General features: G+C 35.8%; 1 pseudogene; it reads right to left on the bottom strand.

The window, feature by feature from the left end:
* Window positions 1-43889: 43889 nt before the first annotated feature.
* On the bottom strand, window positions 43890-66623 carry LOC124976573 (ADP/ATP translocase 2-like; annotated as a pseudogene).
* Between the last annotated feature and the right edge of the window lie 5466 nt (window positions 66624-72089).

Genomic DNA, 72089 nt, shown 5'->3' with positions numbered 1-72089 from the left:
AAGAATATGCAATGGAGGAAAGATAGCCTCTTCAACAAATGGTGATATCTCTGTTTTTAAATCCAGGTTTTCAAACTATAATCTTAAGAAATATTTTCTTAATTTTTTTCAGATTTTAAGACAGTGAAACTTAATGATATGGCCATTTAAAATATGAGTATATGAATAGTTACATAAAACAAACAAACATGATCAAGGAATGTTTGGGATTACCTGAAGATTGATTATGTCAATGGGCCTGTCTTTGCTAATGAACTTGCAAGAATTTTTAGTTCTGGTTAACTAGTAGTTTTGGGTCCGAACTTGGATTTGAATCCTAGCTGTATCACTTACTGTCCATGTTGTCTGACAAACCTCTCAGTTTCTTTAACACAAAAATAGAAAAAGATAGGAAGACTTACCTCACAGAGCAGCAGTTCTTAACAAATTGTCTTCAGACCAGCAGCATCATATCTGTACTCTGGGAACTTGTTAGAAGCACACGTTCTCAGTCTGCACACAAGATTTACTAAATCAAAACTCTAAGGGTAGGGACTAGCAATCTGTGTTTTAATAGCTATCTAGGTAATTCTGATGCTTTTTAAAGTTCGAGGAGCACTGCTATAGGGTAAGTATTAAGTACTTACAGGGATTGTAATAAATAATATCCATAAAGTGGTGCAGGCCTGGCACAAATTAAGTGCTCTATTATTGCCATGGATACTGAAATCAGTAGAGGTGGTAACCACCTTCACAAACACCAGGAAGATCCCATGATACTAGCTTACCAAATGGAACATCTGTTTTCAGAAAAGTGAAAATTCACAGGTAACCAAACCAATGTTTGACTGTTTTCTAAAATTGGTCAACCATGAATCTGGACATAATTCCCATTCAAGATAGTTATATCAGCTTTTCTCTGTCAGTGGTTTAGCATAAATCCTTTGAACACAAGTTAACATGCAATCTCAGAACACAAGATAAAAATAAGTTACTGTAAGTTTTATTGGTGGTTGCAAGTTACCATTATATTCCTGGCTTCTTCTAACATTTATTGTCAATTTGGAGTGCATATTGTTAGGACTTTAAGAAACCATGATTTTCCTATTTGTTTGCATAATGGTAGATAAAAGTTTGTCTTTTATTTTTTTCAATAAAACTCATTGAGCCCTTGTGGCCATCATGCCTGCAATAGAGAGGCAACCCACTAAGTAAATAGCTCAGAAGTGATATTTTCTCTGATTTCTGGATGAGGGATCAAGACAAGATAGTATAGACAAAGTAATAAAATATAGCTTCCAGGGCTTTTCTGTGCATTTATTCAAGAAATAACTTTGAGTTTCTGCAATGTTACAGGTCTAGTACTATAGCAAACCAAGCAGCTCCTAGTGGAAATAACAATAGATATATATTAATTAGATCATTATGTAATGAATTTTAAAATTATAATTTTGACTAAATGCAATAAAAGGAGGTATGAGTTTGAAAGAAGAAATTAGTTCTAAATCTTGGGTTGGGGAAGTTTTCCCTGAGGAAATAATTTGAATTTGAGATCTAAGAATTCTAAGAAACCTCACAATCTTCACTCCTTGGTTTTGTGCCTCTGTAAACTCCTCTCCATCAGAATGAGCAGGTCCTGTGACTTGCTTCTAACCAACGGAATATGGCAAAGGTGAAGGGAACTCATTCCAGTGATCAGATTATAATATAAATTAGAACAAGAGGTATACAGTGGAAATGTAGAGAAACAAATTAATTTGAGAAAAATCTGGAAGGTAAAGTTGACAGGACTATATGATGGTTTCAAGATGAGGTTGTGGGAGAGGGAAATACCAAACATAACTCTCTGGTTTCTGTTTTTTGTTATTTTGAGGAATAAAACAGTGAAAGATGGTCAAATTTGAGGCAAGGGGTCAAAGATCATGAGTTTTGTTTGTGCCTGTTAAGTGTGCAGTGCCTATGAGACATCCAATAGATGTCAAGTAGTTATATACATATCAGTTCAGAGCACAGAGAAATGCTTTGGGCAGAACATGGATATTTGAGAATTTTGATTTAACTGAAGCATAGACTTTATTGACCAGGAAGAGAGATATAGTTCTCTATTTGAACCTTGTGAGACTCTGCCATTCAATGGTTGATAGAGGAGGTAAACATCTGGAATAACAAAACTAAACATAAAACAAAACAAAAAGGAGCTGAGGGAGAAAAGAAGAAATCAGTAGTACATAGTGGCGCTTGTCTAGATTTCTCTCCAGGTATCTTTCACTGGTGGTGCAAGTATCTTTGCCACAAGCATTACTTGGACATTCTCTTTCCTTGATTAGCTTGGAAGCACTTGGAATATTTCCTTATACTTCCACTCTAATCCACCTAATTCTAATAGCATGCAGAGCACACAGTAGGCCCTGGCCAAATATTTTCTGAATTGAATCATTTCCTTGATATTCAAGAAATGGTGGAATGAATAGATGTGGAGACCCAATTCCTTCAAGTATATAAACAAGTGAACAGAGTACAAGATATTGTTTCATTCGGTAGAAGGTAAATACACATCTACGTGACTAAAATAGTTCAAAAGTCATTCCAATAGTTTCTGTTACTGAAATATGTTTAATCAAATGTTTAATCTGTCAGAGATTTGGAGAACTGATAACAAAACAGGACTTTTTGGCCCTACATTGCAATCAGAAGTTAATTATTGTTCATGCCTTTGGTGTTCTTTGTCTCAGATTCTTGGAGAAGGTGAACTCCCAGTGGAAACGGTAGCAGGAAAAAATTGTTTACCTATTCAAAAATTGCAATATGAACTTATTGCATTCACAATCAGCCTTTGGCCAAAGCCTACCAACTGTGTAATTAACTTTAGGTCTTTTGGGGGTGAGTCTAAACATCACTGGTGCCTCATCAGGTGCTAGCAGATAATATAGCTCCAAGAAACCAACTAAACACAGGACACCCCCTAAAAAAAATGATGCTAGGAAAAACTCTCCTACATACAAGAAAAATCACATTACTTCTTTGGAGATATGAACCTCCAAGAAAATACTTGTATTTTTTTTCCCTAGGGTTGTTTATAACAAGTAACTGCACAGTTTAAGCTGACAGAAATGTATTCTCCCACAATTTTGAAGGCCAGGAATCCAAAACCAGGATGTGAGCAAGGTCACACTCCCTCTGAAGGTTTTAGGGGAAAGTCTGCCTACCCACCACTACCTGACCCCATCCAGCTTCTGTGGCTGTAGGTGTTCCTTGACTGGTGAATAACTCCAATCTCTCTCCATCTTCCATGTGATGTTCTCTGAGTTCCTATGTCTTCTTCTTCTCTATATCTTACAAGAACACTTGTATTTGGATTGTAGGTCCACCTGGATAATCCAGGATGAGCTCCTTTTGAGATTTCTACCTTAATTAAATCTGCAAAGACCCTTATTATTCCAAGTTAAGCTACATTCTGAGGTTCTGTGTAGATATACCTTTTGGGAGACCACTATTCAACCCACTAAAACCTCCTAATAGCAAGCAAGCTCAATTATTCCCTTATTGAGAGAGAGGGGAAGAGCAGAATTTCCAGAATGTATTAAAAATCTGTCTAAAGTGATAAGGGGCTTGACAACTTTCTGAAAAACTTTCCTACAAAGATGACTTCCTGATGTCAGATAAGAAATTGAATTATGGAGTCCCTTCTAGGATTTGATTTGACACTGCCCCAAAGGACCTTCTGACATAGATGTCTTCAAGGACTTGGATGTTCATCATTAGTGACACTCCTTGGGGGTCTCTTAGAAATAGGTATAAGCTAACTAAGTGAAAGCATGTGCCTGGGAAAGATGATGCATTAGTTGACTAATGTATCGGTGGGGATTAATACATTTGATTAGTTTATCTCCCCCAATCACCTAATTTGCTATCAAATAATAAACTATATCTTTGGGAGACTCTAGTTCATACTATAACTAATCATTTTTTAAAAAGAGATTAAAAAAAATCTGGTCGAGATTAAGTCAATTTATAAATTCCTCACATTGTATCCACTCTCTTCCTCCTAATCTAGGTTCTGACCTCCCCAAAATTAGTTCTGCCCAGAGAGAGAAACTTTTGGTGACCTGGAGGGGACTGAGGTTGGGTGTGATACCTAAAAAGCCCATGATGTCCAAGAATTCAAATAACCAACAGGCTGCCATGGAACTTGCGTCAGGAGACATAATTGCCTTCCTCTGTAGACCCAAATGACAGCACCATGATTTATTATGCATTTTTTTTTTCAAAATAAGCTGTGGGATCTGAAGTGAGAGGACTGGCCTGAATTTGTTCTTCAGTGACTCATAATTTTTATGGCAAAATCACAGACCCTTTGGAGGTAACAGCATAGCTCAGAGACTACAAATACTGTAAAGAGAAGTATATAGATCACTGTTAAAACAACCACTTACCAGAGTCAGTTGCCCCAGGGGAAAGGAACAAAAATAAACTTTCTCAAGCCAATAAGAATTACACACTTATAAACTAAACATAATTAGGCCTTCTGGCTTATGCTGATTGCTCATATTAGTAAGCCTTTAGCATGAGGCTAGGAGGTGGGAAATAAATTTCTATAAGCTAAGAGATTAAAGGTTAGATTATAGAACAGCAGAGTGTAGGACCTTAAATTTGGGTCAAAGACAATATCTCTGATTCCATGTTTGTTGGGATTGGTCAAGTCAGCCCCTTAACTGGAAGAATAAATGCAGCAAAGGCTCCAGGCACTAAGAACTCCATGAAAGAGTGATATAACTTAAACTACAAAGGAATATTAACTATGATCAGGTCTAAACCTTATGAGAGTAGAGTAATGACCCATCATGTCACTGCTTGGTCTAGGAGCCTTCCACCCCACAAGTAAAGTCAAAATTGTTTCTTGAAAAAATCAATTGCTCTTGTGTTATTAATCCACAAAACTCTGAAGGCACAAAGAAGAAAATATCACTTCTAAATCCAAGCAGCCAGAAATAACCTCTGTGCTATATTATATTTCAGCATGTTTTTCTAGTTCTTTTGAAATGTAGTGTAAATTTTGAAGCAACAAATGTAAGTGGATCTTTGGGGCTCACTTTACATTGGTTTTCTCATTACATGATACTTAATGGGACTTACCATATGCTAGGCATCATGACAGACAGTAAAGTGGCAAAGATGAGTAAGACCATTCCATTTCCTAGATGTATTCCCCAGTCTAATCAGAGAGTCAGACATATAGACAGAGAGTGGTAGTTTGCACTTGTATGAGTCTCAAGAACCAGAGATGCTAAAATTCAAGTCTTCAGAGTCCTTTCCCTGGGTCACTTCTCAATCACCCATCCCTACTGCTCTTTGTTATAGCAGATATAGGCAAAAACCTTTGGGAATGGCTTTAGGGGAAAATATGGGAAACACAACTGTTCTTAAATATTTTGTCATATCTATTTGTTCATTACAGAAAATGATGCCACTTTCTGTACATTTATATTATTCCTTTCTATCATTGAATATTATCAATTATTACGCAAGACCATGCGGGTACTCCCAAACCCAAGGGTAGTTTTCCATCTTTGTTTCTAGAGACACCTGAAGTGATCAGCAAAAGTGTGACAAGTACCATCTTAGGTTGGAGCAAAACCTCCAAAAGGTCATGGGGAAAAACCATCCAAGAAGGAAGCAGACTTTGATTCTAGGTGAAGGCAAAGAACTCCTAAGGCCCCTCATGAAAGAGAAAGCCATAGTGGAGAAGACGATGTCATTTTATATTTACCCAACATTACCATGTGCTGGGCACAGTGCTAAAGGCTTTATACACACAATCTCATGCCTCAAAGTATAACTAGGGGTGTTGACATTAGAATTCTCATCATATAGTTTAACTTGTTGAGGCTAGAGGGACTAAATAAAATTTCTAAGATTATCTAGCTAAAATGTGGAAAACTGCCTGGAGCCCCCAGAATAGTGCTCTTAACCTCAGAAAACTCACACCTCAGAAGATGGGAACTCATCAAGAGAAGCAGCCCAGTGGGAAGAAGTAACATGAGTTTCAGAATTATCCAAAGTGCCTTTACATTCTGGTCTACCTTCTGTCAGGCCCCTTAACTTTTTGGCTGGTTAGTTTTCCTATTTCTGTGTAGGAAGCTATGTCTTACTAGTTTATCACTAGTCCTCAACTTCTTTAGGTGTCTTCCATCCTATAGCACAAGTCATCTAACGATGCATTTAATGAAGGCCTGATTACCCCTGATTCTAGACAAGATAAGAATATTTACTTTTTATAGGGTTACAGGGAGGATGCATGATGATGTGAATGAAGTGATTCACTTGTTGCCTGCACAGTGCAGACACCTCAAAGGCTGCCACCCTCATCATCCTTCAAGGAAGGCATGGTGGGGAAAGTGAACTGTACCAAGGGGACTTCTTCCTTTAGCCTGAACTTTGAGTGAATCTTTCCCCTTAAAACATATTCCAGAATATGTGAGGGCACTCAAGGGAAATAAAAGAGGGAGAACTAGACAGGAACAAACTCATTTTGGGAGCCTTGCTGAAATTGTCATGCTGTGATGCAATTCCTAGAATATAAAGACTCTTGCCTTGATGCATGTGCACGGCAGCACCGGTTCCCTAAAGCATTTTCAGAGCTTAAGGCAATGCCAGGCTCAGTGTTTGCATGCCAGTATTGGCCTCTTGAGGCAAAGCAAAAAGTCCTTTTTGATTCCTACTTCATCCATAGGAAAAAAAATACATACTAGAGAAGTCCTTAGTGGTAACGGCACTGTCACTGCGCATAATAGAAACATTTTAAAGATAAATTTCTTCCAATTGCTGTGGTCTTTTATCTGGCAACTCAGAGAAGGGTGTTAAAATTGATAAGCAGATTTTCTTCACGGTAAAGTAAAATATCAGAGATTGTATAGAAAGAATGATCATGCTTATGTTGTCTAAAATAAGATCGAGCTTTTGTAAAGTGTGGGTCTATGCAAGTTATCACTGTTTATCTCCTAAGAGCTGATTTAGCTGTTTCTCACTTTTTTCACAATAGTCTCAGAGAAAACCCTCATTTATCATTTGTATTTGACATGAAATCTCCTGGTAGCAGCTCCTCTGGCTTTCTTCAGGGAGGAGGTTCACTACAACTGATGATCTCCTTCCCAATATCCAATCATCAGCTGCATTACTCTTAAAGCAAGAAGGTCTTTGATATAAACAAACGCTTTGGTCAAGTTCAAGCCTTCCTTTTAATGGTGATTTCCAAATAAGCTACTGTAACTCGCTTTAGGAGACAGGGATTTCCTCCTCATGCCCAGAAGAGCATATTCTTTCCCCTCGCCTCTGTTCCTGTCCTTTAATGAAGAGAGAAGAATGACTCTCCTTTGCTCCTGACTCAGAATGCTGCGCATCAGTCAATGTCAGGAGGAGGAGGCCCGTCTCCAGCTCTGCCAAAAGTCAACCTTCGCTGGTCGTGCATTGGCTATCTCCCACACAACTTTCCAAGTCAAGTTCTACCTGGAGGAGCTAAGGGCCTAAGAAAGGTTGTTTATTTTAATAAACCAACAGGACTTTTGTGATTAGTCAGAGGGCTCTGTAAACCACAGGGGTTATCTCTGCCTTGTAGGAAAATGCAGAGCCAGAAATTGTACTCTTTTTGCCAGGATTTCTTGATAGGAATTTTTCTTCAACTATCACTTCATGTTTGTTTGTTGTCTCTTAGTGATTGCTGATGAATCTATTTTATTAGAACTCCATTTCTTAAGTGAATTACCTCAAACTCTTCTTGAGAAATAGATGAACTATGAATAAATAAACCTTTTAAAGGTGGCTATCATAATTCTAACTATGCTGTTTCTCTCACCTGAACAACAAAAAAAAAATTAACCCAGGAAAAACAATTTAGAATCATTTTCCTAATGAGAGATTTCTAGCTAGAAGCTTTTGGCCTCATACCAAAATCAAAATAAAGAGACTAATCCAATCATTCCTGCAGAAAACTTCTCATCATCAATAGTCATTGCTTATGGGATCAAAGTAAATTTATTTTGTTGATTCCTCTCTTTCCTGTTCCCATTTTAAAAAAGTAACATAAAGGGAAAAGCATCCCATTTTATAGACAGATAAACTGAGTCACTTAAAGTCAAAGTAACTAGAATAATAAACTATACTAATTTATCTAATAGATAATGAATGAAAACAACTGAGGGAACAGAGCTAGACAGCAGATTGGAGCCTTGAAATTCCATCGTAAAACAAATAATTTTAACCAGTCAGCTTAAGTGAGTAGATCTCATTCCTCCTCACCTTTATTTAGTCTGTGAGAATGGTGATAATTCATTCCTTTTACTTTTTTTAGGAGGAGGTTATCCGTTGTTGTTTATGATTTAATAAAACAATTTTATTTAAAATTTTTTAGGGGAAGGAAAAAAATTACCCTCCAAATCCACCAAATTAATAAAGCACAACACACAGAGATGTGAGAAAAATTCAGAGAAATTAAGGAAGAAGTCAGTGTATATAAAACTCATTGAAGACCCACCTACCTATGTCAATCAAGAAGTAATGCCAATGTAATTACTATTTAAAGAAGTACACATATTCATTATACTGAACTCCTCAGGAATAGGATGAAAACTCTAAAGGAGGTAAATTGAAGGAATTGTGGAGGCAGGAGATAAAGATAATACACCTATACTCCTGGACTCGTGTTATCTGACCACAGAACTTTCTTCAGACATTAGAATTGGCATGGCTAAGATCATGGTGCTTGATTTTGTCTAGAGAAATCAATATACCCTAGAAACATGCTAACAGAAGTGAATCATGTATATTCCTGACATGAAGCTGGATTTAAGACTGCGTCAACCCCTAACCCACAGCAGTCTCCCTTTATTTGTGCCCATATATTTGAAAAAGGGGGTAGGAAGGGCACGTACCCAAGTTTACTTTTTTAAAACTAAATAACGTTGCCTTGTGGCACTCATATTGTATCTATTACACATTTCACTTCAAAACCTCATCTCCCCTAAACCCTCTTCAATGCGCTTGAAGTAGCACTGGCAAAGGAAAGGAATTTTCTATTTAACTAGAGCGCTGACATTCTGTTACACAATTCGATCTTGTCTATTTACCTGCTCTCAAAAACACAAGACACTAAACACGAAATGCTGAATGCATTGAGTCTGCGGTGCCATAGGTGTCTGAATGCATCTGTAGCTTCTCTCACTCATCAGTGTAATTGTTGCCATGTTATTCCATTTTTTGATTAGTCTAGTCCCTCAAGCTCAATGCTTTTTTCTGGCCCAACGTTCTTCTGCTGGTTGTCATGGTGACTGAATTGTTAGAGAGGAGAAAGGCTCTGTTGTCTGTCATTGTTCTGTTGTGGTTTAGGTAACGCAGGAGGCAACACAAGTGAAGTGGATGGACCTTTTTTGCTCTGCATCATTTCATAGTATTGAAAAATCTTACATAAAAAAGGAGCAAATAGGCCCAACCAAAGAAATAACCAAGCTCTTTCTAAAGGAAAGTGCACATTATTATAAAGAGGCAAAATGGCACTAATGATGAACTGAGTAGTCTATGAAAAATGCTGCTGAATATTACATTTATTACTAGAACAATTGCTGCAACTTAAACATCACATACAATACCTACCATTTTGCAATTTAGAGTAAATATAGTTTTTAACTATACAATTGTAGCATCAACTCTTTGATTCTGGAGGCTGTGCCACTTTAACCTTATGTTCTGTTTAACCTAAAGATATCATGTTAACCATTAAGATAGAAGCAGAATTAAGAGTTGGAAAAATGGTAAAAATGTTTTTGAAGCTAAGGAAATAAAATATAACCCTCCTCTATTTATTTTTCAACATTCCTGATTTTATTTAGCTAGAAAAATGGAGGGATATAACATAGATACATGATAAGTAGAGGGTTATATCATGGACAAGTACGAATTATGATTCCTATAAAAACTGCTCTAAATCACCTTCTATCACTGAATTAGTAGATACATACCTTCCCTAATCAGGAATTGTCTTTGTAAGTTTTTCACAACAAACTTGATCTTTTTAAATTTTATGATGATTTAATTTTTGTTGAGTCGTTTCAGTTAATAATCTAAATGAGTCAACGTTTTAAGTAGGTAACATTTAGTAAAATATGATTTGAAAAGAAAACAGATTTACTATGAAAGGTTTTCCTCCCACACCTAAAGCCATCTGTCTAGTTCTTACTTTTCCACATATAATATTGTTGCTAGGGTTTTGTTTTGTTTTGTTTTGTTTCTACTTTTCAAGTTTCTTTATGCAGATATTAGAAAACGCTAATAGAGATTCTTCCTTGACCTCTTGCATACACAACTGGTCTTCTTTTTGCAATAGCATTGTATTCCATTAATGGATGTGCTATAATTTATTGATGGTCATTTGGGCAGTTGTAAATATTTTGCTTTTATAATGAATAAACATTTGTATTTGTCATTTCTTATGTATGGAAATTTTTGTGAAAGATAAAACCTCACAAGTGAAAATGTTATAAAAGGTTAAAATGTATATTTTCATTTGTAATTTTGATGAAAATTATTAAATCTCCTTCTGTGAGGTTATTGCAATTTACACTCCCAACAAAAATATGAAAAAAAGGATCTGTTTCCTCTTATCTTGCCAATAAAGGATAATATTAAACTCTTAAACTTCTGCTGCTCTAATAGTAAAATACAGTGCCACTCTATAGATTCTATTTCTGCTATTAGTGATGTCAAACATCTTTTTCTATGTTGTAGAGCCAATTGTATATCTTTTCATGTTAATCCTTTCTTTAGATATTTTGTCCATATTTCTTTGAGGGTGTTGATATTTTTCTTATTGATTCTAGGAGCTCTTTCTGTATTTGGGAAATTTGCCTTTTAATTATAGCTTGCAAATATTATGCCCAATTGGTCTGTCTTTTGACTTTGGATATATGGAGTTTTTTCCATGCAGAAGTTGTAATTTTTATATAGGCATACCAATCTCTGTTTTTTGACTTTTGTCTCTCTTCTTCAATTCAAAGTTGTAAAGAACTTTCCCATATATTTCTGTAGTATTTGTATGGTTTCTTTTACTTTTCTTTTCTTCCTTCTTTTTCTTTTATAAAATTTTCATATTAATATTTAGGCTATCTTTGAACAGGTCTGAAACAGAGATCCAATTTTAGAATGTTCCAGAGGGCCATCCAGTCAACCCTTTTAATCAATTATAAAATAATCCATATTTTCCTGCCACTGATTTTTTAATTTCCCTTTACTGGATGCTAAAGTCTATGTTTCTGGTTTATTTCTAGACTTCCTATTCTGTTCCCTGCCTGCATAGGGAGTAATGGTATATTTAACATAATAAAACACAATGAACAGGAAGCTTCAGGAACTATACCTAGTTTATAGATTTCTTTATTTTTCTGTATTCTCACACCACAAAGCATTTTGTCATATTTAGTCACTGCTATATATATATGACTATGTAACTCACCATGCAAACATACTAATATATATTTCACCAGGAATTATATCAATTATGTTGAACCAGACAATGATTACCATTTCATTTCTGAGAAAATATGGCTGAGATATAACCATTTTTTCAATTAAAACTGTAAATATATATATCAGAAGGCTACTTTTTATTTCTGAATATGCCTTTAAGGATCCTGAGTTGCAAGGTGTTCCCAAATCTCAGAGCACATTTGTTCAGCCTCTCCTAGTGGTTTACAGCAACAGAAATCTGTGAAACACACTGCTCTCACTTTCTGAGGGTGTTCCACGATGACTTTAAAGCCTAGCCATTAAAGAGCATTTGAAAGGGCACTTACTATTTAGTACCCAGTAAACATATATTTTGATTTTCTTTCATACTGTTTAATGGCATAATATTCAGCAAGGATCTGTGGAAACCAGCAGCAATCACAACAGACACACTCCAACGAGGAGTACCAGCACTTCCCGGATTGTGCTTCCCTTCCTCCCCACAGCAGAAGGGCTTTGGCCGATTTCATCATCACGCCAAATATTCACAAGCTTGTTGTCTGTTACCGGTTTAATGTAGTACATTCGTACAGATTGAAGTTGATTTTCGGTAAAGGCCTATAAATAATACTCTTTGGCTGTGATCTTGAGGCTTTTGAGATCAGCCTTCCTGCTTCTTCCCCTCCTTCTTATCAAGCATTTCAACACTGGAGAGAAGATTAATGTCCTCACAACAAAAGATGACTTTTGGAGCAGAATCTACCCAATAATCAGAAGTGGCGAGTAGAAGAGGGCAGGTGGTGACCTCTCTCAGTGACATGAACAAGAAGAAGCTGAAGGAGCATTCCTTTTTGCTTAGGAAGTGCCCAAACCACTCATTGCAGGAAGCGTTTGGCTACCGATCACTTCTCTGAGGCCCATTATAAAAGGTGAGCAAAACTGAAAGCTCTCCCCTTCCCTCCCCAATTAGTTTAAATTGCAGTCGACCTTCAAAGATATCCATTGCAGGGGTGTTTTTCTGGTGATGATGCTGTGAAAATAATTTTCTTTTTTGAAGGGCTTTCTTGCTATTCTCTCCCCATGGCAACTTTTGAAAATTTGTTAAAACGCACACACACACGCACACACACAAACCTCTCAGGCTATCCACAGGCTCTCTAGGCGAGTGGGAACAAATGGCAGCCTATCAAAGTGCATCCAGGACAATTGCATGGTTGTGATCATTTGGGGATTTCATATAGACTCTCTTGTAGCCCCCACTACACCATTGGGAGTTTTTTGTTTGTTTTTAAGTGTGCAATGAGACAAGGTTAGTTGAGACCAAGGTGGGTGTGTGTTTGTGCAATTAAGCAAAAGTAGTTTGGTCCAACTGCTTTAAAATTAACAAAAAAAGGACTTCATATTATGCCAATCTCTGAATAGAAGGGGTGGAAAGAAAGCTAAGCATCTCTATCTCCAGAGCATCTGTGCACTTGTTACATGACTGGATTAAAGAGCCAAAACTAGAAACTTATAGGCAAGTGAGCTTGTGCAACAGAAAGAGAATTTATGGAATAGATAAAGCCAACTGTCTGAGGAGTCATAGATGCTTCTGGACTGTTGGGATGTTAGTCATGGTAAGACTTACTATGTCAAAAGAAACCTTCCCCCAAAAGATGCACATCTAATTGAAATATGGTAAAAGAAATCACGCACACTTATCTTAGCAGGTACTTGCGTCATTTCAAGTACTTTAACTTCCTAACTGATTTTCCTTTTCTGGGGACTCTTAAATGTCCTTTAAATTTGGTGTACATAGAGAATAAAGCAAAAGCTCCAGTGTTCTTCCATGTAGTACAATTTCTGGGACAGGAAATAAAAAAGCTGTATCTGTTTTATTTTTTCTGCCTTAACACAAGAATGTCATGCCAAGAATTATGCTAGGGCTAGGATTTAATGGCCATGCCAGGAATTGGAAGCAGCACCTCAAGCCAGAATCTAAATCCTGCAGACAGTCTCTCTTGATGCTTTTATGGAGCATGAATGAGGAGGTAATTTAAAAATAAGCTCTGCATTCTATTTAAAAAGATAAAAAGGAGCTGGATGTGTGTAAATGTTTGGATTGAACATGGCCAAGGACTGTGCTGTATTTAAATGACTTGGCACTTTGAAAATGATGGAATCAGGCTTTGTAATGGTATAAGCATCTACCTAATGGAACTAAATTTGTAATATAGGTGCATAGTGGAAAAGAAGGGCAGACAAGTGGCACTGAGAATCTAAGTGAGATGGCACCAAAGAATGAAACATATTGAGTTTAATGATTGACCTTATTCGGAGCCTTTCTGCTCTGACAATGAGGATGTGAATTATCCTATTATTATAAGCAGGTAGATCATCTTATTAATGCACCCTTGCCTTCCACATTTTTATTTAACTTTAAACTAAATTGAACAATTTCAGGAACTTTCATCTTCTCATTCCTTAAAGAAAACAGAAGCCAATGCTCAGAAATATTTTCTGTGTAGCTTTATAAATTTTTTCCTTTCCAGAAACACTTTCAGCTCTGCCAAATTATAGTGCTCTGGTTTTCATTTGGATATAGCCGAGTTTCTTGGAAATCTCTCTGCAAATTCCTCCAAATCCAGAGGAGCTGAAGGAGATTCTAAGAGGTGGTGCTCCTCTAAATGACTCCACAAGGAACAGTATCTTTGGAATTCTGATTTGGAGACTGTCAGACACTTGATAGCCTCTGCTGTAAGAAACAGTAGCCCAAGCTGTAAAAAACAGTAGAGGAGCCACAATCAAATGTTTTCTGAATTCATCCCCAGTACAACTCTCCCCTTAACCCAAAATTAGGCAGTGAAGTAATATTTGTTTAGAAACACTTACCAGGCACCTGCTTAATGCCATAAATGCTATCCTGGTAAAGACTTCTCACACAAAGGAAATATTTCACTGGAAGATCAATATCTGCAACTACTGAAAGAAATGGAGCTGTTTCCAACTCATCAACAAAGGCTTCTGCCTTTGCTCCCATTCCATTCTCTCTGTCTCTCTCTCTCTCCTCCCCCCCCCCCCCCTTTTTTTCCCTTTTTTAGTTTTGTTTCCTTTGAGCATATTTTAGGAACTAATCAGCCTTATGAAAGGTACCACTGTTAATCTACTGTTTGTCTTGGTCTTCATTGCAGCTCCTTAAAAGATACAGTGCAAACAAAGCGAGAATTAAGGTCATTCCATTTAAATCCTTCAGAGAGGAAGACAAGGGCTAAGTTATTGTTGAGGACTACAGAGAGGGGGCTGAAGGAATCCAGGATAAAAGAAAAAAAAAAACTCTGTTTATTATTTGCCAGCCTCAGAGCAGCCCCCATTCCTATATTTGTGAAGGGATTACCCTCCCATCTTCAGAGATTAATGGAAAGCTCAGACAATTCCCTGGGCCACAGTCCATCTTGCTCCAAAGAACATTCTCCAGAAAGGTGGACCTGAGTGCACTCATTCAGGGAATAAAGAATGTGACACACTCGCACCCCACAGCCAGACAGGACGTTTCCTCTAGTTGTTAAAGGCATACAAGCAAACATGGCTGCAAAGGGGATTCCATGCTCATGCAGAAGCTAAACTGCCTGTTAAGAAGTGGCTATTCACATGAAAATCTGAGCATGTATGAGATTTAAACAATATAATAATCTATGCAGAAGCATCACACCAACATATAATTCTGGCCCCCTTCCTTCTTTCACAATTCTTACTGCAACCCAACTCCCCAGAAGTCAGTTGCTATAGTTGTTCACTAAGCAATACTACCATATATTAGCCTTAAAAATGAAAATATGGGGCAATGGGTTGATCTATCTATGTAAGTGATGCATGTAAAGTTTTATTAGAAAATGGAAATTGCCACTCTTAGCCAACAGAGGTGCAGGTACTTATCTTGATTACTAAATAAGGCATTTTCTAGTATTTTGCCAGTTTGGCACATAGTACATGTATAATAAGTATTGCATAAAGAAAAGTTTTGACATGTTTAACTGCTATGATAATAGTAACAGTGTCAATGATTGTTAATGCTTATTGAGCATTTATACTGTGCCAGGCACTTTGTCACTTAATTTTAACATTCATATGATGAGGTTATTATCCCCATTGTTACAGATGATACCAAAACCAAAATTCACTGAAGTTAAGTCACTTGCCCAGGGTCACATAAGTAGTCAGTAACAAAATCAGCCCCAACAGGTTCATACCATCTTGTTCCAGGTCTGGGTCCTTAATGCTTCATTGCAACCCCTACAAGCAGAATTTGCTTAAGCTTACAAAATACTCAGAATTATTTTAGATTCAATGTCATTTATTAGGTAGACTGATTATTCTCAGAGAGAATTAAGGATGCCATCTTTAGCCAAGGTATAGGATAAAAAGAAATTGCCTTCAGAGTGGCTTCAATTTTTTCCCTCAATTCCCAGAAGACTTTAGCTACTCAAAATATATTTGACAACTCGGTGTTTTGTTGAAAACCACATTAACACATTTCCTAAAAGGAGTTATGCTCCTTCTTTGAGGATATCTTTTCTCTCCAGTTACCTCCCTGACCCCATTGTCAAATCATTCACAAGCAGGATGAGATCTCTTTGCAGCACCCTGGGCATATGGTGGGTCTGCCTGGCTTTCTGCAGTGTTTGATTGTGGCTGGCTTAGTTAATTCATTTCATTGTAAGTTCTCCCCTCCTTGGAACAAGATTAAATTGCATTTTTAAAGCTTTAACAAATCACTGTGTGATTTAAATGAGAATAAAGACAAACACAGATAGTTTTCTGAGGAAATTCTGACACTATTTCTTGACCAGCATGAGTGTTTGTTCAGATTCTTCCATTCTCCTGGCCACTGGGACCCCTAGTTGTAAGTATACTGACCTCTCAGTAATAAACATAAGATCCCTAATCAAAGATTAACCAGAGTGAAAACTATACATGAAATTATTGTTTTTTTTAATAATCCTAAAGCCCCAATTAGCAGATGATTAGTTTACAAACTAAATCAATGTGGTTTGACTTATACCCATTTATTTAATAACTTATTTTCTTGTGAGGAATGTGCTGGAAAGCATTGTAGTGTGCAAAAGAAATATGAGGAAGAACAACTTGCATTAAAAATTTACAAATAGTACATTTCTACATCAGTAATAGTGAACTAAAGTTTCCTGGATCTAAAAGTAAGGGATACTTATTTTTAAGTATACTATACTGAACTATGTAATAATTTCTATCATGATTATTTATCCAGTTTCATCTGCACCATAATTGGTAATATTACTATACTTTCAAATTAAATAAATAAATAAATACAATAAGTAGAAAGAATTAAGAAGGTACTTCCACTTGTTGAATCTTTCACAGTCCTATATAAGCATATTAGAAAAATTTGGAATTATAGTTGCCACTTAACTTGACTAATTTCAGGGTATGGTATTTTGTTTAGAACCTTTCGATAGTCATTTTGTTACAATCAGCACCAAATTTTTGACAATGAGAAACCAGAGCCCACAATCAAAACATTCAACAATGCCCTATTAAGTCCCTTCATTTCCAAAGATAACTCTACAGATTCTGCTATGAGTTTATGGTGATGATGACTTAGGTGCTACCTTCCTCAGTCAGTGAAGAAATTACTCTAAATTTTTCAGTGAAATTTATCCATTAGTCATTAGATGAATTTCAGCATTGTCCTATTAGATAAGCAGTCACCCCCAGAGGTGAATTGGATATTAACTATATTGATAAGGCAATACAATAGCTTCCTTTCATGGAAACTTTTATCTTCATATAAAACAGAAAAGATTCTTCTACCCTCTTTCCCCATTTAGAAGACAAGAAAGTAACAACAAAATACAGTAAATTAATTTTTTGTTTATGATTTCTGGGCACCACTGTTATTGAAATACTACACTTAGAAAAAGTTTTACTAAAAAAAAAAAAGAAAGAAAAAGTTTTACTGTCAGAAAAAGCTTAATTCTTTAAAAAGAAATTGTCCCTGAGGTGAGACAAGCACACAGACTACAGATGGAAAAACATCAATTTGGCATAGTTGTGGGAACACTGAAAAATACTGAATCAATACTTTAGGCTATTAACATTCATTTCTTTAAAATAAAGCCTACAAAACATATCATCACACATCAAAGTGTGTTTTCATTATTAAAAGATTTCCACAGTACCGAATGGCTACGTAACACCTAATAACCACACAACTGTATTTTGTTTGCTTTCTGAATGACAACCAACTGGTCACATGTACATTGAAAACCATTTTATAAGAATCCCTCCAGGGAACAGTAGATCAAGATGGAAGACCAAACACATGCATCTACTTCTGTCCCCAATCCTTGAAAAGACAGATAGTTTAAAAGAATAAATTCAGGAGCATGTTAACAGACACAAGAAATTTTCATCAGCAACAGGAAATTCTTAAGACTCCTAGAAGATAAAAAACCAAAGGGAAATATTGGCTGAAAAGAAGACCAAACAGAGAAACACAGACCAAATCAGAAATAGAAAAGGGGTACATGTTCGAGCAGTTCTACTCTTAAAAATAGGTTCTGAGGGATTTTTTTTGAAGGGCTGGGGTGGGAGAAGAGATTCCCTAAAGAACTGTCCTTAGAATAACAAAGGATGCCAGGTACCCCATTTCCCCTCATTTATTTGGAGTTGCTGGTCTGGGCTGTTAGCACTTGGCTAACACCCAACACAGCTCTCTCAAGAAATACCTTGACTATGGTTCCACTCTGTGGGTACAGGCTCTGAAGTGGAGGAAGGCAGAACTTAAGTTAACTCTAGATCTTTCAAACATCGGAGGGGGAGGTGCAACAGAAAAGCACTGTATGCATGTGTCTATGTGTGTGTGTATGGGTTTGTGCGTCTATGTGTGTAAACTTACATGTAAGCATATGTATGTGTATGAGTATATTTGCACGTGTTCATGTGCGTGTGTGTATGTGGGTATGGTTGTATGTATGTGTGTGTGTACATGTGTGTTTGTGTGGATGTGTATATGTGCATATGGGTGTATGTGTATGGGTATCTGGAGGCTAATATACTAAGATGCCTCAGCAGTAGCATCTTTATTTTGCTAGTGGTAGTAGTTGAAGAGTTGACCTATGACCTGCTGCTCCAAGCTGACCTATGACCTGCACCTCAACTGAAGCCTGCCAAACTCAGGCAACCCTCCCAATCAGGGAAGGGAGCAGCCTATTTGAAGGGGAAACTGGTAAATATTGCTCCAGAGGAAAGATGTCTTTGGATGCTATATTACTGAAGTTAATCTTTCCATTAATATTTATTGAAATGAACAACCAAGAATGACCAAAGTTTAAATATTGAAGGAAAACTAATAGCAGTTAACACCAACAGAAACACTGACAAAAAGCTTCCCTGTAGATTGGTTAAATTAAACTGAAAAAAAATCAATTTAGATTAATATTTTCAAAGGGACTTGAGGTTACTGCATCTATAAGGTAAAAATAAGAGACTATCTAGTGGAATGAGACTAAAAAGAAAAATCACCTTTTAGAAAAGAGAAGAATTGAGAGATGGCATATCTATCTGAAAGGAAGAAATAGTCAGTCTGTCATTATCCACAGACATACTATGTCTTCTATGAAGACAAAGCAAGAGACTCAACTGAAACATTACTAAAATTAGAGTGTTTAGTAAGGCAGCTGATATAAGATCAGGAAATATAAAACAATAGTTTTACTATAATGGAGATGAGAGACACTGTTTGGCTCACCCAATGCCTGTTCACCATTCTTGTTCCTCTTCCTCCTCGTTGTCTTGCTTGCCAGCTGAAAGTGGCCATGTGACTGTTTGATTCTAAATTCCATCTAAAGAAGAAAATGGACAGGAATAAAACCTTGCCTGTTCTTTTTTAGAAAAATGCAAAATGAATAATATTTACCCTATCAGATAATAAGTATACCATAAAGTGCTATTAATGAAAATAGTAAAAAGAACCATGTAGGAATAGGTAAATATGCTAATAAAAGAAAACCTGAAACAGTCTCTTATATGTATGAAATCTGATGTATAATAAGAGTGGGTATTCATACATGGTATTAAGAGAGGCAAATAATCATTCAGATGTGGTGGCACACACTTTTTTCTGTATTTTTTTGAGTAAATACTTATTACTAGCATAATAAAAGCATGATATGATACTTCAATTTTTAGAATAAATGTACTTAGGAAAATGACTGAAATTCCAACAGTGGTTATTTCTGGTTGAGGGGATTTTGATAGATATTTATTTTCTTTTTTAAAATTTGTTCTAATTAGTTATACATGACAGCAGAATGCATTTTGATCCCATTGCACATGAATGGAGCAAAAACTTTTCATTTCTCTGGTTACACACAATGCAGAGACACACCATTGGTGTAATCTTATATGTATATAGGGCAATAATATCCTTCTCATTCCACCATCTTTCTCATTCCCATACCCCATCGCCTCCCCTCACTCCCCTCTGCCCAATCTGAAGTTCCTCCATTCTTCCCTTGCCCCATTCCACCCCATTATGAATCAGCATTCACATATCAGAGAAAACATTTGGCCTTTGTTTTTTTGAGATTGGCTTGTTTTACTTAGCATGATATTCTCCAGCTCTATTTACCAGCAAATGCCATAATTTTATTCTCCTTTAAGGTTGAATAATATTCCATTGTGTATATATACCACATTTTCTTTATCCATTCATCTATTGAAGGGCATCTAGGTTAGTTCCATAGTTTAGCTATTGTAAATTGAGGTGCTATAAACATTGATGTGACTGCATCACTATAATATGCTGATTTTAAGTCCTTTGGGTATAAACCAAGAAGTAGGATAGCTGGGTCAAATGGTGGTTCCATTTCAAATTTTCTAAGGAATCTCCATACTGCTTTCCTGAGTGGCGGCACCAATTTTCAGTCCCACCCACAATGTATGAGTTACCTTTTCCCCCACATCCTCAGTGGCACACACTTTTAATCCCAGTTACTTAGAAGGTTGAAGAAGTGGGGTTGCAAATTTGAGGCCAGACTTAGCAGCTTAGCAACACACTGTCTCAAAATAAATTTTAAAAAGGACTGGGAATGTGGTAGAGTGTTCCTGGGTGCAATTCAGTACAATAAGAAGGAAAGAAGGAAAGAAGGAAAGAAGGAAAGAAAGAAAGAAAGAAAGAAAGAAAGAAAGAAAGAAAGAAAGAAAGAAAGAAAGAAAGAAAGAAGGAAAGAAAGAAAAGAGGGAGGGAGAGGAGAGAGAAAGAAAGAAAAGAAAAAGAAAGGTAAGCATCCATTTCATTTCACAACAATAAAGTTTATATACTATGTCATATCACACACATAAATTTCAGATGGAATAAAGAACTGTATGTAATAAATCAAATCTTTTAATCACAGGAGTAAAATAAACAAAAAATTCTAAAATTTGTATAAAGGTAAAGATTGAGATATAGGGTTATCATAAAGACATTATGAATGAAGTTGAAACAAACTGAGAAAATGTTTTCAACATCTATAGCAGGAAAAGATCAATACCAGTAATTATAGAATTATTATAAATCAATAAAATAACATACTCAATTATTAAGATTATACACAAGCAAGACAAGCATGAAGACATGAATAGCTAAAAATAAATGAGATGTTCAATCTCATTAATAGTCATGAAAATGAAAATTTAAAGAGTTTTTCCCATCAGACTAACAAAAGTTGGATAGCATGTTAATACACAATTATCAAGAGGTAGAAAATTGGATACTCTCAAACACAGTTGTGTTTTAGGGGGAAATGATCAGATATACAGACACTTTCCAACTTACGATGGGATTTGGGTTAGTTATTCATGCCATGACCAAAATACCATGACAGAACAACTTGGATGGGGACAAGTTTAGTTTGGCTTATGGTTTCAACCATCGTCAGCCAACTTCATTACTCTGGACCTGAGATGAGGCAGAACATCATGGTAAAAAGGAATGGTAGAAGCAAGCTTCTCAGCTCATGACAACCAGGAAGCAGGTGGAGGAGGGCCCAGACACAGTCCAAGGTCATGCCCTAGTGATCTAGTTCCACACCCCACCTGCCTACAGTTACTACACAGTAGTCCAAATGATTAATCCATCAAATGAATTAGTCAGCTGATGAGATTCATTTATCCAACTTTTTTCATGTCTGAACATTGCTACATTGCTTAACACATGAACTTTTGGAGGGTCTTTCCTAGATCCAAAACATAACATGATTACATCCCAATGAACCAATCATCATAAATTAAAAATACCATATCCTGAAAACCCACTTAGTACACCTAATCTACTGAACATAATAACTTAGCAACGTAATATACCACAGAGTATATATTGGTTACCCCAATGACTATGGGGTCAGAGAACTATCCAGCCTCACAAGAGTATCATTCTATATATTGCTAACTCAGGAAAAGATCAAAATTCAAAATATGAAGAATGACATCTATTGAATGTGTAGGCTTTTGCATCATGGTACAGTTGAAAATTGTAAGGTGAACCATTGCAAGTCAAGGACCATGTGCATCTATCCATACTGAAAATGAACAATGCATTTTGACAGAGTAATACTGCAGATTCTCTTTCAGTTCTACCATTCATCTTATCATCACAGTCAGTGTCCTGGAAAGAATATTCTGTATCCACATTCTCACCCTCCCATTCACTTTTTGACTTTCAGTAGTATGGTTTATTACCTTCACTCCACCCCCAATTCTGTTGAAACACTTCTAGTGGGAGTCTCAACTACATAATTGTCATATATAATGAAATATCTTAAGTACTTGTCCTTTTTGTCCTTAAAATATTTGATGTGGTGGATCTTCCTTGATATTATTTCTTCCTTTGAATCCTAAGAGTCTTCACTCATTTTTTCCCCCCTTCTAACTGGAAATTTCCTTTGCTCACTCCTCTTTCTTTGACCCTTCAAAGCTGGCATTCCCCAAGGATTATGGCCACCTTTTTATTTTTTTCTTAGTCTACATGCTATCATTGGGTAAAGTCAACCTATGGCTTTAATTTCTAACAGTTTCAACATTCTAAAACAAATACCCCAAACACATTGATTGAACTCTGGATGCTTGTGCCTCCTTTCTGATATCTCTACCAGGTCACTCCACATATATTTCAACAATCTCAATAACATGTTGATTTCTCTCCATTCTTTGTCTTGATGAAAACTCTACCTAGTCACTGTTGCTAAAATCCTGGGAATCATCTGAGATTTTACCATCCTTTACCTCTCATATTCAAGCTATCAACAAATCCTATAGATCCATTGTTATACCTCCCATATCCACATGTTACTCTCTTTCCCCATGACCAATACATGAGTTTACACCTTCATCACGCATTTAAGAGATTCTTGCTGGGCATGGTAATCCCAGCAGCTCAGGAGCCTGAGGTAGGAAGATTGCAAGTTCAAAGCTACCCTCAGCAACTTAGCAAGGCCCCGTCTCAAAATAAAACATAAAAAAAGGGCTGGGGATGTGACTCAGTGGTTAAGCACCCCTGGGTTCAATTCCCAGTAACAAAGAGAGAGAGAGAGAGAGAGAGAGAGAGAGAGAGAGAGAGAGAGAGAGAGAGAGATTGATTCTCATTTGGAATTCATGGGCTCTCTGAGTTGGGTGGATTTCAAGAGATCTGTGAACCTCTGATATTACATGTGAAGAATATGTGTGTGTAAATACATACATGATACCAGAAAGGTTAAAAACAATTAGCTTTGTCTAATTTGTTATAGTCTCATAGTTATTCTTCCTATTTCTATTTTCACCCTTCCAACCTGCCCCCATCCTGTTGCCATAATGCCTTTCCAAAATATAAACCCAATCATGGTCCTCCTATTTAAAATGCTGTGACAACTTACTATTTTAAGATAAAACCCAAACTTACTTGTAAGGCCTTCCATATTCTGGCTCCTGCCAACTTCTGCTGTCTTTTATGTCTTGATTTTTTTTTTTTTTTTTTATCGTGTATCTCAACTCCAACTCGTGATAAATTTTTTATTACTTTAGTTGCCCCCAGAGTGCTGGCTGTTCCCTACTTCTTCATCTCTGCTCACATTTCTTCTTTGCCTGGATATTTCTCTTTACAAAGCCTTTCCTTTGCCTCCTATCACTCCAAGCCTATCAGATCATCCATCTGAGGTGACATTGGTCCTTCTACCTCTGTGACTAGAATACATATTACAATGATTCCAGGTGCAGCAGTGCATGCCTGTAATTGCAGTAGCTCAGGAGACTGAAGCAGAAGGATGGCAAGTTCAAAGTCAGTCTCAGCAACTTAGCAAGGCCCTAAGCAACTTAGCAAGACCCCATCTCAAAATTTTAAAAATTAAAAACAGGTTGGGGATGTGGTTCAGTGGTTAAGCACCCTGGGTTCAGTCCATAGTACACAAAAAAGAAAAAAGAAAAAAATCAGAATACATATTGTAATCAGTTTTATCATAATTCTTATATTCCTTCCTGTTGCTTACATGAAGTTGAGGTCAATTCATATACTGAACAATACATTTCCCTGAGAACAGAGACAATATCTTGTTTGTTTTTGTCCCCTCCAGAAAATAGCACAATACTTGGCCCATAAGGTTACACCATAAATGTTGCTTGAATGACTTTAAATGAGATATCAGTCTGGTTGCTTTTATTACCATCAACTTCCTTTCATAAACTAAAAGAATAAGAAGTAGAGAGAGGATTGGAGAGAAAAAGAGCATCTCAAATAATGGAATGTGATTGCAAATATTTTCAAGGTAGAAACAGAATCTTATGAATATCAAATAATCATTGCAAAGGCCAAGAATTCTAAAATGATGTGAAATAAAGAAAACAATAGAGAATTTTTAGGTTTCGATGGGAGCTCAAGATAACTTTCTATTGCCTTCACTCAGATATTAACATTATAAGATTAATTTTCAGAACCTTTGAGTAATGTTAAAAGATGTACTAGCCTGAGGTCTATACTAAAAAGTAGAATCAAGACATCAGTGTTTTCTAGAGAATAGGGAAGTAGAGGGGAGAGAGGATAGAGGAAATTGGATGATAAATATCAAAATACAGTTACATAGGATAAATAAATTCTAAAGTTCTACAACACAATAAGGTGACTATAGATCATAGCAATTTATCACATATTTTATATAAAACTAGAGCAGAGAAGTGCAAAGTTCCCAACACAAATAAATGATAAATGTTTAAGGAAATAGAAATGCTATTTACCCACACTTGATCATTACATATTGTATACACATATCAAATTACCATACTATACTGTATAAATATGCACATTTACTATATATCAATTAAAACTACATGAAGAAAAGGTATCAGTGTTTTGAGTTTACAAATCAACTAACCAAAGATTAGAGAATACAAAATTGAAATAAAACCACAGCTTTTTTCATTTAAGGTACATGAAAATGAAATGGAACATTCTGATTCTAAAATCAAAACTTTAAAAGAATTCCTTTGCATGTAAATCTTGAAAAATAAGGTGAACTCCTCAAGAATATGTATCCTTGTATTATATTAGTGTGTGGTCAAATATTAAAGGCAGGAAGGGAAATGGTGAAAGATGAAAGAAAATATGCTATATATGTACCTGAGAGGGGAAAAAGAATTTGTAAAAAAATACACCAAGCTCTTGAAAAAGAAGTTTCCTACTTGCTTCAGTGAAATAACAATCTAATATAAAGAAAGCATTATCATTGCATCATGCAAATATTGACTGACTTAGCTAATCAGGGCTGTATATCAACAACCTCTTTTTCTCTGGAGTCTGCAGGGACAGTTTTGTGTACTCTGCAGTCTCTTGTGCCTAAGCCAACAACTGATAGAGCATTAGATCAAAGCCTGGATACACAGATGCCAGGCAATTTGTATTAAATCCGCGATAAGAGTACAAAAGAAGTTTCAATGTACTTTCACCACAATTTGAACAGCAAATAGTTAATTAGTTTGATCATAGATGTCAACATTTCACATGATGTCATGGTTCTAGAAGGTGTAACTTCTCTCACCCTGAAGTGGAAAACTAAATTATTTTATTTTTCAAATGAAGCAAATTTGAACACTACTTTATTATTGATGATTTTTCTCTCACCTGAAGCAATGGCTAAACACAGTTTTAATGATATTTGCAAGGATTTTTTAAATAAAGGGACAGAGTATAATTTTATTTGCATAATTTAAGTGAGGTGTTTAAAGGAGATGATCATCCAGTAAAGGTCTGCACTCAATGCAAATAATCAAGGCCAAAATTCATTAAGGACTATGGAGATGCTGCTATTTCCAGATTTTTCTGAGGTTTCTTATATATGTGACTCATAAAATATTTTGCCCATTCATTTCAAAAAAAGTGGTGTCATGACATATGAAATATTTTTATCTTCATGATATTTTTATCTAATGAGAAGTATTCAGTTATTTTAAACTAAATCAAATGTTATAAATTTAATTTTTTTCTATTTAAGCATCATATAAACAGACTAAAGGGATGAAATGCTTTAAAGTTATTAGACCTCATATCCTCCCAAGTCTCTAGTATCACTCGTATGGTAAATAAATGACTTCCCAATACAAAATGAAGTACCTAACCCTTAGAGATAAGTTCACAAATTGCATTAATATGTAAAGGGAATGAAGACCTAAAACAAATCCTCCACAGTCATAAGGTACTAGGGGAAGTGAAAATAAATATCAGAGTGATCAGGACTTTACCAAATAATGAGAAGTATTACTAACTTTAGGTGGAACAACCACATAGTAAATCTCTAGAATACTACTTCCCTTTTCCAGCTTTTATAATAAAATCAATATACATTAACAGTGCCACCTACTGCTTAGCAATAACACTACAGTGCCCCCCAAATGACCCAATGAATTAAATCTACCGTGTTAGTGGCATCATCATTCCATGGTGCTATTCTGAGGGCACTCTGAAGTGTGTCAGATGTATATTTATTAACTGCCTCTTTATTTTCAAAAAGTCATGTTTGCTTCCAAACAGTAATTAGTGGGATCAGCAATGTAGTAAAATTGTCCTGGAGTAAGGGTCAGAAGAGCTATGCTCATGTTCTTGTTCTACCATTGTTTGACCTTGTTTTCTGACTAGCCTTCACCACCTGCCTGGCAATGATGTTAGCAAGTATTTATTTCAGAAAAAAAATATCTAACACATAATCATGTGAGCATTATATGAGCTCCAGAATGAAGGCATTTGAACCATCTTTAACATGCTTCCAAATACTTCTCATACTTACTGAGATTTCTTAAGTTGTGAATAGGAGTGATTATTTTTAGGCTATCTAATGTGCAAATAAAATTATCTAGGTGAAAACTAAAATATACAGGTAGTTTATTTAATCTAGAAAATGCCAGTATCTGAGTACTTTAGTAAATATTTACCTTTGTTTACAGTCTTATAGATAGAACCCAAAACCAAACCAATAAGAAAAATTCCTACCTCAAGTCTGGATTTTTTTTTTTTTTTGAGACAAGAGTCTCACTATGCTGCCCAGACTGGTCTCAAACTCCTGGATCAAGGAATCTTTCCACATCAGCCTCCCAAACAGTTGGATCTATGGGCATGTGCCACTGCATCTGGCTTTGTTAAAAACATTTTTTTTTTAACATCATGGAGTTACATACCTTGTGATGTGATGCACTGAGAGGAACCCAATATCATTTAAGTAATATTTCTGTCAAAATGCATAACCTCAATCTAATCATGAGTAAACATAAGACAAAACCAAATTAAGAGACTTTCTACAACAAATTGGCCTACAATTTTCAAAAATGTCAAAGTTGTGCAAGACAGGAAGAACTGAAGACCATACTAATTCAAGTACACTAAAGAGACATGACAACTGAATGTAATGTGTGATTCCGGGTTGGGTCCTCAACAAAGGGGAAAAGATGACATAGAAAACATTACTGGGACAACTGGAAAAATTTTAATGTGTGTTATTTATTAGATAATAGTATTAAATTGATGTTAACTTTCTTGAATTTGATAGATATATCAGTTATAATCAGAATTAATGTATTTCCTAAGCAAAAACATTATTTCACATTCTGAAGTATATTGTTATAAAGGGACACAATGTTTACTAAAAACTCTTGAATGCTTCAGGAAAAAAAGTTTTCAAAAAGAGAGTAGAGGCAAATATTTAACAATTGGTGAATCTGAGTGAAGGGTAAACACTTTTCTGTAAGTTTGAAATTATTCCAAATTTTAAAGATTGAAAAATAGTAGATCTATTTTCTTCTATTTTAAAACATAAATTTTAAAACTGGATGAGACTGAGAACACCACTTATCACAAACATTTTTACTTCATGAGGAAACTTTAGCCTAAAGTGGCTACTAGAACTTCTGAAGGTTGTAACTCCTATCTCCTGTCTTCCCATCCAGCATCCTTCCCAGCAAACCAACTGACTATAAGAAGATAACACATCATAGGTGCCAAGCTAACATTTCACAAAGCTCTGCCCAAATCTCCCAAGTTCTCACATATAAGAAATTCATCTGCAAACACTGGACCCACAGTTTGCTGAGATGACAATTAAAAAGACCTAGTCCTTTCCTTCAGGGAACTCAGAGACTAGGAAGAAGTCATGGTGCTTACATAACCCAAATATGGCCTTTGATCTCATTTTAAACCTGAAATTTACAGGTAAAGAGGTCAAGTCTTGGGTTAACAAAACTGTTACAGGTATTTTGTATAGATAGTACATTTTGTTGATTTATGTCTTTTCTTGCATGATAAAAGATGAGAGTCAAAAGTACAAATTCTAGGACTCTTAGACTTCAACATTAATGCCCCTCTTTAGACTATAGGTTTCCTTCTACTGACAATCAAGTTCTTCAGAAGACAAGATGAATGAGCCTATTTTCTTTGTTTAAGTACCCATAGTTACAGAGAAATAAGAGAGGAGAAAAAGGGGGGAAAATACATAAAGCAGTGCAGGAGAGTGTCGGGTGGTAGCACATGCCTGTAATCTTAGTTATTAGGAAGGCTGAGGCAGGAGGATCCTTGGGCAATTTGCCAAGACTTGTCTCAAATTAAAAAAAAAAAAATGAAAACAAAAAAGTAAGAAGTCAGTCAGCCCCTTTAAGTAATCCACATACATTTTTTGGCAGAACTTACTAATTAAACAGCAAATTCTAAGTAAAATAATAAATACTTTTTAGTGTATAAACCATTCTTTTTGTTTGTACCATAACATATATACTCATGTTATCTATTATATCCTCTAGTGAGGTCTTACACTTTAATTTTAGTTTACCCATTTACAGGCAATAATTGAGTGTTAAAGGAAAATCACTGTTTTCATAATGCTCAAATGTCTAATTAACCTAGTGAAAATTCTGTTAATCAACCAATATCTCATCTTTGTTTGTTTCATCAGCACTAAAATTCTAAGTCACCTAATATCACACAATTTGATAACCTTCCATGTGAGTTTTTTCCCCTCCTAAATTGGTTAAAACCTTAATCAACATATAAGAAAAAGACTGTGAAAATATTAAGACTGGACTGGGCCTATGTTTCAGCTTGCCCAGGGCTCAGCCTACAATGAGGAAGCATGCAATGTGTTATAGACACAGGTATTAATTTCCCAAGGATCCTCACATACCAATTTTGTTTCATATTCATTGAAGACGTTCATCTACAAATGTATTAAAACCCAAATAAAAACAGAGATGCTCGTGCTAAGTACAATTCTAGAAGCATTAAGTTACAACTTCTGGAGTATCCACTGGAACCAGACTAGAAGGAGAGGTAAGATAACATGTGGTCAAGAAAGAAGAGTGGGCCAGACCACTTTGTGTGAAGTCCTAGCTCTCCCATTTACTATTCCACATCTCAGTTTCCTCATCTACAAAATGGGGGCAATAAATAACCCAGATCACAAGTATGGGTTTGTAGAAGTTGATGAATAAGTGTCAGCTCTTACTATGCAAAGTATACTAACAGTTTAAAATTTTCTCTTCCAAATTTTACCAATCCATGGATCTTCTACATTAGGTGTGTGGATTTGTTAATATGCACAAAGGTGGGGCCCCACCTTAGATAGCCCCAGAATCTAAAAGGGAGGACCCTGAACACTGCATTTCAACATTTTTTATCAGGAGTTTGAAAACTAGAATGTTATCTATTTACATGTAATCCATTTATTTTGTTCTTTGTGTTGTTGGTGGTAGTTTGCTTTTATTTAAATTTACTTTTACTGTGGTAAGAACTTTATATGAGATCTACCCTTTTATCACATTTTAAAATGTACAACACAATATCGTGGACTACAGGCACAATATTTCACAGCAGACTTCTAGAACTTATTTATCTTACATGAAGGAAATTTTATACTCATTGATAAGCGACTCTAAATTTCTCTGCCTTCCCTCTAACCCTGGCAACTACCTTTCTGCTCTGTTTCTGTGAGTCTGACTATTTTAGATATCTCATATAAGTGGAACCATGCTGTATTTGTCTTTCCGTGACTGGCATATTTCACTTAGCACAATGTCTCCCAGATTGATCCATGCTGTCACATAATGTCAAATTTCCTTTTAAAGCTGAATAATATTTTGTGTTATTATACCACATTTTCTTTATCCATTCATCTGTCAATTAAAAGTTAGGTCGTTTTCACATTTTGGCTATTGTGAATAGTGCTTCAAAGAACACAGGAGTATTAATAGGTCTTCCATAGCCTGGTTTCAATTCTTTTGGATAAATAACCAGAACCAGGGTTACTGGGTCAAATGGCATTTCTATTTTAAATTTTTTGAGGAACCCTCATGCTGTTTTCCATAGTGGCTACACCAAGTTGCATTGTCATCAACATTGTGCAACTTTTCCTATTTCTATTGATTCTATCTCTACTATGTATTGCTTCTGTTTTTATAATAACAGTCACCCTAACAGGTGAGGTAATATTTCAGTATTTTATTTGCATTTCCCTGATAATTATTGACTTTGAGCATCTTTTCATATACCTGTTGGCCTTTGTATGTCTTTGTTGGAGAAATGTTTATTGAAATTCATAGCTCATTTTTCACTCAGGTTGTTTTTGTTGCCATTGATTTGCTATTGGGTTAAACAGGTTGAGTTTGTTACTGAATTATAAGGGGTCCCTTATGTTTTAGAAATTAACCCATTATCTGATGTATGATTTGCAAATATACTCTCTCCTTACAAAGGTTACCTTTTCATTCATTGATTTTATTTTACTGTGCAGAATCTTTTATTTTTTTTTTTTTACAGTAAATTCAAATTGCATGTTTTATTATTGATTATTTTGAAACCAGGCACTTCACCTGGTTTTTTGTGTTAGTTTCTTCATTTATAGTAACAATAACATAGCTACTTTACATGATGTAAAATATGCAAAAGTGCCTAGGATGGTAACTGGCCAATAGTAGGACATACACCAGTGATTTGGTTTGTTTGCTTCCTTCTTTTCCCAATAAAATATAACAACTGAATTATGACCGTAAATTCTCAAAATATAATGAGACTTTAAATTACATAATATTTGAAGGATGTTTCATATTCTTCTGATTTATTTTTGAAGTAATAAAGTAGTTAAAAAAGTTTATCCCTCCCCCATGAAAAAAGAAAAAGAGACAGGAAATAAAAGCAAATTTGTCCCTGTTCACAATTCCTAAGGCACCTTGAAATGGTGAATGAGCCCAATGATGTATGTATAAAATTTAAAAACTAAGTATTTTAATTAAACTAGCTTATTACTTAGTATCTGATGGATCATGAAGCTTCAATAATTAAGTCTCTCAGAAGTATTCCTTTTTTAAAAGTTAGGTGATCCAGATTAGAGTGGAACTGTAACACATAGTGATGAGCAATAGATGTGAATATACAAATTGATTTCTCTGCCAGAAGGGAAATTAACTCACATATTATTGAGGTTGCAAAACTCTTATTTCCCCAATTCCAGGAATGTGTTGTAGATTGCTATCATAATCAGTAGCAGAATTACTTCTGTTAGGACAATTTATAATTTAAATGTATCTTATCTATGATCTATCTATCTTTCTATCTATCTATCATCTACCTACACATTTGATGACATGCATGTATCCAGGGCTACCTACATAATATAAAAGATTTAGTTCAAAAGTAAGAGGAATAAAGTGTCAAAAGTATTAAAATAGAAGACTTTTCCATAGAGATATTTTATAGTGCATAAAACATAATAGGAGCTATACAGATACATGAGTTTACAACATAAATAAATTTATTATACTGAAAAATAACATTTTTGCATACTAATTTTACATGATATAATTATTAACATGATAATTTGATAATCATCTTTTTCTGGTTTTCTCATCTGAAATGCATTTACTAGTTTCTCAAAATGTATATTTTAGCAGCTTCTTTTTCTTTTCTTTTTCAACACATATTAGTTGCACAAATCAATGGGATGCCACGTGATATTTTCCATACAGGCATACAACATGCTGTGATCAAATCCATTCTCTCTTCCTCACTCCCCACTTACACCCATCCCAATCTTTATTAGTCATTGTTCTACTCTGAGTTCAACATTTTTTGTTTTCCCATATGAAAGAAAATGTGTAGCAACTGTCTTCCTGTCTGATTTAATTCGTAACATGATGTTCTTCAGTTCGGTTCAGTTCATTTTGCTTTAAGTAACACCATTTCATTCTCCATTGACTGAGTAACACACCATTGTGTATGTGTACCATATTTTCTTTACAGCATTCATCTATTGCTGGGCACCTAGGTTGATTCCATACCTTAGCAATTGTAAATAGTGTTGCAATAGTAAGAAAAAGGCATGCAGGTGTCCCTTTAGAATGCTGACTTGATTTCCTTTGTATAAATACCCAGACTAGGATAGATGGATTACATGGTAGATCTATTTTTAGTTTTTGAGGGAGCTCCATACTGCTCTTCATATGACTGAACTAATTTACATTCCCACCAACAGTGTATGAGTCTCTTTTTCTTCACATTCTCAATAACATTTGTATGTTTGTTTGTTTGCTTGTTTTCATAATAACCATCCTCACTGGGGATTAATGGTATCTCATTGTAGTTTTGATTTGCATTTCTCTGATGGCTAATGAGCCTTTTTTAAAACACAGTTTTGGTCATTTGTACATTTCTAATCTATGTCTATTCAGATCATTGGCTCATTTTTATTTTTTTATTTTTTATTTTTTTAATTTTTTATTTTTTTACATTTACATAGGGTAATGATGTTTATTTTATTTTTCCCCTCCCCCCCACCCCTCCCACCCTCCCACCCCTCCCACCCCTCTTTTCCCTCTACACAGTCCTTCTTTCCTTCATTCTTACCGCTCTCCTTAGCCTAACTCTAAACCTAACCCTAAACCTAATGCTAGCCCCTCCCACCCCCCATTATATGTCCTCATCCGCTTATCAGCGAGATCATTCGTCCTTTAGTTTTTTGAGATTGGCTTATCTCACTTAGCATGATATTCTCCAATTTCGACCATTTGCCTACAAATGCCATAATTTTATCATTCTTCATTGCGGAGTAATATTTCATTGTATAAATATGCCACAGTTTCTTTATCCATTCATCAACTGAAGGGCATCTAGGTTGGTTCCACAATCTGGCTATGGTGAATTGAGCAGCAATGAACATTGATGTGGCTGTATCTCTGTAGTATGCTGATTTTAAGTCCTTTGGGTATAGGCCAAGGAGTGGGATAGCTGGGTCAAATGGTGTTTCCATTCCAAGCTTTCTGAGGAATCTCCACCCTGCTTTCCAGAGTGGCTGCACTAATTTGCAACCCCACCAGCAATGTATGAGTGTTCCTTTTTCACCACATCCTCGCCAACACCTATTGTTGCTTGTGTTCTTGATAATCGCCATTCTAATTGGGGTGAGATGAAATCTTAGGGTAGTTTTGATTTGCATTTCCCTTATTACTAGGGATGTTGAACATTTTTTCATATATCTGTTGATTACTTGTACATCTTCTTCTGTAAAGTGTCTGTTCATTTCCTTAGCCCATTTGTTGATTGGATTATTTGTATTCTTCGTGTAGAGTTTTTTTCAGTTCTTTATAGATTCTGGAAATTAGCGCTCTATCTGAGGTATGTTGGCAAAGATATTCTCCCACTCTGTAGGCTCTCTCTTCACATTTCTGATAGTTTCCTTTGCTGAGAGAAAGCTTTTAAGTTTGAATCTATCCCAGTTGTTGATTCTTGCTTTTATTTCTTGTGCTATGGGAGTCCTGTTAAGGAAGTCTGATCCTGAGCCAACAAGTTGAAGATTTGGACCTACTTTTTCTTCTATAAGATGCAGGGTCTCTGGTCTGATTTCGAGGTCCTTGATCCATTTTGAGTTGAGTTTTGTGTAGGGTGAGAGATAGGGGTTTAATTTCATTCTATTGCATATGGTTTTCCAGTTTTCCCAGCACCATTTTTTGAAGAGGCTATCTTTTCTCCATTGCATATTTTTGGCCCCTTTGTCTAGTATGAGAAAATTGTATTTATTTGGGTTTGTGTCCATGTCCTCTATTCTGTACCATTGATCTACCTGTCTATTTTGGTACCAATACCATGCCGTTTTTGTTACTATTGCTTTGTAGTAGAGTTGAAGATCTGGTATTGCAATACCCCCTGCTTCGCTCTTGCTACTGAGGATTGCTTTAGCTATTCTAGGTTTTTTATTCTTCCAGATGAATTTCATAATTGCTTGCTCTATTTCTGCAAGGTACATCATTGGGATTTTAATTGGAATTGCATTGAATCTGTATAGCACTTTAGGTAGTATAGCCATTTTGACGATATTAATTCTGCCTATCCAGGAACATGGGAGATCTTTCCATCTTCTAAGGTTTTCTTGAATTTCTTTAAATTTGTTCTGTAGTTCTCATTGTAGAGGTCTTTCACCTCTTTTGTGAGATTGATTCCCAAGTATTTTATTTTTTTCGATGCTATTGTGAATGGGGTAGTTTTCCTAATTTCTCTTTCTGAAGATTCATCACTTATGTATAAAAATGCATTGGATTTATGAGCATTGATCTTGTAACCTGCTACTTTACTGAATTCACTTATGAGTTCTAAAAGTTTTCTGGTGGAATTTCCAGGTTCCTCTAAATATATAATCATGTCATCAGCGAACAGGGATAGTTTGAGTTCTTCTTTTCCTATTCGTATCCCTTTAATTTCTTTGGTTTGTCTGATTGCTCTGGCTAGAGTCTCAAGGACGATGTTGAATAGAAGCGGTGAAAGAGGGCATCCCTGCCTTGTTCCAGTTTTTAGGGGGAACGCTTTCAGTTTTTCACCATTTAGAATGATATTAGCCATGGGCTTAGTGTAGATTGCCTTTATAATGTTTAGGAATGTTCCCACTACCCCAATTTTTTCTAGTGTTTTGAGCATGAAGGGATGCTGTATTTTATCAAATGCTTTTTCTGCATCTATTGAAATAATCATGTGATTCTTAACTTTAAGTCTGTTGATATGGTGAATGACATTTATTGATTTCCGAATGTTGAACCAACCTTGCATCCCTGGGATAAAACCCACTTGATCGTGGTGCACTATCTTTTTAATATATATTTGTATGCGATTTGCTAAAATTTTGTTGAGAATTTTTCCATCGATATTCATTAAGGATATTGGTCTGAAATTTTCTTTCCTCGATGTGTCTCTGTCTGGTTTAGGTATCAGGGTGATATTGGCTTCATAGAACGAGTTTGGTAGGGTTCCCTCCTCTTCTATTTCATGGAATAGTTTGAGGAGTATTGGAATGAGCTCTTCTTTAAAGGTTTTGTAGAACTCGGCTGAGAACCCATCTGGTCCTGGACTTTTCTTTGTTGGTAGGCTTTTGATGACCTCTTCTATTTCATTGCTTGAAATTGGTTTATTTAAGTTGTGTATGTCCTCCTCATTCAGTTTAGGTAGTTCATATGTCTCTAGAAATTTGTTGATGTCTTCGAGGTTTTCTGTTTTGTTGGAGTATAGATTTTCGAAATAGCTTCTAATTATGTTTTGTATTTCACTCGTGTCTGTTGTGATGTTTCCTTGTTCATTACGAATTTTAGTAATTTGAGTTTTCTCCCTCTTTCTCTTTGTTAGTGTGGCTAAGGGTTTATCAATTTTATTTATTTTTTCAAAGAACCAACTATTTATTTTGTTAATTTTTCCAATTGTTTCTTTTGTTTCGATTTCGTTGATTTCGGCTCTGATTTTAACTATTTCCTGTCTTCTACTACTTTTGGTATTGGTCTGCTCTTCTTTTTCTAGTGCTTTGAGCTGTAGTGTTAAGTCATTTATTTGTTGATTTCTACTTCTTTTTTTGAATGCACCCCATGAAATAAATCTTCCTCTAAGTACTGCTTTCATAGTGTCCCAGAGATTTGATATGATGTGTCTTTGTTCTCGTTTACTTCTAAGAATTTTTTTATTTCCCTCCTGATGTCTTCTGTTATCCATTCATCATATAATAGTGTATTGATGTAGGACTATAGGATTAATGTCTTAGGTTTAAGTCTTTGATCCATTTTGAGTTGATTTTTGTCTATAATATAATGGTCTAATTTCATTCTTTTGTATGTGTTGCAGTTTTCCCACACCATTTGTTGGAGAGACTGATCTTTTCCCATTCTATGTTCTTGTCACCCTTGTCAAATCATGGCTGTATGTGCATGGTTTTATTTCTGGGCTCTTCATTTGATTCCACTGGCCTGTTTGTCTTTATGTCAGTACCATACTGCTTTAATTACTGTTGCTTCATAATCTATTTTGAAATCAGAACGTGTGATACCTTCAGTTTTTGTTCTTCCTTCTTAAGATCATTTTGGCTATTTGGGATCTTCTGTGGTTCCATATGAATTTCAGAATTGTTTTTTCTATTTCTATAAAAAATTCCATTAGGATATTAGTAGAAATTGTATTCAATCTGTAGATCACTTTGGGTAATATGGACATTTTAACAATATTAAATCTTACAATTCATGAAAACAGGATGTCTTTCCAATTGTTTATTTATACCTTCTTTAATTTCTTCATAAACTTTGTGCAGTTTTTCATTGCCTAAGTCTTTCAACTCAATTAATTCCTAAGTGTTGTATACTTAATGCTATGTTTTCAGATAGTATACTGCTAATACAGAACACAACTGATTTTTATATGTTGATTTTGTATCCTATTACATTACTGAATTCATTTATTAATTTTTGTGTTTGTGTATGACATCTATAGGACTTCCTGTATGTTAGATCATGTCATTTGCAAACAAGTACAATGTTACTTCTTTCTTCCTTGTGGAGGCCTTTTATTTCATTTTCATGACTAACTGCTCTGGCCAGGACTTCCAGAATTATATTGAATGTCTGTGGCAAGATTGGGCATTCTTGACTTGTTCCTAATCTTTTGGGAAAAACTTTGAGTTTCTCACCATTGAAAATGATGTTGGCTCTGGAATTTTCACATATGGTTTTTATTATGTTGAGGCAATTTCCTTCTATTCCAAAAGTGTTAAGAATTTTTAATATAGCATTGAATTTTATCAGACATGTTTTCTGCACCTATTGAGATGATCACGTGATTTTTATTCTTCATTCTGTTAATGTGGTATATAATATTGATTAGTGTCATATACTGAAACACTCATGCATCCCAGACATGAATCCAACTTCGTCAAGTTGTTCAATCCCTTTATAGTGCTTCTAAATTTGGTTTTGTGATATTTTGCTGAGGACTTTTCATGTATATTCATTATTTTACTCACTTATAACTTGAATTTACCACCTCACAAATCACAATGTGTAATGAAATATAAACAAATTGACCTGGCCAAGCAATATGTGTAATATATCCAAATCTATAAATGATGTTCTGGCTGACAAATATTTAGATGGTAGGCTGATTACATGAATATCAGTTTAGGTGTGTGGGGCTTATTTAACTGTAGAATTATATAAATTTTATTTTTTTATTTGTTCTAATTAGTTATACATGATAGTAGAATGTATTTTGACATATTATATATATATGGAGTATATCTTCTCATTCTTCTGGTTGTACATGATGTAGAATTACATTGGTTATGTAATCATATATGCACATAGGATAGTAACATCCGATTCATTCTATTTTTCCTACTCCCATTCCTCCTCCCTTCCCTTCATTACCCTTTGTCTAATCCAAAGTACTTCTAATCTTCCTTAAATCTCCCCCCTATTGTGAATTAGCATCCACATATCAGAGAAGACATTCAGACTTTGTTTTTTAGAGTTTGGCTTGTTTTACTTAGCATGATATTCTCCAGCTCTATCTATTTACCAGCAAATGCCATAATTTCATTCTTCTTTATGACTGAGTCATATTCCATCGTGTATATATACCACATTTTCTTTATCCATTCATCTGTTGAATGGCACCTAGGTTGGTTCCATAGTTTAGCAATTGTGAATTGTCTACTGTAAACATTGATGTAGTTGTGTCACTGCAGTATGCTGGTTTTAAATCCTTTGGGTATAAACCAAGGAGTAGGATAGCTGGGTCAAATGGTAGTTCCATTTCAAGATTTCTGAAAAATCTCCATAGTACTTTCCAGAGTGGTTGCACCAATTTGTAGTTCCATCAGAAATGTAAGAATGTATCTTTTCCCCCACATCTTCACCAACATCTATTCTGCTTGTTTATTTGATAATTGCCATCCTGACTGAACTGAAGTGAAATCTCAGTGTAGTTTTAATTTGCATTTCTCTAATTGCTAGAGATGTTGAACATTTGTGCATAGATTTGTTGATCAATTGCATTTCTTATTCTGTGAAGCATCTGTTCAGTTCCTTAGCCCATTTATTGATTGGGTTATTTGGTTTTTGGTGTCAACTTTTTTGAGTTCTTTATATATCCTGGAATTAATGCTTTATCTGAGGTGCAGGTGGCGAAGATTTTCTCCCATTCCTTAGGTTCTCTCTTCACATTCTTGATTGTTTCCTTTGCTGAGAAGAAGCTTTTTAGTTTGATTCCATCCCATTTGTTGATTCTTGATTTACTTCTTGCACTTTAGGAATCTTAAGTCATTTCCCAAGCTGACATAATGTACATTTGGAACTACTTTTTCTTTTATTAGGTGCAGGATCTCTGTTCTAATGCCTAAGTTCTTGATCCACTTTAATTTGAGTTTTGAGCAGGTTAAGAGATAGGGGTTTTCATTTTGCTACATATGGATTTCCAGTTTTCCCAGCACCAATTGTCGAAGAGGCTATCTTTCCCCCAATGTATATTTTTGGCACCTTTGTCTAGTATGAAATAACTGTATCTATGTGGGTTTGTCTCTGTGTCTTCTTTTCTGTATCATTGGTCTACATGTCTGTTTTGGTGCCAATACCATGCTGTTTTGGTTACTATGGCTCTGTAGTATAATTTAAGGTGTGGTATTGTGATATTGTGATGCCTCCTGCTTCACTTTACTTGCTAAGGATTTCTTTGGTTATTCTGTGTCTCTTATTTTTCCAAATGAATTTCATGATTGCTTTTTCTGTTTCTATGGAGAATGTCATTGGGATTTTAATAAGAATTGCATTAAATCAGTATAATGCTTTGGGTAGTATGGACATTTTGACAATGTTAATTCTGCCTATCCAAGAACATGGGAGATCTTTCCATCTTCTAAGGTTTTCTTTAATTTCTTTCTTTAGTGTGCTGTAGTTCTCATTGTAGAGGTCTTTCACCTCTTTTGTGAGATTGATTCCCAAGTATTTTATTTTTTTCGATGTTATTGTGAATGGGATAGTTTTCCTAATTTCTCTTTCTGAAGATTCATCACTGATGTATAAAAATGCATTTGATTTATCTGTGTTAATTTCATATCCTGCTACTTTACTGAATTCATTTATGAGTTCTAGAAGTTTCCTGGTAGAATTTTTTGGGTCTTCTAAATATAGAATCATGTCATCAGCAAATAGGGATAGTTTGAGTTCTTTTCCTATTCATATCCCTTTAATTTCTTTATCTGTCTAATTGCTCTGACTAGAGTTTCAAGGACAATGTTGAATTAAAGTGGTTGAAAGAGGGCATCCTTGCCTTGTTCCAGTTTTTAGAAGGAATGTTTTTAATTTTTCTTGATTTAGAATGATGTTGGCTTTGGGCTTAGCATAGATAGCCTTTACAATGTTCAGGTATGTTCCTACTATCCCTATTTTTTCTAGTGTTTTGAGCATGAAGGGGTGCTGTATTTTGTCAAATGCTTTTCTACCTCTATTGAGATGATCATATGATTCTTTATTGATGTGATGAATTACATTTATTGATTTCCAAATGTTGAACCAACCTTGCATCCCTGGGATGAATCCCACTTGATCGTGGTACACTATCTTTTAAACATGTTTTTGTAACTGATTTGCCAGAATTTTATTGAACTTCATCAGGGAGATTGATCTAAAGTTTTCTTTCTTTGATGTGTCTTTGTCTGTTTTTGGTATCAGGGTGATACTAGCTTGATAAAATGAGTTTGGAAGGGGTCCCTCCTTTACTATTTAATTTGAGGAGTATTGGTGTTAATTCTTCTTTGAAGGTCTGGTAGAACTCAGCTGAGAATTCATCTGGTCCTGGGCTTTTCTTAGTTGGCAGGCTTTTGATAGCAACTTTTATTTTATTGCTTGAAATTGATCTGTTTAAATTGTGTATGTCCTCCTAATTCAGTTTGGGTAGATTGTATGTCTAGAAATTTGTTGATGTCTTCAAGATTTTCTATTTTATTGGAGTATAACTTTTCAAAAGAGTTTCTAATTATCTTCTGTATTTCAGTCATGTCCATTGTAATATTTCTTTTTCATCACAAATTTTAGTAATTGAGTTTTCTGTCTCTTCCTCTTCATTAGTGTGGCTAAGAGTTTATCAATTTTATTACTTTTTCAAAGAACAAACTTTTTGTTTTGTCAATTTTTTGAATTGTTTCTTTTGTTTCAATTTCATTGATTTCAGTTCTGGTTTTAATTATTTTCTGTCTTCTACTGCTTTGGGTACTGATTTGTTCTTCTTTTTCTAGGGTTTTGAGATGTAATGTTGGGTTATTTATTTGACTGCTTTCTATTCTTTTAATAAATGAATTCAATACAATGAACTTTCCTCTTAGCACTACCTTCATAGTGTCCCAGAGGTTTGATATGTTGTGTTGCTTCTCATTTTACTTCTACGTATTTTTTTATTATATCCCTGATTTCTTCTAGATAGCTGCTATTTACATTCCTCCTCTAATAAGTTGTATGATACCCACCAAGGTACAATATGAGGAAGGCTGCCTCTTCCCACTGAAACATGAGTTTCAGGTAATTTGAGGTACAGAAACCCAAAGTAGAGTGTCTGGTTCCTCTAGGATACCTTTCATTTACTGTGCAAATAGGGTTCATTCATTTAATAAATATTTCATGAGCACTTTTGCTAGGCAGTAATCTTGTGGATGGTGGGTTCCCTGCATCTGTTGGTCAAGCCCATTCTAACACCACATTTGGAAATTAAACTTCAGTTCTATGTAAAGTCTGTGGAAGCATTGTCTTGGGGGTAGAAATAGAAAAGTAGACAAATATTTAAAACGATGGGACTTGTAGAACTGAAATAGATTGACATTAAAAGCCTGCTGTAATGACACATAATCTCTGGTGGGTTCCCATCCTTTCTCATTAATAATAAAACAAAAGAACAAAGATACGTGGTAGTCAAGAAGTTGACCTGCAATTTCAGAAGCTGTAGTGGACTTCTGCTCATGGCATCCTCAGGTAGGAATGAGGAGGAGAGAATTTTTCAGAGATATGCAATTATTTTGGTTCTTTCCAAATTTGACTGTATTGTCCTGCTGAATTCCCTTTTTCAGAAAAATAAGAACTCATACAACTTTTTTTTTTTTTTTTTTTTTTGGTCAGAAACAGTATTGTATCCCCAAATTCTGACTCTGTCAGTGACAGGAAGAGATGTTTGGACCAACATCTGAGGATCACCTCAAAGCTGAGGAATGAGGCCTAAGTGCCCTAACTAAGTTCTTACTAAGGGCAAGTTTAACTTGTTTGTAGAGAACAGTTTGCTCAGTCTACAAGAAATAAACAATAGCAGGCTTTTGCTGTTTGCTTGTGATTTTTCCCTAGATAAAATCTGAGTTTAGAGTGCATGGTGCTTGTTCCTTCAAAAACATGAAATTGTAGTGGCTTCATTGATTTACCACAAACATTAAGTACTTTTTGTATTTACTTTTTTTCAGTTGTATTTTTAGCTGTCACAGCAAATCACCATTGTTGCCCAAAAGACTGATGATGCCTTGCAATAAAAAAGGAAATCGCAGAACAGATAACTTAAGGTTTCATAAATTTCAGAAAACTCTTTAGAGAGGCCCCTTTCCCTCCTATCTCAACTTGTAAACTATTTTGACAAACTCATTCTGGAATTAATAACAAAATCCAAAAGGGATTGCTGCACTAACTCTTGTTGGACATAAGAGCATTTAGTTATCAAATAATTCTGTCAGATGGTATTTGTAATCCAGACCACCCGAATTCTCTGAATTAAGGCCATCATTTTTCACTCTGTCCAAACTCAGATCAATTTTTACCTGAAATCAATTTCGTACTTTTCTCTGAAAACTGGCAGCCAGTGCTTATTCTCATCACCACATGGTATGTCACAGAGTCATTTCCTGACATATGGCAACTTCATTTATATTTGTTCCCCTTGTTTCATTATTTTTCTCAAGGGGATATATTTCTCCTCCATACCATTTTAGTTTGCTCATTTCTTTATTAATGACTTATTTAGTGGGATTTTCATTTGTACATAGCTGGAATGATCTGATTTTGTGAGAAGAACATAGGAGAAAGATAATATTTAGTTAGATAAGCCAATAAAATGATGCAATTGTGTTTCTCCATTTAAAAAGTTGGGTTCTCTTCGTATCAACAAAATTAGATTTTCTAAAATATATGTTTGAAAAATAAAAGAAGTAGAAATTTTAATATCATAGAAAAATGGGGTTAAGACCTGTCATCAACAAACTCTCCTGTCTTCTGCACGTACATAACAGGGAGGATTTAGAGACTGCTTATTAACTGATCATTGTCAGCATGGAGAATATGATCGGATTGCTCATGCAAATCACCATCTTTCCCATTGTTCAACAGTCAAATTATACCCATTTGATTAGAGTGCAACTTTCTCCATGAAACCTTCCTTGATTGTCCCAAGCAACATGATTTCTCCCTCCTTTGCATTCAGTTATGTTGACACCCATTCATAAAGCATTCCAACACTTAGGAGAAGCATACAGGAAACCAACATTGAAGAATTTGTGAGATATCATGCAAGGAATAAAGATGGATACCTGTGCCAGGCATACTGGTACAGGCCTGTAATCCCAGCAACTCAGGAGGCTGAGGCAGCACAATTGCCAGTTCCAGTCTAGCCTCAGTAAATTATGAAAAAATTTAGTGAGACCCTGTCTCAAAGTAATAATAAAAAAGGATGGGGTATAACTCAGTGGTTAAGCACCCCTGGGTTTGATCCCCAGTAAACCACACCCCCAAAAAATGGATACCCAAAAGTCCTCACCCTAAGCAAAATTGTCTGAAAATATGCCATCATTTTTTGGTCCTAGAAATTAAGTTTCAACTCCGCGTGTGCCTACACCCTGGAGGCCTTGGCATCTTGTCCGATGTTGGTGTCTGGCTGCTTCAGAACTGGCAGAGACATGTTGTGTGCACCACGTGCCACTGTGTTCGCCGGACCGCCACTCTTCCCCTCTGGTCAGGTGGACACCCTTTCTTCGGGTAGGACGGCCCTCGGGAAAGGCATCTTTGCTCCAGTAAGGCTACTGCCCCCAGGTAACGCTGCCTACTGCCGCCCTCAGGACCCCATCCAGGATCCCAAATGACATTCAGTTCCTGTCCCTATAGACTTCTCTTTGTGGGTGAACAGTTTCTCAGACCTTCCTTGTTCCAATGACCTTAACAATGTTGAGGAGGGCCTTTCAGATACTTTCAGTTGTCCAAATTTGTTATCTGAAGTGACTGAAAAATAATACGATTCTACGCTGGAGTTGTGGCTCAGTGGTAGAACACTCGCATAGCACATGTGCAGCCCTGGGTTCAGTCTTCAGCAACTCATGAAGAGAAAGTGAAGATATTGTGTCCATCTATAACTAAAAATATGCATATAAAATATCATTGAGTTACATCATCATCATTATTAGTATGTCTTTAAGAGAAAACTGGTCAGATGAATATTATTTATTTCCATTTTCAAAAACTACATAGTTGACATTGATAAGCAGCCAAGAGTGTTCAGAATGCCCAAGACATGTTATATAACACAACATGCCTGTTCACAGAGGAAAAAAATTCCAGAAAATAACTTATGTGAACTTCTTTATTTCATCATAGGAGACAAGTACAAAAGCAACACTGTGCCTTTGAGAATATTTGACTATGTGCCCTTGAAGAACCTTTGCCTCCTTCATCACAAACAATCTTCCTCCAGCAGTGAAGCTTGTCTTTGGACATGATGTCAGTTCCTTTGCACTCCAACTGCATGATCATGCAGTGGCGAACAGTATCAAATGGATAGGGAGTCATACAGCAATGGCAGTGACAGACTATGGTCATCCAACTGATAAAGATGTGAGTATTCTTGGGATCTGGAAGCATTTCCCTTGAAGGATCACAGATACCAAAGTAGACATCTCAGTTAATGATAGTGCTCTGCACAGACACATCAAAGCCTTGGTACAGACCCTCAATCCTATTAGATTTGTAGATGTTAACCAGTCAGTCATGCAGGCCTTTGAATTCTCTTTCAGCTCCAACTTTCTCTACATCAGCTGCTAGAGAGGTTTGGGCAAAATCAACAGGATGCACACAACACAAGGATGTGGATTCTGCAGCACCACCTGATGCCAGGTTCCCTGCAAAGTATTACAATACTGGGTCCTCTTTTCCACACCACCCAGGAAGACCTGCTTGTGTTTTTCTTTGAAGGAAATTTGACAGCCTGGGTGGGGAAGTATATGATGACATTGGCCAGGCAACATGCCAGAAGTACAGGACTCCCAGCTCCCTGAGGATATGATCCACAGGGTCCATAATGCCCTTGTGCTGCTTAGCTGCAGTGATTTGCTTGCTTGATGATTTGCTTGGGCACTGTCATGTTCTTGTACATGGCTGTGTCCACTCCACTAGCAGGAAGTCCTTGATGAAAGACACAGTGGATCTGTCATGTTGGAAGAAGCGGAGGTGGGTGACTCCAACTTGGTCTTTCATATTAACATAAGATCCATACTGTGGCCTATAACTATTAATATAACTTTCCTGTGGCCTACAAAGTTAGTGTGATTTCCATGTCATAGCATCTAAAAGTAATATACTATATCCACTATGCATTTAATATTAATGTTTTATCCATACTATAACATCTTAAAGTAATATTACCTGCCCTTAAAAACCAGTATAAATGCATATTCTAGCATCTTAAACTAATAAAATATGTTCTTTGTACCCTTTACTACTAATGTAATGTCTGTATTATATTAGTTTTAGATACTATACTAGTTTAGTTTTAGGTACTATATTATTATTATAATAATATTATTACATTAGTTATAGGTACTGTACTATGGATAGTTACTGTGTGGACTTTAATATTAATATATTAATATGATAACCATAATACAGATGAAAAACTAATGAAAAAAAAAAAAAGAAATTAAGTTTCCACGAGGGAGAACAGTAAACTCTGGTAATAGACATGTTTACAGGGCCCAAATTTCTCAATATAAGATAACCATGGTTAATTATAAATAACTTACTTGGTAAAATATCTGCATAGCTGACTTAGTTTCATTTCCTCTCCTCTATCTTTTCAAAGATATTTCTTTTTCTGGTCTATTTGGAAATAACCTTCTTATTTTTTCCCTCTGCATATTCCTTGCCTCATTTCATGTCCAGGGAAGAAGACAAAGATGAGGCTACCATCATTTACTCTTCCTTTCTTAATCCATAGAGAACACTGAGCTATTTTGCCATGTCCTCCTGGAACACTGACAGATAAAAGGAACCTCTTACATTATACATTCATTTATTTCTATACTGAGACTGGCTACAACAGTGGCAAGCCCTGTGGACTGTCAAAGAAATGGTAGTGGGGAGAATGTGAAAAAACTCACAGCAGAAACCAATATTTCCTGCCTGGAGGGAGAATGGAAGATCAATGGGTAATTCAACAATGACTTCAACTATTAAAAATGTACATTTCAGCCCAGCGCAGTGGCGCCCACCTGTAGTCCCAGTAGCTCAGGAGTCTGAGACAGGAGAACCTCAAGTTGAAAGTCAGCTTCAGCAAAAGCAAGGCACTAAGCAAGTCAGTGAGACCCTGACTCTAAGTAAAATACAAAATAGGGCTGGGTATATGGCTTAGTGATTGAGTGCCCCTGAGTTCAATCCCTAGTACCCCACCACCACCAAAAAAAGGTGCATTTCATCCATTGTTGTCTATCAATATTAAAGTTAGACCAGAAAGAAATAAGCCAAACCAGTGGAATAAGAAATAAAATGTAGATATGGAAATACTGCTTATAATTGAAATGGAAACAAATTTCCAAGAAGCTAGAACATTCTCCTTGGTTGATATTCAACAGGGTGAGTTTTCATCTCTTGAAAATGTTTAAATGGAGAACAGTAAAGAGCATGACAAATGTTTAAGATTAAAACTAAGATACTCTGATCACAATAATCAAAACTTTAATATCTAGTTTAACACACATAATCACAATACTTGAAAGCTAAGATTAGGAATAAATGGGTTCTCTGAACATAATTATTCCCTTCCAAATGAAGTTAGCCTGTATATCAAGGATATGACATTGATTTAACTAGGGGTGTCAACTGATTTTATCTTTACAAAGTTGAATGAAAATACCTTTTATTATCTGTTACCTTGTACCTCCATTTTAAATATTCTTTACATAGGCAGTAAAAGAGAATGCTTTTGAGTAATATATTGATACAAATTCTTTTAGGGCACCAATCAATATCCATTTTAATATAGTAGCGAAGTGTATTGTAGCATGGTACTAGTAAGCACATCATGTGAAATACAATGAATAAATCAGTAGAGAAAGTAAAGTTGGTTGCTATAAGACTCGTATACAGAAAGTTCCAATTTAATGGCTTTTGAATAAGCTTACCCAACAATTGGATTCAACATTTAAAAAATACATAACGTTATGAACTAACCAATGTTTTCTCTAAAAAAATCCCTGGCATTTATTATTTTTATTTCCTGTTGTTCCATAAGTAATGAAGTTTGTTATAAAACTTTGGACAAAAAAGGAAAGTATAACAAATACATAATCATTCAAATTACCATTATCTAGAGGTAACTACTACCAACATTTGAGAAGCCATTTCCTCTGGACTTTGAGGTCATGTTTTATCAGCAGATTTTTAAAGTCTTTTTCTTCTCTTTTCAGTGAGATAAGTATCCATGTCATTACATTTCCTTCCAAAATGTTATTTTTAGTACCACAAGATGTTCCATCAAAGTGATGCAAAGATGTTTCATCGGAGGGATGTACTACAGGATATTTAACCTTTCATTATTGCTTGAGATTTAAGTCTTCTTCATCAAGAGTCACGGGATAGAATTCTCTCTATCCATATCTGGCAGAAAGACATTTAATACATGGAATAAAAACTTCCAAAATTGAGAAGGTTTGAAAGAGTAGACTCTAGGCTGGGCCCAGGAATGATCTGCAGAACATCACCACAGAACTGATGCATGTGAAATATCAGGAGACCCGTGCACCCTGCCGTAGCTGTAATCCAATAAACAGGACCATTGCCACCACTGCCACAATCTCCTTGATACCCCCAAATGAGTGATAGACACTGAAATGCTTCTTCCAGAAAACCCAGCATCTCTGCCATCATGTTTGTCAACATAAAACAATAACAACAACAACAACAAAAGGCTAGGTCAATAGAAGGTGTCTTCTGTTTCACCTTTCCCCCTCTAACTATTTGAGTGCATCTTAATATTCAAGAAGTGGTAACATCAGTTCCAAGAGTGACAACTATAGGATTTACAAAGAGGAAGGGCCTAGGAGCTAAAGTCTGAATAAATCTGAGGTGAACATTTGCCCAGTAAGAGACTATTTTATTTAGAATGTATATCTAGTAAGTGTGGCTTAGAGATGCTGATGGAAATTGTAGATGGATAAAGAAGCTCCAGTTCACACCTTCACAGTGCCTTTAGTTTCTAGTAAGGAAATCAGTTTCAAATATCTATATCCAATGCCTTGCCTTTGCCTCACCAATTACTGTAATTGAGAACAAGAAGTTTAAAAATATTTCCTACAGAACCTCAACTCCATCCCTGGGTAGATTCTAATAGTTCCAACTATACGCAGTTCATAGAGCTCACCCTGTCATCCTGAAAAATGACCATAATTATTATTCCTATGTAGGGCAGGTCCATTTTGTTCCAAAAAGACCCTGAGACTATCTGCAAAGATGTTCATAAAAATAATCACTGGAGGCCACCCTAGAGAGCACTGCATTGTTGTTATAACCTGTGAACTTGAGAGCTCATGTTCTCCTCTCCTTGCCCCTGCCCCACTCCCCTCCCCACAATTTCTCTTGACTTCTGTTTCCTCTTGTTGCTTATTATCTACTTCCTCTATCAGATGTTTACCTCTGGACAAATCAGTGGCTACTCCTTCCCAAAGAAGGATCTAGTATTGTTTTTGAGCTGAGGACTTGCAGGTAGGTTGTTTAGGTAGAACAGTAGATCTCAAAGAGTGATCTTGGACCAGTAGCAGCATTAGCATCTGAGAACTTTCTAGGAAAACAGATTCTTAGGCTCCATAACAGATCAATTAAATAAAAACCTTGGGTTGGGGCCTAGTTACCCAAGTTTTAATAAGCCTCCAAAGTCAAAGATCACCACTTGCTGCATGTTCTATTGGTTGTCAAAATTCCAGTTGAAGGAGAAATGTCATAAAATCCATCTATCCATGGCAGGTGTGTCAAAGAATTTGCAACCACCTATTTAAAATCTCCACATTTGCTACATTACAAAACCTTTGTATTCTTACACACACTAAATTTTGAGAACTCCTATTCTAGAAGACATGGGTTTGAGTGGCACTGTAACAGATTCGCATGGTATGGTATCCCAGGGGAAAATAATTTGGCTTAGATTCTATAAGCAGATGAGTGGGCTCAGGCAAAGTTCTTTTATAAGAAAAGAACAACATGTAGCAAATTATACCATTCCCTGTACTTCTCCCCCACACCAAAATTGACGTTCAGGGTTGATACCAGTAACAGTACAAAAGAGTTCAGGATAAAATGTTAATGTGAGTTCACTCTTAAAGATTCGCAAAAGTAGGTAACACCAAGTTTTTTCAGGGAAGTTCCTTTTGTATAAAGCCACGACTATCAGATTGGTTCCTAAAATTAATCAGGACGAGGAAGTATCAGAAGAGGAAAATCTGGGAGTAGTCTAAGTTTTAGGAACAACCAGGGCAAGGGCTAGAGAAGACATTAGGAATCCTAGTCTAGGTTTTACAGCTAGAACTTTAACTGACCACTGAATAAGTCTGGCTAGAGATTCCCTTAGTCAAAGCCTGGAGGCCCTGACAGAAGATGGAGAGAGCAAGCAGGAGAGGAGCAAAAAATTAAGTGGAGGAAAAAAAAGAACCTGATGAAAAGTCAAAGTCTGCTTATTTTAGCCCTAGCAAAGCAAAGGGTTTTCTGCTAAGGAATTCTGAAAAATTTGTAAGTTCTTTGAGATTGTGTCTCTTCCTTTTTTATTATTATTATTATTTGATTCTTTGTACACAAATGGGGTACAACTTTCATTTCTCTGGTTGCTCACGAAGTAGAGTCAGTCACACTGTTGTGTAATCATACATGTTTGTAGGGTAATGATGTTTGTCCCATTCTATTATCTACCTTCCCCCCACCCACTCCCCATACATTTCCCTCTACATAATCCATCCTTCCTCCATTTTTTCCTTAACCCCTCCCCCCTGCCCCATCATGTATCATCATCCACTTATCGGAAAAATCATTCCACCTTGGAGTTTTTTGTCTCTTCCTTTGAAACAAACAAAATAAAAGGAAGTCAAGGTTGGTATGAGATAAGGCAAGTAAAGCTTCCAGTATTATTCCTGACACAAAGTATCCCCTTCCTCTCCATTCTTCTCTATCCCATCCAAGGCCACAAGGCAGAGGCAGGATTCAATGCAACTTTAGGACTCACTGAACTTCTTTTCAACAGCCCTATCCTGTGCACATTTTGCTTCCCATCCTATTAAGGATGAAAGACATCAACCTGATTTGATCCCTGTTTTGGTTTGAAGCACACATGAATTCAACCTTTATTTGGTACCATATAAAAGCAGTAATACATACTGGCTTCTCCCAGCACCAACCTGGCTTCCTAAGTGTGAAAAATTCATACTCTTATCTCATTTTCATCATTGTCCATTGCAGGAAGAAATAAATTTTATTAGTGTTTATTGTTTATGTCAAGATTTGACATGACTTTTTCAAAGGCTGAATTTTCTCAGAGAGGTTTACTTGGATTAGCAATTCTAAAAAGTTGTTATGCATTTATTTTAATCTCTTTCCTGAGTGAATAATTTCTGAACAGATAAAAGCATAATTGAAAAGCAGCTATTGTGTATGCACAGTAGCATATTTTTAAACCCTGTCCTATTAAGAAGGAGAGGATAACAACAAAATGTACCCTAAGAATCAAGGTCCATACTTTACATTACTGGATGTTATGCCATTAAATCAATGCATGCTGGGTGGAAACTTTTCTCCTAATGTGTGCACAATTTTATAGGTTCCTCGACTACAGAGCAAAATGCGCAGGTACTGTGTGACTCCTTAAGTCTATAATTCTTTAATAGCTTTTGATTTTAGTGTTTCCCTCCCCATTTGTTCAGTAAATGGCTCATTTTAGGTTGAAAATCAAAGATAATTGAGCATGAAAGCTCTGACTCAGTGTTCCTTCTGAAGGGTTAATGACCAGTAGGCAGTGAGTTGAAATTAAAGTGAGATGAAGTAGAAGGTGCAAAGCTGTATATTAAGCAAACATTTTCCTTTTTTTTTTTTAGGTTAATTGACTGTACATATGGTGATCTCTGATCCAAAATCAATGCTAATTATAAGGTTGAAAACCAGACCATGACAAGAGAGGCACAATCTCTGTCTGGTCTCTTTATCCTAAGGGGTCAGGAGAAACTGGAAGAGTTTCAATACTGAGCAACAAAGATGATTAAAGAATGAGAAAAAACAAAGGGACTGAAAGACTTTATAATGAAGATGGAGAGCCAATGTTTCTATTCCTATTTGGGAAGGGAAATAAGATGGTCTAGAGCTAAAGTGATATCTCCAAAACTTGGTTGAAAAAGTGGCTTAATCAAAAGAATAAATAGAATTACTTTAATACAAGAAAAGGTAAGAATAGTCAAGGTGACAAAAATTATAGAAGTGAAGTAAGAAAAAAGAACTAAAGATTCCTACTAGAAGAAGAACTGTAAAGATTTTCAAATGGGAGAGAACACATTCATCTTTAAACGACCCAATTTCCCCATGTGTTAAATGGGGTTTGAAGAATTGGCAAATATATCCTTAGTTGCCTATAATATAGTAGATCTGAAACCAAATAACTGAAGGGGTTTCTCTTTTCAGAGACCAGGAGACAACTCTCAGTGTAATGTCTAGCTCTAATCAGTCTAGAATTGCAATGTGCAGGAGTGGATGAGTTTCCAAGAAGCAAATTAAGAGCTATAGCAAAGGCAGCTTGTGATGACATTCTGCCTTCAGGGGATCAGTTTACCAGCCAGGACAGACACATCCTTAATGAGACACCCACATGTTCAGGGCAGATGGAAGAAAAAAAATCACTCAAGGTAGAAATAGTGAGTTTGAGTTTTGTGTTTAATTAAGATACTTATCTGTAAAGCCTTGAGAATTGAAATGAGATTGCTTCTGCTTTGCTCTCCCTAAGTAGTACTCTTTCCTCTTTATCAGAGCTTGTTTAAAGAAAAAAGAAATATGAACTATATAATTCAATAGAAGAACTCTGTCTGTCAACATTCTTCAGTGATAGACCAGTGCTATTGTTCACCTGTGCTCAGCTGAATCTAAGAACCCCATCTCTGTGTTCAATATGATCCATAATTTGCAACCCAAGATGTGCCCTAGGACTGATGGAATTTACAAAGCAGGATGTGGTAACTGGAACACAGAAGTGGAGTTGTGAACTCTGGGGCCATCTTTGTATTCTTATCTTTGGTTCTATCCCTCATACCTATCCTTGAATTAAAGGTTACATCCTTTAATTTTCCACTGGAAAAAATGTGGTATCATTCCCTCTGCAACCTAACTTAGAGATGCTGCAAGATTTAATGAGCCATCACTTATAAATGTCTTTGAGTTCTTGAAAAAAGAAACTGAATAAATTCAATATTACCATTTTTATTATTTTCATTGTTCATGTATTTCCTTTGGCCCTGGCCTCTGTATAACATGGTATTATTGTCACTTTAGGTTACTAGCAACTTTGTCCTTTTTTCCTTCACTCTTAGCACCCAATGCAGCAATAATAAAAATGCTCATGCATTTCCAATATTTTCCCTACCAATATTTTCCAATAGTTATCAAGCTGTTTCAGGTTATATTTCATTCACCGGAGCACATACAAACAATATTGATGTAACATAGAACTAGCAAATACATGAGTGCACTAGTGAAAATAAAATAAGATTAATTCTTTTCTCCGTCTCTGACCCATAACGTAATTTTGGAGAATAACGTACTATCATAGATTCCTGAAAATAAGATCTTTTAGCATTGTTTCTCAAACCATATTTCTTTTGGGCTCTGGTTTAGAAACCCTAGATTCTCTTGCTGTATACTAGACAAAAGTATTCACAATTGAACTACTAAAGTTTTTAAAAAAATTAGAACATTCACAACCAAATAAATGTTTTATTAAGCGAGAAAAATGTCCAACTACTTAAACCAGAAGAAATTAAACCAATTCTAGTTACCAGGAGGGAATATTAGATACCAAATACTTTACAACTACCAGAGGGCCTATTGCTCAGATGGAGTCTATGACCCACACTTGCCAGAATCTCTAGGGAAGCATGTTAATAGACAGATATCTACACTCTCCACACCACCAGGTCTACTAAAGTCAAACTGTGTTAGATTTTGGGTTGCCAAAGTCAATAAATAAAAATTAAAATGTCAGTAAGTAAATAAATAAATAAGTCCTAGTTGGGCCCAGAAGTCCATATTCTAACAAGATTATCACCTGTATAGTAAGTATACTAAAGTTTGAAAACCATCAGCCTAGGAAATACAGATTCAAATAAATGAAATATAGTATATATCTTTCTTTTTTTTTTTTTTTGATGTTTTAACAATTTATTGTCCACAGCAATTAAAAATCGTCAAGCATGTATTTTTCCACATAATTATTGTTTATCAATATCAAATAAAATTTTCAGTTTGCTATTCCTTTTCTTGAAAAACTCTTCATTTTTTCCTTCCACAATGTTGTATGCCACACCTTTGAGGAAAAGATGTATTTCTGAATACCAGAGCAAAAGGACCGGAGCATTCACCGACAGGTACCGTGTTACATGTCAAATGTGATCCTAGTTTTCTGCAGTCATCTTCTATGACAAGGTTTTGGAAAACTTTTGTTCCAATGACCTCCATACATCTTCAAAACCCACTGGATGTTGCACCTCGAAGAACCCGGCAACGGGCCCGCGAGCTCTTCTGCCACCCGATCGCCATTGCGAAACACCTTCCACTCTCGGCGTTTGCGCGGAAAAGCTAGTATATATCTTTCAAAATAACTAAAATTAAAGAGGACCAATAACACTAAATATCATATTAGTATAACTGCAATTTTCATACACTGATTATGAAGAATATAAAATAGCACAAGCATTTTATAAAAACATTTCTTATAAAGTTCAACACATACCTACCCTATTACTCAGCAATTCCATTCTTAAATACTCAAGAAAAAAATGAAAACATGTTCACACAAAGACTTATGCAAGAAAACTTATAGCAGCTTTATTCATGACAGTCCACAACTAAAATAGCCCAAGTATTTTCCAATAGCAGAATGGACCAATAAATTGTCATGTATTTTTACCCAATGGAAATACTACTTGGCAATAAGGCAACAAATTATTGATATACTCAACAACAGGGATTAATCTCCAAAGCATACAGAGAAAAAGCCTTCTGCCTTATATAAGAATATTCATTGTATGAGTCCATTGATTTAAGTTCTAAAATAAGCATACCTATTCTTTTTTGTTGGTTCTTTTTAATTATACATAATATTAGTATCCATTTTGACACAATTATAAAAGCATGGAATACAATTTTCTCTAATTCATTGCCTAGTAATTTCTCTTTCCTTCCTCTCCTTCCTCCCCTGTTTCATTCCCTCTACTCTTAAATGTTCTACAGTGAAAATAATTGAGCTCCCTTGCATTTACTGGGGGTTCTCAAGTAGAATCATAGTCATGTATATGGCTTCATGTTTTCACAGAAAACTGTTTTAACTAACTACTCATTTTACCATTCACACTGATGAACCCAGGAGATGACAGTTTGCTTTTTAGGTTCTGTCTATGAAATGTCTATTTGCTTTATTTTTCAGATTAGGCACAATAAACTAGCAACTCTCAACAGAGTACAATAACTATAATAGTCTTCTGTCTTCTCACTCTTGGTAAAAGCCACATCATGGTGATGCATTAAGCAAAGAGGGTTCCTAGATTCTTAAAAGAATCACTTCTTCCAGAATCAGATTTGGCTAGGTTTATTTGTTTATCTGGGAGTCTAATCTATCATTTTGGTTTAAAGATTATTTTAGCAGGCAGGAGTTGGAATAAATATAACCATACAAGGGCTCCTGAAGGTTAAGTTAATGTTTATATTTTTGAAGGATGCAACCTTGGTTTAAGAGAGGTTAGCACTGAGAGGAGGGTAGTCTTATTTGAAAGTTTTCTCATTTTCTGCTTACATTTGCAACATTTACACCATAGCTTTCAGCCTAATTACAAAAGTATTACATGCTTCATACAGAACATTTGAAGACAGAAAAGCACAAAGCAAAAATAATAAAATTCATCTATCATTCCACCACTCAAGATAAGCACTATTATCCTTCTGATAAGATAAGCACATAGTCATGCACCATATAACAATGCTTTGGTCAGTGATGAATTGCATATACAACAATGGTCCCATAAGATTATAATGGAGCTGACAAATTCCTAATGATATCAAAACCACCATCACATCATAGCACAATGCAGAGTCATATGTTTATGGTGATGCTGGTGTAAACAAACCTACCACCAGTCATATTGAAGTATAGCACACACAGTTAAGAAACATGCATAATACTCAGTCATGACAGTAAACAACTATGTTACTGGTTTATGTGCTTACTATATTTTTAATCATGATTTTAGAGTGCATATCTTTTACCTATGAAAACAAAAAGTTTACACTGGCAGCAGTCTCATACATGTTGTATTTACTGCATCTTTTGATTACACGATTTTCTCTTGTGCTCGATTTAATCTAGTGTTGTTTTATTCATTTTGCCCTAAAAGAAATAGGTTTTTAGTGTGTGTGTGTGTGTGTGTGTGTGTGTGTGTGTGTGTGTAACACCATATAGCAGCTTAGGTGTATAGTAGGTGTATAGTAGGCTATATTATGTAGGCTTATGTAGGTATATTCTACAATGTTCACATAATGAAAATGCCTAATGATGCATTTCTCAGAACATATCCCCATTATGAAGTGAGAGCTGACTGCAAACTGTCTGGCCTTTTTTGTTGTTTTGGTGCACTATTCACTTCTATACAAAACAATTATTAACTATATGTTTTGTTAATTCCTATTCCAGAAAATATTCAAGGAAACAAGTCACCAAATTGAATACATGTGTCATTTTTAATTAACTGTTATTTTTAGTGATTACAAAATAATAAAGACTCAAATAATTGGCAGAAAATGCATATTTCCAACAGTCTTACTCTACAGTGATAATACTACTAACATTCTTTGTTATCTTCTTTGCTATTTCTGCCTACCTATAAAACTACATACATAATTTTCTAAAATTAGACTTGCTACTGTTCTATGTATTAACCCATTAGTGGACATTTAGTTATTTTAAATTCCTTACTGTAATGACTGTTTTTCAACAGAAGTGTATCAGTATACACATACAATGAGGGGTCTCCAGAAGGGTAGAACCAATAAGATAGATATATGAGAGGAGAATTATTAGGGTAATTGACTCTTGTTGTTATGAAGACTGAGAAGTCTGACAATGGGTCACCTGCAAGCTGGAGAACCATGGGGGCTGGTAGCATGGCTCAGTTCAAGTCCGAAGGTCTCAGAACCAGGGAAGTTGATGGTATAACTCTCAGTGTTAAGCTAAAGGCTTAAGAACCAGAGGGTCACTGGTGCAAGTCTTGGAGGTGAAAGCCTCAAAACCTGGAGTTCTGAAGTCAAAGTGCAGGAGAAAAATGTCTCAGCTCCAGGAAAGAAAGAGAGAAAAAAATGCCTGTTTGCCTTTCCTCTGCCTCTATCTGGTTCCTCAGGCTGGTGCCTGCCCACCTTGATGAGAGAGGATCTTCCTTAGTCCACTGATTCCAGTGCTCATCTATTCCAGAAATATCCTCATAGACATACCCAGAAATAATGCTTTGCTAACTTATCCAGTCAAGTTAACACCTAAAGTTAACCATTACAACCAATATGAGTATACATATATATATATATATATATATATATATATATTTGTATATATATCAGATTTGCTATGACAACCAATCTTAACATCTCAGTTTTCTAAGATGAAACAGCTTATTGCTTGATCAAACCACTGTCCAATACAGGTTATCAAGCTATAGTGGTGGTAGGTTCTGCCCCACTTAGTCAAGGACTCAGGCTCCTTCATCTTGTGATTCCACTTTTATTTTGGTTCTTGCCTTGTTCTCTGCATTCTGTCCATGGTTGGGAAAAATCAAGAAGGCATAGAGAAGGTCTACCCCTCCACCATTCACAGTCACCTCAGACTGGAGGTGACCCATATCACTCCCATCCATATTCTATTGGGAAAAACTAGTTACATGGCTCTATTGTATATGCAAGTCCAGGCACATACAAGGGAGAAAAGAACAGCATAGGTTGGACAGCATTAGCAGCATTCATGGCAAATTTAGTAAAATTTCCTCCACAGGATCAATTCATAAACAGAGTTACTGAGTCAAAGGTTATGAACATTTTAATTTAGATATATGATGTCATATTATTCTCTATGAAAAACAACTTATACTCCAACAACAGTATATTAAGAGTGTGTTTTATTCCATATTTTGTCAACACAAGATATTTTCACTGATTTACATGTTTGTCAATTTAGAGGATAAAAGTACTATCTTGGAATGTTATTCTACATTCATTGATTTGTCAGTGTGAATATATATATACATATCTACATGAGAGCATTTGCATTTCTTTTGGTAAATGTCTACCCCTGTTTTTTAGCATTTTTCTTTTGGGTTGTTCATCTTATTTCTTGATTTATAGTAGCTATTTGTTAATTAACTTTTGTCATATGTTATAAATATTACCATAAAATTTGTTGTTATAAGCTAACTTTATGGATCATTTACCATTCTGAATTTTAATACTGTAGATATAGTCTAATATGGTTTCTGATTTTACTGTTATGTTTACAGAAACCTTCCCAAACAAAGGATTACAAAAATACTAACATTTTCTTATAGTACTTTTATGGTTTTATTGTCTAACTAATCAATGGTCAATGTGGAAAATTTTAAAAACAATAGAAAAAAAGAAAAAGAAAAATCACTGGCAATCCTACCACCCAAAGACAATCACAACATTGGTATCTCTTTGCCTACTTTTTACCAATATGAAAAGACCTGAGCTGAAAAGATAATAGTCATACTTCATTTTATCTTGTGATATGTTCCAGAAAAGTCTCAAGGCAATCAGACTACACATATGCTAAGAACAAAGGTTTTTTCTTATATATTTTAAGAGCTTTGATTGACTTTTTAATTTATCACACTGTAGAAATATGCAGGAAAATTATTCAGCTAACAATGCAAGACAGTGAAGATGTAAGTGGAAAATTTCATTAATGTTGTAAGAAATGAGAGCAAATCAGGAACTATCAGAAGACTTATTGAAGCTATTGAAGCTTATCCTCACTAGAACAAAAGTTTTTTATTTTTATTTTTATTCCAAAACCATTATTACAAACCTTTTATTGTCAGGTGCTGTTTCTTATCTATTTTTAAATGAAGTGGTGCATACAAAATATAAAAATAGGCAATGTTAGGATTTGTTAGGAGATTGTCTCTAAAAGTAGTTACATTTTCTTTACATATTTGTAATAATTACAATCCCTAAGACTTCTTAACATAAAGTTTTAAAAATCAATGTAATACACAGAATTTAGAATGTAATATAATAATGGAAGTTATAGATGACATGCAGTATAAACCTTAGTCTTCAAAACATCCTCTGCCTTCCCAGGGCTATCATTGTCCTGAGTTAAGATATCACTGGTAATGGGACCGTCTCTGAGAGTAGCCTCTCTTTTCTCTGGGCCTCAGCTACATTACTAGAATATGAGAAATTGCCACCAATTCCTTCTCAGCCTGCATACTCTCAGTTGAAACCTCATCCCTTCTTTCTGAACTCTGGTTCTTCCCACAGTTTCAAAAAACTTTGGGATAGCTTTATTTCCCAGGTTTTGAGAAGTCATAGGTTAAACGATTCCAGCTGCCTATCTAACCAACCTCTTTCACACATTGCTGAGGTCACTCAAAGGAAAAGCAATCACAAACTCCTTTTCTTCTAAATTTTTTCTGCCTCAGCTAGAATCATCTCTTTTAAAAACTGGGCCCTCTATCCTTGTCTATAACATTATTAAATCTTCTGTCAAATCAATTTATTTAAAACATTATATAAACTTATTTCTCAAGAAATTATGGCCACAACTGAAAACAAAATTAGGCTGATAGTCATTTTAGTTCATTGCTCTAGAAGAGCGACAGAATTTCTCTTGAAGAGAAAATCACCCTTTTGTTTGGGAAAGAAGCCAATGAGTTTTGTTTTGTTTTTAATTGAGCGATGTTAGACCTCAGGAGAGTCTGGATGAGAGAAGGCAAGCTTAAGAGAGAGCCAAAATTCTCTGCATCAGAAAGTTACAGAAATTTTGGAGTGGGTTCACCTCACCCCTGCAGGGCTAAGGAGGGTCAGATCATGAGAGAGGGGAACTGAAAATAAAAAGCTTTCCTAGAATCTAGAGACCAAAGAGCAGGCCCAAGAAATACATTGTGAGTGCTGCCAATAAGGAATCTTTGAGGTAGAGATTTCATATAACTCAGAAATAATGTGACTAGTGCTGCAATTCCTCTATATTTTGCATTTAAAACAATAACATGCCACTAATTACAAGAGCATTGTCCTGAAGGACAGTATGTCAGTCCATTTAAACAGGCCAAGGCAGCCTGTAGAAGTAGTGGGCAGAGGGAAAGAAGAAACTAAGAAAAGTCAGGAAACAAGCATATGGAGTAGGGAAAATTAGGAAGAAAAATGACTTATCTAGCAGAAACAATAGAAGATGGGGTTCCAATACAAACTTCCTCTTCAGACTTCTCAGTACCCAAGATATCATAAATTTTTGAGCATCAATATATAAAATAGTGAGAAGTGAGATGTATTGGTGTTGGCCCAGAGGGGGAAAACAACCCTAAAGGGATTATTCTTTTTTCTCTAGAGCAAAACAGGGTTCCTAACTGAAAGAAGAATGAATAAAAAAGAAGGATCTGGGCTCTGGTATATTTCATTTCATTCCACTTCTCTGCCTGTGAGAGAAGATTGTTCTGGAAAACTCAACTGGAGGCACCAGGTCAAAGGTTAAGTAGAATATCAGACAAAGACTTTATATTGAAAGGTAATACTGAACCACATTTGTTAAGTGCTCTTCTTGAATCTTTCGATCTTTCCTAAAAAAGTAGCATTTTTCTTTTTTTTTCTAATTTATTTTTATTGTAAACAAATGGGATACATGTTGTTTCTCTGTTTGTACATGGCGTAAAGGCATACCATTTGTGTAATCATAAATTTACATAGGGTAATGTTGTTTGATTCATTCTGTTATTTTTTCCTCCCTCCCACCCCTCCCACCCCTCTTTTCCCTCTATACAGTCCTTCCTTCCTCCATTCTTGCCCCCCAGCATTTTTCATTGTGGCCTCCTCAGCTCACAATCATTACATCCTTGATGTCTCACCCACAGGTATAATTATATTGCATCACTGAGATCTTAATATTGCTCTACAGAGAAAGAAAACCAATTATTCACATGACATTATATATAACACACACACATATATATATATATATATGTACATACATATAAAGGTTAAACAATTCTAACTGCCTATCTAACGAACCTCTTTCACATATTGTTGAGGTCACTCAAAGAAAGAGCAATCACAAACTCCTTTCCTTCTAAGATTTTCTGCCTCAGCTAGAATCATCTCTCTTAAAAACTGGGCCCTTTATCCTTGTCTATAACATTATTAAATCTTCTGTCAAATCACTTTATTTAAAACATTATATAAACTTATTTATATGTATATATAATTTATTTTTATGTTTATATGTATATATAATTTATATGTATTTATATAATTTTTGATTGAAAGACCTCCTCTCCCTTCCTTAATACAATAAAACTGCTATTTACTACCCATATATTTCTTCTGTCACTGCTTTTTTTCTTTCTAGATGAATTCAATAAAATTATGGGAGTAAAACTCCTTCTGAAATCAGAAGTCCTCCAAAGTCTTCCCAGTTGTCAAACTTGAAAATTGATTCTACAGGAATACTGGGACAATGATGTTTAATCTCAGAAAGTATCTTTCAAAGGATAAAATTCAGGCAAATACAAATATACACTCACTCCTAGGTTTCCTTATTTTTCAGTGAGGTTACTCTAGTTATCCCAGAGTTATAGCAAATATACATTAAGACTCAAAATCACAGTGTTAATGGGTAGTATACAAATTGTAATTCTATGGGTTGGCCTCTTCCTCCTACTTTCTTTCTATTCTGTCCAGCAAATAATGTAATAACTTGTGAAAGAATGTGTTTGCATGAGGTACTTCAATAAGTGTGCCTTATATGATTTTGAGCTACAAATGATTTAACATGAACTTTAATTTGAGTTTTTGCCACATGGGTGAAAATTATCTTATTACATTTCATAGAAAGTGCCATGGAGCCTATGCTTCTGCCTAATTTAAGAATGTGATTTTAGGTATTATTAAAGTAATGAGGTGGTTCTTGAACTTCTACTTCCAACCATGCTGGGTAACTAATACTGGACTTATGCCAAATAACTCTAAAACCAGACAAAAAAGTGAATCATCTGATTTCAGGCACTGGATAACAAGGAATATAAGATCCTTGAGAGAGGTGAGTTACATGAGCTACAAGATTGTACCACCTTTTTGCTTAGAGACAATTTCCTTACCATTGTACAGAAATCTGGAGTCTGAGCAGAGTCTTGTACTTCTATTTAGCTGCAAAAATCAGATATTAGAGTTCAGGTTAGCTGAATCAGATGTAACATGCAGAGCAAGGCACAGGAAGAAGAGAGCTATGTAGAAGGTGGACCATAGAACCCCATGTGGTGACATCCTGAAAATCCATTACTGAAAGCTTGGCTGTAGATGTGTAGGATTAGACAATCTAAACCTTCAAAGATAGTAGATACTATGCAGCCAAAAGTTGAACCAAGGCACTAGAGGATGAGCAGTGCTTAGGGGAAAGCAGTGACAAAAAATGTCAGAATTTTGGCCCTGTCATTGAGCAAAAATGTTTGACTTCTCATCAGGAACAGCAGAGTCCAGAAGATAATAAAACAACTTCTTTAAAGTACTGAAAGGAAGGAGAAAAAAAACCTTAACTCCAATTTTCATTAAAATGAGTACCTTAGCCAAGGAACTGGACAGACACTTTACAGAAGAAGACACACAGGCAATTAATAAATATATGACAAAGTATTCAACATCTCTAGTAATTAGAGAAATGCAAATTAAAACAACTTTAAGATTTCATCTTACCCCAATTAGAATGGCTATTATCAAGAACACAAACAATAATAGATGTTGGCGTGGATGTGGGGAAAAGGCACTCTTTTACAATGCTGGTGAAGTTGCAAATTGGTGCAGTCACTGTGGAAAGCAGTATGGAGAATCCTCAGAAAACTTGGAATGGACCCACATTTTGACCCAGTTATCCCACTCCTGGGTTTATACCCAAAGGACCTAAAATCAGCAAACTATAGTTAACACAGCCACATCAATGTTTGTAGCAGCTCAGTTCACAATAGCTAGATTGTGGAACCAACCTAGATGCCCTTCAACAGATGAATGGATAAAGAAACTGTGGTATATATACACAATGGAATATTATTCAGCCATAACAAAGAATAATATTATGGCATTTGCAAATAAATGGATGGAATTGGAGAATATCATGCTAAGTGAAATAAGCCAATCTCCAAAAATCAAAGGCCAAATGTTTTCCCTGATAAGTGGAGGATGATATATAATGGGGGAGGAGGATGGGGGGTGAGAGAAGAATGGAGGATCTTTAGATTATGTTAAGGGAAATGAGAGGGAGGGGGGAATGAAAATTGGTGGAATGAGCCAGACATCATTACCCTATGTTCATGTATGATTGCACAAATGGTATGAATCTACATCATGTACAACCACAGAAATGAAATGATGTACCCAAATTTGTTTACAATCAATCAAAATGCAGTCTGTAAAATTTTTTAAAAATAAATAATTAAAAAGTTAGTACCTTATTAGTATCTTATTAAAACTTCTGACATCCAGCTAAGAAACCACAAATTCCAAAATAGGAATAAGGAAAATGCCCCTAGAGAAAGACCTCCTCTAGACCCACCCTAACAAAATCTAAAGCCGAACCTTAACAAATTTTGTATAGAAAACAGTTTGGAGAGTGAGTGCTGCCAAGTTAGAAGATTGAGAAATGCCTTGGACTTTCCACAGATCTATGTTAACAATGTGAAACACCAAGTCTACACAAGTTAAATAATAAGCCAGTAAACAATTTAATAATTCATAAGAGAACAGGTGAACTGCCTCCTTAAAATAAAATCGACCCTTTTCAGAGAATCTAGAATCTAGAATCTCTACAATATGTTATCTACAAAGTCTAATATTTAATAAAAAACTGCAAGACATACAAATAATTAAAAGAAAATTGTGGTAAAGGACTCAAAAATATGATGTTAATAAGTGATAAAATCAGAAATAGCAGAGAAGTGGAAATAAGGCATTAAAAATGAAATGCTAGAAATGAGAAGTATATAGTAACTGAAATAAAGAATTAATGAGCTTGACATCATCAAAGTTAAAAGAGTTATTGAACTTACATACAAAACAATAAAAATGACCTGATTGAAGAACAGAGAGAAAAAATATTGAAGAAAAAAATAAAGAGAGACTCAGAGACCTATGCATCATTATCAAGCAGCCAAACATATGACTGATTCCCAGAAGAAGAGAATAATTTGGGGCAAAAAATAATTTGAAGAAATAATGAACTCTCCACATGTAAAGAAACACTGATTTAAACATATAAGAATTTTAATGAACCCATGTAGGACAAATATAAGGAAAACCACAGCAATTCACATTATAGCTAAATGCTGACAAACAAAGATAAAAATAAAATCTCTAAAGTAGTCAAAGAGAAAAAAGACACTTTATATACAGGAAGACAAGAACGAGAATTATCACTGATTTCTCATCAGAAACAATAGAGTCCAGAAGATAATAAAACAACTTATTTAAAGTATTGAAAGGAAAAAGAAAAACTCTCAACCCCAAATTTCATATTTATTTATTTATTTATTTATTTATTTTATTGTAAACAAATGGGATACATGTTGTTTCTCTGTTTGTACATGGAGTAAAGGCATACCATTTGTGTAATCATAAATTTACATAGGGTAATGTTGTTTGATTCATTCTGTAATTTTTTCCCTTCCCCCACCCCTCCCACCCCTCTTTTCCCTCTATACAGTCCTTCCTTCCTCCATTCTTGCCCCCCTCCCTAACCCTAACTCTAATCCTAACACTAACACCTCCCACCCCACATTATGTGTCATCATCCACTTATCAGTGAGATCATTCATCCTTTGGTTTTTTGAGATTGGCTTATCTCACTTAGCATGATATTCTCCAATTTCATCCATTTGCCTGCAAATGCCATAATTTTATCATTCTTTATGGCTGAGTAATATTTCATCGTATATATACCACAGTTTCTTTATCCATTCATCAATTGAAGGGCATCTAGGTTGGTTCCACAATCTGGCTATTGTGAATTGAGCAGTTATGAACACTGATGTGGCTGCATCACTGTAGTATGCTGATTTTAAGTCCTTTGGGTATAGGCCAAGGAGTGGGATAGCTGGGTCAAATGATGGTTCCATTTCAAGCTTTCTGAGGAATCTCCATACAGTTTTCCAGAGTGGCTGCACTAATTTGCAGCCCCACTAGCAATGTATGAGTGTACCTTTCATCCCATACCTCGCCAACACCTGCTGTTGCTTGTATTCCTGATAATCACCTTTCTAATTGGGGTGAGATGGAATCTTAGGGTGGTTTTGATTTGCATTTCTCTTATTACTAGAGATGTTGAACATTTTTCCATATGTTTGTTGATTGCTTGTAGATCTTCTTCTGTGTTAAGTGTCTGTTCATTTCCTTAGCCCATTTGTCAACTGGATTATTTGTATTCTTGGTGTAGAGTTTTTTGAGTTCTTTATATATTCTGGAAAATAGTCCTCTATCTGAAGTATGAGTGGCAAAGATATTCTCCCACTCTGTAGGCTCTCTGTTCACATTGCTGATAGTTTCCTTTGCTGAGAGAAAGCTTTTTAGTTTGAATCTAACCCAGTTATTGATTCTTGCTTTTATTTCTTGTACTATGGGAGTCCTGTTGAGGAAGTCTGGTCCTAAGCCAGCAAGGTGAAGATTTGGACCTACTTTTTCTTCTATAATCGGCAGGGTCTCTGGTCTTATTCCAATGTCCTTAATCCATTTTGAGTTTAGTTTTCGTGCATGGTGAGAGATATGGGTTTACTTTCATTTTGTTGCATATGGATTTCCAATTCTCCCAGCACCATTTGTTGAAGAGGCTATCTTTTCTCCATTGCATATTTTTGGCCCCTTTGTCTAGTATGAGAAAATTGTATTTATTTGGGTTTGTGTCCATGTCCTCTATTCTGCACCATTGACCTACCTTTCTATTTTGGTACCAATACCATGCCGTTTTTGTTACTATTGCTTTGTAGTAGAGTTGAAGATCTGGTATTGCAATACCCCTGCTTCACTCTTTCTGCTAAGGATTGCTTTAGCTATTCTGGGTTTTTTATTCTTCCAGATGAATTTCATAATTGCTTGCTCTATTTCTGCAAGGTACGTCATTGGGATTTTAATTGGAATTTCATTGAATCTGTATAGCACTTTTGGTAGTATGGCCATTTTGACAATATGAATTCTGCCTATCCAAGAACATGGGAGATCTTTCCATCTTCTAAGGTTTTCTTGAATTTCTTTCTTTAGTGTTCTGTAGTTCTCATTGTAGAGGTCTTTCACCTCTTTTGTGAGATTGATTCCCAAGTATTTTATTTTTTTCGATGCTATTGTGAATGGGGTAGTTTTCCTAATTATGCTTTTCAAAGATGCATCACTTATGTATAAAAATGCATTAGATTTATGTGCATTGATCTTATATCCCGCTATTTACTGAATTCACTTATGAGTTCTAAAAGTTTTCTGGTAGAATTTCCTGGTTCCTCTAAGTATATAATCATATCATCAGCAAATAGGGATAGTTTGAGTTCTTCTTTTCCTATTCATATCCCTTTAATTTCTTTGGTCTGTCTAATTGCTCTGGCTAGAGTTTCAAGGACGATATTGAATAGAAGTGGTGAAAGAGGGCATCCTTGCCTTGTTCCAGTTTTTAGGGAGAATGCTTTCAGTTTTTCACCATTTAGGATGATATTAGCCATGGGCTTAGCATAGATGGCCTTTACAATGTTAAGGAATGTTCCCACTACCCCTATTTTTTCTAGTGTTTTGAGCATGAAGGGGTGCTGTATTTTATCAAATGCTTTTTCTGCAACTATTGAAATAATCACGTGATTCTTAACTTTAAGTCTATTAATATGGTGAATTACATTTATTGATTTCCGGATGTTGAACCAACCTTGCATCCCTGGGATGAAACCCACTTGATTATGGTGCACTATCTTTTTAATATGTTTTTGTATGCGATTATGATCGCCCACCGCCCGTGGGGACAATCACAAAGTTTACGCTCCTCTTGATCACAGGAACCAAAAAGGAGGTTATTCCACAAGTCTCAGACTTATATTGAGAACATCAGCCTATCAGAGAGTAGACTACCAGGAAAGTCAGCCTATCAAGGAACAGTCTCCAGGCAGATACCAGGATCGCCTCATGTACAACAGCCAACCAGAGTTACTTCCTAAAACTTGTATATGAGTGCAGCTATGTCTGGCAAGCTGCCAGGCGCCATCTTAGAGATCAGGCCATGGTGCGGCTCTGGGGCCCTCAGAGCCCGCCCCTGACATCTCCCCCTTATTCTTTAAATAAAGAAAAGATGACTTGGGACCATGCCTGTCTTAAGTTGTCCATGGCAAATTACATCCTTACCCGTCATTGGAATTCTGACCTCCAGGCGTCAGAACCCTGTCTTAGGTTGGTGTGCATTTTCACGGATCTTACCCATCTTTGACTACTGGCCCAGCCTGTTTAGCCATACTTGGGGGGATGTGCCTATCTCAATGGCGTCAAAGTCTGTACTATAGCCCGTCGATGACATCAGGCATCTTGACGAGCTCTGATTTGGCTGCGTATAACATAGGCTATCCCTAAGCAGATAATAACCAGAACAGCTACTGTTCCAGCCCACTGTTTTGTCAATCCCAGGGCTTTAGATAACAAAGAGAACATCTCGGATACCGATGCAACTTGAACCCTGGTGACATTGACTGAGTATTTCAGTTCGTAGCTGACTGGTTAAATTATCAAACGTAGATGATCAATTGCCAGTAAGGTAGACAGAGAGATTTTTAGATAACATAGCTAAGAGCTAAGGTTATTATAAGAAATAGGGGTGACACACACTGCTCTTAAAGGATAAACACATCCCAGTCCCAAAAGTTCTTGCAAGATATCCACTTGTTCTTGTAGTAAGTCCACTCTTTGATTTACAAGGAGTATGCCTGCCTTAAAATGGTTGTTTAGAGCTTCTTGAGTCTGTAAGGCTGTAGCTGTATTTTCGGCCAAGTGATTGACTGCTGTTGCTGTAGGTATGGCAGTTGCTAGTGCTGCTGTTGCAGAAACCACTATTGCAGTGACCACAGCCACTGTGATGCCAAAATCTCTCTTGTCTCTAGATAGTAGTACTGGTAGTTCTGTATCTGTAACAGCGACTGGAACAGGTAGGAAGGTAGGAATACGCATTTGCTTGAGGTGCAATTGAGAAGAGAAGAAGTTAAAAACATAAAAAAGGGGAGGACACACAAACTGGGGTAGGTGGAAAGGTAATATTTCTGGTACACATAGATTGTGAGGCAGCACCAGTGAACCTAGAACTGTTTGTCCATGTAGAGGAGTTCCAAGTACATAGCCAAAATGCCCCTCCTAAGAGACTGAAAAAAGATTGTAAGTTAGTATATCCTGAAGCTGCAGTGAAAAGCATCCAATTGTCAAAGGGGTTGACACGTTTCATGCCTAATTGAACATCATTATTAGTGAAGTTATCATTAGCAGTGAAAGAAGTGAAATTGGGAGTGAAAAAAAAATCCATTTTGTACAGGAGTACAAGGAGGGAAGATTCTAGGGGTTTTGAAAGTAGTTCCTGTAGCATTATGTACCCATCCTGAAAGTAAAACAGCATCTCCTGTTAAGTTTTTTATGTATTCTTGAAATGTAGAACCATTTTCACCTGGGCAAAAAGAAAGCGTGGCTAAGGGGTGAAAGACTGTCAATAGCATGATCGTCAGGAGTGTCTTTGGCGTCTTCATTTTGTTGATCCGAATTACTTGTTGGTAGCATTGCCACTGGTCGAGTCAGCCATTCAGGAACCCAGATAGGTGATGTTTTATCCCAAATCATTTGTTGTAAAGTCCGTAAAGGATAAAAAATAGTAGAGTTTGAGGCAATAAGCCCTGCACATTCTAAGTTACTGAGAGCTTGAACTACATATAAACTATCTGAGTAGGGAAAAGGAATGTTTGGACTTTATCTAGATAACAAATAGCTCCAGTCCCTGTTTTGGATTCATCAGTGAAAATCACAGGAGCCTTAGGAATAGGTTGTTGTCAGGTAACTCTTGGGAATATTACAGAATTATTACTACAAAATTGTATATAAGGATGTTTAGGATAGTGAATATCAAAGTTAGCTTGAGTGGAGCATCTAACAACAGTCCAAGAATCCATGAAATTACATAACCAAGAAAGTTGATGCTTATCATAGGGAATAATGATAGGAGCTGGATGAATTCCAAACACTGTGATAGATGATTTAAGTGCCTTTAAGATTACTTGAGCTGCTGCTTCAGGGTAGGGTAAGAGAGTTTTATTGGTTGAACAGGCTAGATGGACCCAAAACAAGAGACCCTCTTGCCAAAAGACTCCAGTGGGTAGTTTCTTGTTAGGAATAACAATGAATTGTAATGGCTGAGAGAGATCAATATGAGCTACTTGGGCCTTATCTAATCTTTTTTGTATAATATTCAAAACAAGACGTGCTTCAGGAGTGAGCTCTCTGGGAGATGTGGGATGGGGATCCTCTTGTAAGATATTAATTGGGCTCCTAAGAATTCTTGTGTAGTACCAACTTGAACCTTTTCAGGGGCTATAATAAGTCCCCATAATTTGAGTTGTTCTATTAATTCAGAGTAAACATCCTTTAAAATATCTTCCTCAGAGTGGCATAATAATATATTTGGAGTATTAAAAATAGGGGTATTCCAAGGAGAAGTTGAAGGTCTAATATGATTTGCTTCTAATTGTTGTTGTACCAGTTCTTGGGCCACTTTAAGTTTTCCTAATGTCAGGGGCCACTGAGAGACCCACACTGGTGCATTGGATTTCCAAGTTATTTTTACATATTTTTGTTCAGTGGCCCCAAGGAAAAACCCAAGCCTTGGCCACCTGGATTGCCCTTAACACTAATTGGCTGGGTATTTCCCTGGCCATAGCGACCTATCCCCTTGTCCCATTTATGACTTGTTTTACCATTCGATTTTGAGCCTTTTGGCTATAATGGCCTTCTGTAGTGAGTACTAAATCCATTTGCATGAAACTATCTCTGCCCCATAAATTAAAAGGTAAATGGTCTAAGACATAAGGTTGAAATGTTCCCTGTTGGCCCTCATCGTTTTTCCATGTCAATACAGAACTACTCCTTTGTGGGCTAGTAGCTACACCCAATCCCCTCAGGGTTTGTTCCGCTACTTGTAGAGGGCCATTCTTTTGGCCAATCTTTTAGGGTAATAATGCTAGTATCAGCTCCTGTATCTAGGAGTCCCGAAAACTCTCTATTTTTAATCTTTATTTTAAGCATTGGCCTGTTTTTTAAGTCCATGGTAAGACAGGCAAAATCAACCCCAGAAGATCCCAAACCTGCAGTTCCCCTGGTTGCTGTGGTTGATGAAAATTATTATGAAGACTGGGAATAATCAAAAGCTGAGCTATGCGGTCCCCAGGTGATATGGAGATAATTCCTTGAGGAGAATGTGCAAGAACCTTAATTTCTCCTGTAAAATCAGAGTCAATAACTCCAGGGATAACTAAATCCCCTGAGTGCACTAGAGCTCCTACCTAATAAAATTCCAACAGTATCAGGAGGAGGTAAGGGACCTTTTAGGTCTGAAGGGCAAATCCTTTAAGGGACCTTCCATGCGTATTCGTGACATTTCAGTGCCCATTAGCTACCGCTAAACAAACCAAAAGTCAGACCACTTTAACTAATAAAGCAAAAGCGAAAGCACACACAAACACTTAGTCTCCGTCGCTTATCCCCCAAACTTTAACTCCGTCGCTTGTTCCGCGAACTTTAACCTGACCAGACTGTACTTTACTTACCCTGTATTTACCTGATCAGTTCCTTCTTTGTAAATCGAGTTCCCAGGTTTCGGCACCACTTATGATCGCCCACCGCCCGTGGGGACAATCACAACGCCTATGCTCTTCTTGATCACAGGAACCAAAGAGGAGGTTATTCCACAAGTCTCAGACTTATATTGAGAACATCAGTCTATCAGAGAGTAGACTACCAGAAAAGTCAGCCTATCAAGGAACAGTCTCCAGGCAGATACCAGGATCGCCTCATGTACAACAGCCAACCAGAGTTACTTCCTAAAACTTGTATATGAGTGCAGCTATGTCTGGCAAGCTGCCAGGCGCCATCTTAGAGATCAGGCCATGGTGCGGCTCTGGGGCCCTCAGAGCCCACCCCTGACATGCAATTTGCTAAAATTTTATTGAGACTTTTTGCATCTTTCCTCGATGTGTCTCTGTCTGGTTTAGGTATCAGGGTAATATTGACTTCATAGAATGAGTTTGGGAGGGTTCCCTCCTCTTCTATTTCATGGAATAGTTTGAGGAGTATTGGAATGAGCTCTTCTTTAAAAGTTTTGTAGAACTCGGCTGAGAACCCATCTGGTCCTGGACTTTTCTTTGTTGGTAGGCTTTTGATGACTTCTTCTATTTCATTACTTGAAATTGGTCTATTTAAATTGTGTATGTCCTCCTCGTTCAGTTTAGGCAATTCATATGTCTCTAGAAACCTGTTGATGTCTTTGAAATTTTCTATTTTGTTGGAGTATAGATTTTCAAAACAGCTTCTAATTACGTTTTGTATTTCAGTCGTGTCTGTTGTGATATTTCCTTGTTCATTCCAAATTTTAGTGATTTGGGTTTTCTCTCGTCTTCTCTTTGTTAGTGTGGCTAAAGGTTTATCAATTTTGTTTATTTTTTCGAAGAACCAACTATTTATTTTGTCAATTTTTTGTATTGTTTCCTTTGTTTCAATTTCGTTGATTTCAGCTCTGAGTTTAACTATTTCCTGTCTTCTACTACTTTTGGTGTTGGTCTGTTCTTTTTCTAGGGCTTTGAGCTGTAGTGTTAGGTCATTTATTTGTTGAATTTTACTTCTTTTATTGAATGTACTCCATGAAATAAATCTTCCTCTAAGTACTGCTTTCATAATGTCCCAGAGATTTCGATATGATGTTTCTTTGTTCTCATTTACCTCTAAGAATTTTTAATTTCCTTCCTAATATCTTCCATTATCCATCCATCATATAATAGCATATTGTTTAATCTCCAGGTATTGAGTAGTTTCTGTTTTTTACTCTTTCATTTATTTCTAACTTCAATCCATTATGATCTGATAGAATACAAGGTAGTGTCTCTATCTTCTTGTATTTGCTAACATTAGCTTTGTGGCAAAATATATGGTCTATTTTAGAGAAGGATCCATGTGCTGCTGAGAAGAAAGTGTATTCGCTCTTGGTTGGATGGTATATTCTATAAATGTCTGTTAAGTCTAAATTATTGTTTGTGTTATTGAGATCTATGGTTTCTTTGTTCAATTTTTGTTTGGAAGATCTGTCCAGTGGTGAGAGAGGCGTGTTAAAATCACCTAGTATTATTGTGTTATGGTCTATTTGGTTTCTGAAATTGAGAAGGATTTGTTTGACATACATGGATGAGCTACTGTTTGGGGCATAGATGTTTATGATTGTTATGTTTTGCTGATTTACGCTTCCCTTAAGCAGTATGAAATGTCCTTCTTTATCCCTTCTGACTAACTTTGGCTTGAAGTCCACATTATCTGAAATGAGGATGGATACCCCAGTTTTTTTGCTGAGTCCATGTGCATGGTATGTTTTTCCCCATCCTTTGACCTTTAGTCTATGGATATCTCTTTCTATGAGGTGAGTCTCTTGCAGGCAACATATTGTTGGATCTTTCTTTTTAATCCAATCTGCCAGTCTATGTCTTTTGATTGATGAGTTCAGGCCATTAACATTCAGGGTTATTATTGAGATATGATTTGTATTCCTGGTCATTTGGTTCATTTTTTTAAAAATTTTATTTATTTATTTATTTTGACACAACTTGTTTCCTCCTTTATTTGACAATTCCTTTAGGATAATTCCTCCCTTCAAATTTCATATTTAGAAAAACTGCCTTAACAAACAAGAGTCAAATAAAAACATTTGCTGAAGAATGAAAACTTAGAATTTGTTTTCAGTCTATCAGTGCTACCTAAAAAAT

This window comes from Sciurus carolinensis, chromosome 2 (genome assembly GCF_902686445.1).
Source record: "Sciurus carolinensis chromosome 2, mSciCar1.2, whole genome shotgun sequence".
Classification (NCBI taxonomy): domain Eukaryota; kingdom Metazoa; phylum Chordata; class Mammalia; order Rodentia; family Sciuridae; genus Sciurus; species Sciurus carolinensis.
The sequence above is the reverse complement of the archived record's forward strand: the minus strand, read 5'-3'. Positions and strand labels throughout refer to the sequence as shown.